The 72,089-nt window shown below is 45.2% G+C and overlaps 1 protein-coding gene across 1 annotated transcript; it reads left to right on the top strand.

Annotated features, from left to right (window-relative positions):
• The first annotated feature begins 23,421 nt into the window (after positions 1–23,421).
• Positions 23,422–28,069, top strand: LOC120847512. The gene is made up of 4 exons (XM_040219311.1): positions 23,422–23,538; positions 27,692–27,840; positions 27,917–27,981; positions 28,032–28,069. Exons 1-4 carry the CDS (start codon positions 23,422–23,424, stop codon positions 28,067–28,069), a joined length of 369 nt encoding a protein of 122 aa, XP_040075245.1.
• The last annotated feature ends 44,020 nt before the right edge of the window (positions 28,070–72,089 follow it).

The following is a 72,089-nucleotide window of genomic DNA, read 5'->3' on the forward strand; positions in this document are numbered from 1 at the left end:
TTGTCACTCAAAACATGTAAAGGCTGGCATAGTACGCAATTTGATCAACAGTGCTCTGAAAAAATCATGTTCCCACTTTATTGAGTCTGCGCTTGTTTGACCGTTTTAAAGCCGCCGGGTACCCTCAAGATTACGTGTTCAATCAGTTGTTGTTTCTCATCTCCCTCAAGAAAAAGTGCCAAAGTGTTCTTCAACCCACAAAACGTGTAGTTCTTCCGTTTTTTCACCAGATTTCACATAATCTTAAATCTATTGGTAATAAGTATGGTATGAGCACGGTTTTCAGCAATGATTACAAATTGAATCGTTTGACTCCGTTTGCTTCCGCCAGAGCACGGTGCACTAAAAAACACAAGGAAAAAGAGGTCAGTTGTGTGCCAGGAGTAGTATACAGGATCCCGTTTGATTGCGGATTATGCTACATAGGACAAACCACGCGCTGTATAAACGATCGTCTCACCGAACACAAACGTTGTGTCAAAAACAAAGATCCTTATTCGGAAGTATCAAAACATGTAGTTGAATGCAATAATTGCCTACCCAACTGGGACTCAACAGTCGTCTTATCAGAAAAGGATGATCGGAAGCGTTTGATAAAAGAATCTATAACAATCATGAATCATGGGAATGCGGTAAATAAGCCATCCCTCACAATAGTTAAAGAACAAAGAAAGTTTTTACAAATTTGATGTCTGCGCGTCCTGTCAATTGATGTGTTGAGGCGTTTGTCCGATTTTAAGTCTTTTCGCTTTGTTGTTTCCTGGTCGTTGGTTCGTTGCGTCCTTCCTGTTATAGTGTTGGGGTTTTTGAGGACTAATGCACTTTGGTCCTTCTACTTTGCTCTTGTTTCTGTATAAACGACCTGTTGTATTGTTGGGGTCTTTTGGGGACTTATGCACTTTAGTCCTTCTATTTAGCTTTTGTTTTTGTATAAACTTTTCAGTTCTATTGTAATGCTTGTTTTTTGTTGTACTGCTTGTGGCACGGGTTTTCCCAATTCTCCCTCTTTTTTCTTTCGTCTTTTTTGTTTGTGAATTTTTCTCCCTCTCTTTCCTTCGTCTCTTTTGATTTGTGTAGGATTTGACGCCTATATAAGCACCCTTCCTTGTCAAATAAAATTAAGCTTTTTTTGAGACTTTGTGTTTGTCCGTCCCTTTTTCTTCCAGTCTCGGGGTTTTTGTCGAAATGTTTAGCCACCACCAGCTCGTTTGCGCCCTTACCTTTTGTTCACTAATTCTACAAGATGCAAACTTCCTCCCCTTTACGTTTTCTTCCCTTCACTCCCTGCCCCTTTCGCAAGTGTACTCCCATTCGTTGTGGGTTTTATGCAAGCTTGGCCACCGGATCGCCCACCTGGAAGCAGAGATTGCTTACATCGGCATGTGCCTGAGGATCAAGTACGTCGACCCGGATCGCTTCGGTTACCTGGCTTCCATGCAGGTCGGCTGGCATCGGAAAAAGAAACTGCTCAGCGACTACCGGGCCTGCACCAGGGAACATCTATGGACTGTGAACCAGCTCAGCGAAAATCTCTGGACAGCACTCATCGGTGAGAAGTTTGGCTGTTCACCTCTCTACACACAAACGGCAATTGTTAAAAATGAGAGACTACAATGTTACGTTCCGTACTTTGCGTGGGAACATTCGTCCTATGTATGTTTCAAAACCGTTTCTCTCAGTAGTTTCAAAAGTGACTGGGTTAACCGTCAATCCCTTTGGCCTTCAGTTAACGAAGCAAACTCAAGAGTGCCTCGCCAACGGTCCTAAATTCTGCGAAAATGTGAAACAGTCTAGAATCGATATCGTTTCAGCCATCCACAGTTTGTCAAATGTTTTACCCAACCCTGCTGAAAAAACTGCATTGGAATCAACCTCGATGAAAATAATGTCTTCCTTAGTAGATCCATCTTACCGGACTGACCGTAGGGATTTTCGAAAAGTTACCTCCGTGAAAAATGAGTTGAAAGAAAAGGACATCATGCTTCTCGAAACTGACAAATCTGGGAAATTTGCTGTTTTACCAATGAATGAGTTCCGAAAAAAATCAGATTTAGCCATAGAGGGGTTGTTCAGGCAGTTCAATGGAAACCTAAGACAGATTAAGCGGGAAATTGTAAGAATAATGAAAGACAATGAATTTCCTGCCTTAGTTTCCAAAATGAAGGTAACCTCAAAAGACACTTTTGGTTTGAAGTTTTTCTTGAAGGAACATAAGGTGGACCTTCCTCTTCGAGTTATGGTGAATGAGGACGGCACTTGGCAAAAACTAGTGTCGTCCTTTCTTCAAAAGGCCTTGAGTGGTTAAGATGTCGGAAGTCCATTGACGTAGGGTCAATGGACTTCCGACATCTTAACCACTCAAGGCCTTTTGAAGAAAGGACGACACTAGTTTTTGCCAAGTGCCGTCCTCATTCACCACAACTCAGATGACTTGGTGACAGAATGTGAGCCTTTTCATAGTAATTGGAGCCTTTTCACTGCACTCTTTTCTCGATGGATATCAAAGACTTATATTATTCGCTAGAACCTAAGATATTACTTGAACGCGTAGGTCAGTTTCTTAAACACAATCTTGTTAGATTCCAGTCACATTCTGGGATAGGGATAGCCGACTTCCTTAGGATTCTAGAACAATATTTAAAAGCAACTGTTGTTCAACACAATAATCGAGATTTCATTCAGAAACGTGGAATATGCATAGGTTCGGCAGGTGCTCCAATTTTGTCAGAGATATATTTAAGTTATCTAGACCTAAAGCTCCATGACATCGTCCGGAACCATTCTCCCAGCGACGTTCTTGTAAGGCGGTACGTCGACGACCTTTTGATATGCAGTACCGATCCTAATTTAGCGGCATCACTTGAAAAGGCTGCCTTTAACAGTTCTCCAGAATTAAAGTTTTCTGTAGATAGACCAGAGGGGGGTATCTTACAATTTTTAGATCTACAGCTGAAACATCCATCCAATTTGTGCTGGGAATACGGCAAGCCAAATGCAAAACCTTTCCTTCCATTTCACAGTTGTCACTCAAAACATGTAAAGGCTGGCATAGTACGCAATTTGATCAACAGTGCTCTGAAAAAATCATGTTCCCACTTTATTGAGTCTGCTCTCAAGCGCCTGTTTGACCGTTTTAAAGCCGCTGGGTACCCTCAAGATTACGTGTTCAATCAGTTGTTGTTTCTCATCTCCCTCAAGAAAAAGTGCCAAAGTGTTCTTCAACCCACAAAGCGTGTAGTTCTTCCGTTTTTTCACCAGATTTCACATAATCTTAAATCTATTGGTAATAAGTATGGTATTAGCACGGTCTTCAGCAATGATTACAATCTGAATCGTTTGACTCCGTTTGCTTCCGCCAGAGCAGGGTGCACTAAAAAACACAAGGAAAAAGAGGTCAGTTGTGTGCCAGGAGTAGTATACAGGATCCCGTTTGATTGCGGATTATGCTACATTGGACAAACCAAGCGCTGTATAAACGGTCGTCTCACCGAACACAAACGTTGTGTCAAAAACAAAGATCCTTATTCGGAAGTATCAAAACATGTAGTTGAATGCAATAATTGTCTACCCAACTGGGACTCAACAACAGTCGTCTTATCAGAAAAGGATGATCGGAAGCGTTTGATAAAAGAATCTATAACAATCATGAATCATGGGAATGCGGTAAATAAGCCATCCCTCACAATATTTAAAGAACAAAGAAAGTTTTTACAAATTTGATGTTTGCGCGTCCTGTCAATTGATGTGTTGAGGCCTTTGTCCGATTTTAAGTCTTTTCGCTTTGTTGTTTCCTGGTCGTTGGTTCGTTGCGTCCTTCCTGTTATAGTGTTGGGGTTTTTGAGGACTAATGCACTTTGGTCCTTCTACTTTGCTTTTGTTTCTGTATAAACGACCTGTTGTAGTGTTGGGGTCTCTTGGGGACTAATACACTTTAGTCCTTCTACTTAGCTTTTGTTTTGTATAAACTTTTCAGTTTTATTGTAATGCTTGTTTTTGGTTGTACTGCTTGTGGCACGGGTTTTCCCAATTCTCCCTTTTTTTTCTTTCGTCTCTTTTGTTTGTGAAGGTTTCTCCCTCTCTTTCCTTCGTCTCTTTTGATTTGTGTAGGATTTGACGCCTATATAAGCACCCTTCCTTGTCAAATAAAATTCAGCTGTGTTTGAGACTTTGTGTTTGTCCGACCCTTTTTGTCCCAGTCTCGGGGTTTTGTCGAAATGTTTGACCACCACCAGCTCGTTTGCGTTCTTACCTTTTGTACAGGCAAGTGAGACTGCCGTGGTTGCCGTTGGCGTAGCACTGAAGCAGCAGACTGCACTGGACGACGTTGGCTTGGGCCTGGCGCAGGTGCTCGAGCTGCGAGGAGACGATGTCTGGAAGGGAACAGACACATTTTTGGAAGAAGGGCTTAGCTTGATTCACCCGCCTGGCAGGAGGGGAATCCAGCGGTGCTCGCGAGAGCGTATTGACACTTGCCAACAGGCTTCCCGACACCGAGAGAACTTGGTACTTGAAACGCATCAGCTTCCAGCGAAATAGCTGGATTCGTGATGGCAGCAAATCAACGCACTCCTCAAGCCTCTGCACCGCCCACGCGACCACCAAAGTTTCTTTTTTCGTTTGTCTATACCGGCGTTCTGTGGGTGTTTGGGACCGCGATGCAAAAGCGACGACCCGACGCGCACCGGATGGCTGCTCCTGAAGAAGTACCGCCCTGAGCCCAAAGGAGCTGGCGTTGGCCGGGAGCATGGTCTTGTACGAGTTGTGATAACAAGCCACGCAGAGTTCTGAGCACAGCAGCTTCCTCAAATAAGGAAGGGCAGAGTGCTGCGCATTGCCCAAGTTTAAGCTGAGTTCTTGAGCAGTAAAACTTGCATCGGCGTGGCCACCTCTGACACGTGGAGTAAAAATCGCCCGATGTGATTCACGAGGCCTAGTACACGACGGACACCTGCCACATCTTCGGGTATGGGCATGACTTGAATCGCGGCCACCTTATCTTGGTCTGGAGAGACATTTTGAACGTTGACCACGACGCCAAGAAAATTGACGCTAGAAGTGGGAAACGAGCACTTCTCCCGATTCAGTGTGACTCCTGCCTTTGCTAGCCGATCAAGGACTTGCCGGAGACGGCCGTCGGGCTCGGAGCGTGTCTTCCCAAAGGCGAGTATGTCGTCAATAATGTTCACAACACCCACTTGGCCTTCGAGGATCCTGGACATCTGCCGCTGAAATTAGTTCGGTCCAGATGTGTTTCAAACGGCAGCGGGAGAAAGCAGTAGCGGCCAAATGGGGTTATGAACATGGTTAACTTTTGGTAGTTGTTGAAGAGCTCGACCCGGTCAAACTTGACCTGGCGTCTAACATGTTGAAAGCTGTGGCTTCTCCGAGGAACCCGAGGCAATTGCTTGTAAATTTAATCACAAAGTTGATTTTCCTCTTATTGAAAACTTCTATTAAACAAACACAACTCAATTTCACTTTCCAACGAAGAAGGTTAATTTGGCGTCTGTTATCGTTGCGCTCCTTTGTCGATCTCTCTCTGAGACCCCGTCCCGTGATCATTTCCCTTCTCCTTCCGCCTACGTTTGAGATTCTCTTTCTTTCTCGTACCGCCTTTCACCCCCCTCCCCTCCCCCCCCCCCCCGATGGCTGATGGCGGCGGCAGACATCTACTCTTGCTGAAATTCGCCAGAGCTGGTGTAAACATCATGTGAGGCCACGGGCAAAGCTCAGTCTGTCTGGAACCTGTTGATGTTACTTGAGCATCCTCGTGCTGGTCTCTTTTTTGTGTAAATTTATTTTCGGCCTGTTCAAGGTGATATTTTATAACCGCGTTGTTTTACCGCAGGAAGCACGTGACGCGCTCGAAGAGCTGCCTTGTTGACGCGAGCCAAATCCACGCAGAGCCGATAGCCACCCGGCACTTTGGGTCGACAACCAGTCCAGCACACCAGTCAGTGGGTGTGCCCACCCAACGAATGGCGTCTTCAGCTCCTAGATTATCGAGCTCAGTCTTGACGACGTCACGGACGGGGAGCGGGGGGCACCAGGGTACGCTAAACGAGAAAGACGTAGCGTTGGGTTGCAGCATGATGGTGTAGGCTTCGGGAGGCGTCCCAAAACCTTGGAAAAGGCTGCGATTGAGGCACAAGTCGCTCGTGTGCTGAGGAGTCCCCGAGATGCGGTCGACAAATCTACAAGCGCGCAAGGCTTGAATTTCCGGGAAGCCCAGCAGCGGTACCGTATCGATGGACAGGACGTAGAGCAGCTGCGTGATGGACTTGCCGCTCGACGCCAGGGTAGCGACGTGTAACGTGATGGCCAAGAAGCGACAGCGTTCGGTCTGAGGCTACTATTTTTTGTCTCGATCCGGGTTCCCCTGGCACGCGCCCCCAGAGCGCGCTTCTTCGCCTTGGCGATACCAGTGCTCATCACACAATCCCCGTTCACGAGGAAGTTGTCGTCCCGGCACTAGGCTTCTCACGCTAGGGGCACTTAATCGCGATACCGCGCCTGTCGACTCAATGTTTCTCGTTGCCGAAGGATGTATCGCCCTTCTGGCTCTGCCTGCTGTGGCACGTCTACAGGCAAGTCCGTTGGAGTGACGTCATCAGGGGGCAAAGGAACAACGACTGGAAGTTGATCGTCGTCCAGGAGTTCGGCACCGTTCACTGGTGGTGTATTGTGCTGGCCTCCGTCAGTGCCCTGGTCCCCGTTTTCCTCTGCTTGGTCGTCAACGTGAAGCTCGTTGTCGAGGATGTGTAATAGCGGTGGGTCGTCAAGAGCGTCGGCCGGTTGCGGATCCTCGACTGTTTGTACCGGTGCAGATTTTCGAGCGCATCGACGTGCAGATCATCACCTTCAATGTCTAGTATGTCTGAGTAGTCGGGGACTGCTGGGCGAGTGGGAGTCAAGCCATTATCTTCGTTTTCTGCGATGATTATATCGGGGAATTCTTCAAGTGCTGGTGCAGGTAAAGACCGGCGTTATCCGTGACGTGCGATAACGTCCTGGCAGGCAACAAGACTGGCTCCTTCCCATCAGCCACCCGCTTCAAACGGTTGTGGTTTACAACCCGCCGCTTCCTTTTTCCTATTTCTTCCTGGATTCTGTACACGCTGTTAGGTAGCTTCTTGAGGACTGCGTATGGTCCCAACTATGGCAAATATAACTTCGAGGACTGTCCTCGCGGCACAGCGGGAGACTGTCGAGAACTGTGTCGCCAGGCTCGTAGTCTTCTTCACTGGTCGTGCTGTCGTAGTGGCGCTTCTGTGCATCCTTTGCTTTTATGTCGTTCACGATTGCGTGGTCGCGAGCCTTTTGTAATGTTGTCAGTAAACGCGATGCGTGTTGTTCATAATCGGACGTCGACGCCATGTTAGTATGGACGTGCACGTCGAGGAGCATGTCACCTGGGATATTCGTATTTCTACCGAAGAGCAGATAATGAGGACTGTAACCAGTCGACTCACGCAGGCTCGAACGATAGGACATCATGACGAGAGGGAGCTAGATGTCCCTGTCAGTCTGTGTCTCATTGACGTACGCACTGAAGCTGTTCATCAAGGTGCGATGTAATCGCTCAACCAATCCGTCCGACTAGAGCAGTAAGAGGAAATCCTTGTTTTTCGGATGCCCAAAATTGAGCACATTCCTTGAAAGACGTTGCTCTCGAAAGCTCTGCCTTGGTAAGAGTGTAGTGCTGACGGCATCCCGTAGCGACTGAAAAAGTTGTGGACGAGGCTATTGGTGGCCTCCTTGCTTTCTTGAGTCTTCAGAGGGAACGCTTCAACCCATCGAGTAAAATAGTCGCTCACCGCCAAGATGCACTTCTGGCCTCTTTCCGTGGTTGGAAACAGACCAGTGATATCAATAGCCACTCGCTGAAAAGGGAAGATAGCCACTTCCTGAATCAGTGCTGCTCGTGGTCTGGCGTGTGGTGCCTTAAAAGCGGAGCATTTAACACATCTCGAGCACCAGTCGGCTACACTCGGTGCCATTCGTATCCAGAAAAACATTTTTGCGGCCTACTTCAGTGTCTTGGCGAGCCCAAGATGCCCGCCCCCCGGTGCATCATGAACGGAGTCTAGGACCAGCGGTATTCTTGTCTCGGGGATCACGGGAACTGGGATTGACTCATGTGTTTTTGCCCACATGGGGCAGCCGTCGACGAGCCTTAGCTTCTGCCCGCTGCGGAAGAGCACTCCCGCGGTGCATCGACGAATCTCTCCTGCTGGCATGGCTGCAGGCAGGGCGTCGAAGATGGGCGAAAGCTGCGAGTCACCTCGTTGACTTCTCGAAGGTCTGTTTTGTTGAATGAAAACTGTGCAAGTGTCATGAGCGCGACATGTTGGCTTTTTTTTTTCGCCGGGGAAGTCCGTCGGGAGAGCGCATCTGTATTACCATGTTGCTTTCCCGGACGATGCGAAACGATTAAGTCATACTCGCTGCTGCTGTGTAGCCATTAAAGTGCGCTGTGATCCGTCTTACAGGTGATCCGCCGTCCAAAGAGGTAGTGCCTAAAGTAACGAACGAAATAAACCAGGCCCGCATTTCTTTCCTGTTCACACTAAAGCGGCGTTAAAGGGATGGTGAACCAAAATTTGGATTTGAAAAAACAATGCTCGAGATGTAGGCGCGACGCTACAACCCCTACAACACTACTAGTAAGGCGATATCTCAAATGGACGGCCGAAGTTTCGGAAAGAGAAGTCGAGATTGAACCAGTCCGACGACTGTTTCCTCCTCTCTTCGCTTCGCTCCCTCAAGGCCACGATGCGGAGAAGACGCGAGGCCGTTTCCTCTCCTCGCAGAAACAGGACGTCAACATCTCTGCCAAATGCGCCTTATTTGAAAAATACGGGCATCCGTTCGAGATATTGCTGTATGAGTGATGTTTTGGTGTTTGTAGCATCCCGTTGCACGCTTTTGCTGCGTGTTTTGGTGAATCCAGATTTGGGTTCAGCATCCCTTTATGGCTTGGTAAGGGTATGACTGCCATAGACGATTACCCTTTCCTTCCGATCCTGTACTTGGGACAGTACCCCACCGATACCGTTTTCACTAGCATCCGTGTGGAGGATCAAAGGTAGGTTGAAATTTGGAAATGCCAGAACTGGAGAGTTCGTTAGGCGTTGTATGAGCTCTTCGAAGGAGTCTTGGCACTCTTGTGTCAAGACGAATTGAACTTGCTTCTCCAACAATTTGTGAAGCGGGGCAGCAATGCCGGCAAAGTTCGCAACACATTTCCGGTAGAACGAGGCAAGTCCTATGAACGAGCGAAGATCCTCGACGCTGAAAGGCTGTGGCCACTTCGAGACCTTTTCTGTTTTTGCATCGTCGGTTCCGATTCCCGTAGCCAAAAGTTTGTGGCCGAAGCACAAAACGCTGTTGCTGAAGATGTGGCACTTTGAAAGTTTCAACTTGAGACCTGCATCTCCCAACGCCAGCAGAACTCGTTGAAGGTGCATGACATGTTCGGCTTCCGTTTTGCTGAGAATGATAAGATCGTCGAGATAGCAAAGAAAGAAGTCAAATTTTCCCACGATCATTTGCATAAAGCGTTGAAACGTCGCAGGAGCGTTGAACAGCCCAAATGGAAGAACATTAAATACAAAAAGTCCTTGACGTGTGGCAAACGCTATTTTCTTTACCCCGTCGACATCTCCACCTGCCAGTATCCTGACGCGAGATCGATGGTGCTGAAATATTCAGCATCGTTCAGGGTTTCGACAGCGTCGTCGATTTTTGGCAGTGGATATACGTCCTTGTGTGTGACCTCGTTCAGCCGACGGTAATCTACGCAGAAGCGCAAGCTTCCTTCCTTCTTTTTCACCAGAACGACTGGCCCAGTCCATGGGCTGTTGGAAGGACGAATTACTCCCGTGTCCAGCATTTCATGCGTTTTCGTGGTCACAACTTCGCAGCGGTTCGGAGGTAAGCGGCGCGGAGCTTCTTTGTTTTGTCCTGCTGCACCGGTTTCGATCGAATACATCAGAACTGACGTTTTCCCCAAGTCCCAATCAGCTTGAGAAATTATATAATTGAAGTCAAAAAGCGTACCTTCGATGATTTTTTTTGTATCACCCTGGAGGTGTTATGATGCGGCAAGCTCATCTTGCAGTGAGGTGAGTGTCCATTTATATATTTTCGTTACAGAGTGGACGCTCTCTCGTGCCGCCTGCGCTTGCCTGTTGTCAAGTGGAGCAGCGGAGTACTCGCCTTCAGGGTTGTCAAAAGTGTGCAGGGTTCCGAGACTTGTACATTTGAATAAGGTGCCCGGCCCTTCGGAATGGTTGTAGTCACATACTGGTAGCTTATCGGACACTGTCAAAACGCTCCAGGTGACTTCAGTATTATTTTGCACGAGGAGATTCGGGCTAGGTTTGAGAAGCCCTGCACTGAACTTTGCCGTATTCGGGGAAATGATCCCGAGAACAATGGTTACGCTCCTTCGTGCAGGACCGACGTGTCAGAAAGCTGAACTCTATGGGTGTGAGCACACGGGCTCTCTACTTGTCATTTGAGTTAACTCTCGCTGATGTGAACCCAAAAGTGGTGTTTTATTAAAAAGTGCAGTCCCAGGACCGACCCATATCGGAAGCCGAGAATAACAATGACAGGATGGCTCAACGAGAGATCTGAAACCTCAATGTTTAAGCTGCATATTCTCCAAACTTTGAAGGCGGCACCGCTAAGGCCAATGACTCCCTCTCGGTAAGTGAACTCAAGGTCAGTGCTGTCGCGCGAGAGCTCTGGCCACTTGTCACCTCGTAAAATGGTTGCTGACGAACCGCAGTAAAAAAGCATGGTTATAAATATTCCTCCCACCTTCCCCATTCACATTAACTTGGGGGTGCGGAAGAATTCCCTGATTACCACGTTTTACAACCGTACGGTTGTAACTTCGCAGTGGCGCAAGCTGGTCAGAGTTTGCACACGAGCTTGCGAGGTGGCTAGTACCGCCACACTGAAAACATCGTGGTCGCCTCCTGGGAGTGCTTCCGCGGGAAAAGCTTTGGCCGTTCCCCTGGAAGTGACTCTGCGACTCGATGAAACTGTTCACTCTGGCGCAAAGTTCGGCCACGCCGCTGGTCAACGCCGCATTGGGATCGCCCATGGGTCGTGTAGTGGCTTCTGAAGTGATACCCATGGCGGCACACAGTATTGGTGTCCCCGAAGTCGCAGACAATTGCCCAATGGAGGCTTTTGTGTCTGCTTCCCGTTGACTCGCTTCTTTTTGAGGCACACATTCTCGAAGTGGCCACTCTTGCGGCAAATGTGGCAGGAAGCAGGACTAGTGTGTGATGGGCGCCCTGAGAAAGGGCACAGCTGCGTTGGTTTATCAGATCGCGCTGGCTTTCCCTTCTGCTCGTTATCAGCATCTTCATATTGGGAAGGGTGCACGAGCGCTTCGTGTAAAAGAAATCGCGTATTCCAACTGGGCTGGGGTGAGAGCTTGCGGTGGAGCAAGCCCAAAAGAAAACGGTCTCGGACGAGCCACTCTTCGACGTCGGTCGACTGGTAGTTGCAGCACTTGACCATCGGTCGGAGCGCACTGAAGAATGCGTCGGCCGTTTTACCCGGTTGCTGCGTATGGCGGTGAAAACGCGCTGTCTCGCACAGCTCGTTCGGTAGGGGGACAAAGTGGTCGGTAAGCGCCTACTTCACGGCGGCGACGTTCTTGACGTCCGCCTCTCCCAGTTTGGTGATCGCGAGGACCTCTTTGGCTTGTCGGCCAATGCAGTAGAATATAGAGGGCACCTGGACTTCCGTCGGAGCGGTGTAGAGTTTGGTGGCGAACGTGTAATCCTCGTACTGCAACAGCTACATGGGCCAATATGCTGGGTTGGCGAAGTCAAACGGTGGTGGTGGACGCCGCAGTACCATGCCTTGTAGAAACGGAGCGTCAGATTCAGCGGACCCTTCCCCGTTGGCCATTGCGAAGGGAAGGTGACTGCCTAGACTCCGAGTGGCAGCGGCGTGGCCGGGCCGAGTGTCGAAGCCGCAGGCACGGGATCAGCGGAGATGGATCCCACCCACTTCTGACACCATGTCGAGCGAGTGACACGGCTGCTTACTCTCCAGGCGGGGAAGTGCCGCCCTAGGCTTATTAAGACTCCTTTGCCCTGATGGATGCATTGGTGCCATCGAATGGTACACCGGCACACTACACTACACCAAAGCGCCTCGAGTTGAAGCTGTCTCTAAATATGGAAGACTTAAGCTTCCATATTTGAAGACTCAAAAACGACTATAAGACACTATTGACTCAAGATTTACTTCGCGTTGATCCGGAACAGAGCACATATTGAAATGTATGGGCTGCGTGTCACGACTTCGTGGTTTATGGTAAAGACCCCAGGCTAGCGGTTGTACTGCACTGGCTAAATTGCTCACGTACCGCTGAAACACAAGACGCCCGTTATGGCAGACTAACTTCAGGCTGTATAACCATACAGACAAACACACAACACATGCGAGGCTGCTTCTTTCCTCTGGACCAACAGCTTTTATCCTTTTAACACATAATGTGTAATATGGATGGACCGCAACCATATCCGGTTAAATGCCAAAAACGGAAGTTGAGAAGCCGACTGCCAGCTGAACGCTCACACAGCGCTTGTCTTCAGACTGACTGGACCACAGTGCCATCCGAACATCTCCCTAGGGAACCTCCGTGTTACTCCCGGCGGCGGAAAAGACCACGCGTTCTAACATGCAGAAGCGCTCTGATCCGTAAAATGACCACGCTTCTCGCTTCCCCAGAAAGCAACAGAGAAGTAGGCAAAAAAAGAAAAAAAAGAAACATAAGCTACATTAGGTGCGCTTAGTTTGAGCGCGTTGGTGGTGTTGAGGAAATAGATTTAGAAAATCAAGTCAAAGTAGAGAGAGACAGAGAGTGTGGGAAATATAATGACGGGCGCCTCCTATACTTCGTTTCAGCTTCGCTCCGAGCGTGGCCGATGTTATGAGCCGAATGGCCAATCAAACATCGCAAAGAGCGCAGCGTCATGGTGTGCTCTCTGCGCCTGATATTAACTAGCCGGCGGAGGAGCACGCACAGAGAGACGGCGAATAGCAGCTCGTCCCATCAACTGCAGAGAGCACGCCACGACGTTGTGCCTCTTTCGCTGTTTATTGGCCCTTCGGCTCAGAACATTGGCCGCGCTCGGACCGAAGCTGAAACGAAGTATAGTGCTCCCGAGAAAGTTTATCGAAAGAATGCGTTACGTTGTCATGGTTCAAGGAAAAACGCGGACGAAGAGGCAGAGACTTGCAATATGATCCACGCTTTGGTCACCTTCTTGCAGCTCGTATTTAAACGCGGCCCATAATCCACGCGACCTTCATTGAGCAGTTCGAAGCACTCTGCAAACTAGGCACACTGCGACGCTGCCACGTTTGAACTGTTTTTTTTTTTCTTTTTCCGCACTGTCGGTATGCTGCCTTTCACAGTCCAAAAGTTTTTGAGAACTACCGCATCACAATGTGTGCTAGCACTGCATTTACCACGCTAGTACGGCAACGGAACGGTTTCTCTTCTCTTATCAGTATCGGGGCGATTTCCCGCTGTTATAACCACGCGGAGGGCCCCAGGAGGTGAGAAAATCCTACGTTTATTTTATCCGCAAGCCATGACATACTCCGGTTTTCGTCCGTCTCTGAAAATTGCGACAGAAACGCTGAGTGGGTGCACAAAAGTAAATCTAGAAACACAAATTTCCAGTTTGGAAGATATATAATTTCCGAAAAGACAGATCCCTTAAAGGGGCACTGACACCCCAAAGGTCATATTCTTTTTTATTGTCTAAAACGATTCAAGTTTCATTTCATTTCATTTATTATTCCCTGAGGGCCCGTTAGGGCATTATACAAGGATGGTCAATAACACACTAATAATCATGGTTTAAAATAAATTAACACTCACAGAGAGGAAGTCAGCAATACAGATGAATCAAAGAACAACAAAATACAAGTAGTTATCAACATTACACAATATTATTAATATTTTAACGGTATGCACTGTGAACACAAAACGGAAGAAAAAAAATTAGCAGATAGACATGTTTGTAAGTTCCAGGTATTTGATCAGTTCTTCGGCAAATCTATCAGAGTTAGTCTCGGTTACAACACTATCGGGTAATTTATTCTAGTCCTTGATTGTCATGGGCAGATAGGAATTATAAAATGATACAGTTGAACTAAAAATCGGGTGAACTTTGCGGGAGTTATCATGACGGAGAGATATGCTGTGGGGTGGAAGGAAGAGAGATGCTCTAATAGAGGCATTGTTATAATATAATTTATGAAACAGGGCTAGTCGAGAAAAAATGCGCCTAAATGAAAGTGTGTGAAGGTTAGCTTTGCTTCTTAGGACTGTTACGCTAGTGAAACGAGAGTAGTCTGAGAAAATGAACCTTAAAGCTCGGTTTTGAATTGCCTCTAATTTCATAACTAGGTAATGCTGCCATGGGGCCATACAGAAGACGCATACTCTAGACGAGATCTAACAAATGTTATGTATGATAATTGTTTAATTTCAGGTGAGGCCAGTTTGAGGTTGCGCCGAAGATATCCTAATGATGAATTAGCCTTAGATAAAATAAAATGAATGTGAGTTGCCCAAGATAGATCACAGGTTAAATGAACGCCGAGGTATTTATAAGATGTACAGGGGTCAATTATTGTGTCGTTGAGTTGATATGAAAAGAGTGATGGGGACTGTGATCTGGTGAAAGACACTAGTTTCGTTTTATTTACATTAACTGTCATTTGCCATGTTTGACACCATTCTTCTATTATTAGTAAGTCAGCCTGTAAGAGTAGGTGATCATTATTATTACTTATCGGTCTGTATAGAGCACAATCGTCAGCAAAGAGGCGAATTTCAGATGTTAGGTTAGCAGGAAGGTCGTTAACGTATATTAAAAACAGCAAGGGGCCAAGAACACTACCTTGGGGTACGCCGGACGTTACACGAGAAAGAGGTGAACGGGACTCGTTTACAACAGTATATTGTGTACGATCGGATAGGAAATTTTTGATCCAAGTGATTACTGAATTATGAATACGCAGTTGGGTTAGTTTTTGTAGCAGACGTTGGTGGGGAACTTTATCGAATGCTTTAGAAAAGTCTATGAAAATGACATCGGTCTGTAATCTGTTGTCAAGGTTACTGTGAAGCTCATGAATGAAATGTATTAGCTGGGTATCACACGAATATGTCTTACGAAAACCATGCTGATTTTTAAGAAGCAGATTGTAATTTTCCAGATATTTCATGGTAGAAGAGAAAATGACGTGCTCTAGTAATTTACATGAGATGCTGGTGAGAGATATTGGGCGATAGTTCGATACAACATTACGATCCCCACTTTTAAAAATGGGGATGACTCTACCAATTTTCCAATCAGACGGAAGCTTGCCGACATCAAGTGACTGTTGAAAAATAAGGGTTAAAAATTGGGATGAGATATGTTTTGTGTTTTTCAGCAATTTAGAATTTATTTGGTCATCACCGGAGCTGGCAGAATGTTTTAGATTTTCTATCGCTTTCACTATACCCAAATATGTTATTTCGATTGAAGGCATAGCAGAATGAGAAAGGTGATTCAGGAGAGGAATATTGTCAGTGTTTTCTATTGTAAATACTGAGCTAAAGTAGGTATTTATTAGTGAGGCGCTTTCGCTATCAGACGCGGGAGTTCCATTCATATTAGTCAGGTGGATGGATTTATGCTCTTTAGGATGAATGATCTCCCAGAACTTATTAGGCTTATTCTTCAAAATGTTAAGACGGTCGAAGTTAAAAAATTTGTTCTTTGCATTTTTCACTTCTCTTTTATATTCCTTAGCAGACGCGTTGTAATTATCCCATGCAATAGTATTGTCCTTTTCTTTAGCTTGCTTGAAATGTCGTTTCTTCCGAGCACTTAATTTGGAGATTTTCTTGTTGTACCAAGGCTTTGCACTGTTTGTTTTAATTCTGATGGTTGGAACGTACGTGTCAGTCAGAGTTGTTACCTTGTTTTTAAAGAGATTCCAATTTTCCTCAACTGTTCTTTGATAAAAGTTGATATGAAAAGTATCATAAAACTGTTGAAGATTTCTATTAATTGCATCATAGTCAGCTTTATTGTAGTCTTTAATAAATTTATAATGGCATGATCTGATGACGACGTCAAACTGCAGGTTTAAGTGTATAACATTGTGGTCACTAATAGCGGGAAGATGAGTGATGTTATTCACATGTGAGGGGTCAGTAGTAAGGCACAGGTCAAGAATGTTGCTAGAGTGATGGCTAACTCTTGTTGGTTTAGTCATTATTTGGGAGAGGTTAAACGTAAGAGATAGGTCGATGAACTCATTATCAAACTGATGACCTGATGAAAGGGATTTCCAATCAATATTCGGAAAGTTGAAGTCGCCAAAGAGGATGACCGACGCATTTGGTTTGAGGGTATTAAAGATGGACGAGAGTGAGTCATGAAGTTCGCTAATGAAACTAGCGTGATGATCGGGTGCTCTGTAACATACACCAATCAAGATATCAGAACAATGAGAGTGAAGTTAAAGCCATACCATCTCGAGGTTACGTGGAACGTTAACTTGTGACGCACTAATATGATTGCGGATAGCGATTAGGACACCGCCACCCCTCTTTGTTAGTCTGTCGCATCTGTGTAAGGTATAATTCATATTGGGGGGGAACATTTCTGAGTCAGCAATCTCGGGTTTCAGCCACGTTTCTGCCAGAATGACGAGGTCGGCAGTGCATGATTCAATTAGTGATAATAGGTCGTCGCGGTTTGTTAAAACACTTCTTATATTTGTAAAAACGACCGAACATGACTTGGTGTTTCTGCGTACTCGGGAAGACTGGGGTGGGCGGCGGCGTGTACACATCTCCTATGGCTTTTTTTCTTTATATATACTGTTTTTTGCGGAGTCAAAGCAAAATGTGTTGTTATCAATGACTAATCTGTTCGAGCGCATCTTATACTGCTTTCCTTGTTGTTTCGCAAACTCAATCAGTTTTCGCCGTGCCTCGCGTACTGCTGGTGAAAAATCCTCGCTGACGGCAAAACCTGTATTTTTTAATTTGTAACACGCGCTCAAGATACTATCTTTATGCTTGGTAGAAGAAAGCTTGACGATGATAGGGCGTGTTTTATTATCGTTAAAGCGACCTAGCCTGTGCGCTCTTTCTACGAAACTAGATTGTAGCGAAAGACCCAGGTTGCGAGAGCACATGTCAAGAACCAGTTTTTCTGATTGGGCCCACGTTTCATTTCGTTTGTCAGCGTGACCGTAGAACACAAGATTGGAACGTCGCATTCTATTCTCCGCGTCCTCACACCGTGATTCCAAAGTATGAATTTGTTCTGTCATGCTTTTTAATCATATTTTTGTGCGTTCTGCATCTTTACGTATTTCGTCCAAACTAGACACGCATGCTTCCACATTCGCTACTCTTTTAGTCAGGGCAGTCACGGCTGATTCAGTACGAGACTGATCTTCTCTCAGTTTTTTTAGTTCGCTTAAAACTTCATTTTGCCCTTCTTTAAGGTTTCGTACAATGGCCAGGACAGACTCTAATTGGGCTTCCTGAGCCTTAGTCATTCCAGGGTTAGTCTCCACATCACCGGATAATAAGAGAAGTAATTGGTTACAACAGCCACCGGCGTAAGTAATGCTATCAATGATGACAGATACCAATGGGTCGGGCACGACACCGCTATTAACAAGAGGTCATCGTTTTTGTAACAATCAAGGTGAATTAAACCAACCTGAACGAGAGCGAGCGGTAAGCCTTCCATTCCTAGAGCGGTGACGTGCCCGAAGAGCCGGTCCGGAGCTTGTTGTTTAAGTAGTCGCGGGCTTGTTGTAGTAGAGCAGTGTTGCCAGCCAAGGTCTGCGCTGAGTTCCGTGATTGGCGGGAAAGGCGTTCCGATGGTTTCAAGTTGAAAAAATGGCAGGGCTGTTCTGTTGTCCATCATCCAGCCAAGCCATTGAGGGTCGTTAGTCAGTCCGGTAGCTGTAGCTGGTGCAGGCAGGCAGGAGAACCAGACAGGCAGCCATACTTGGATGAGCACCTGAACGAGAGCGAGCGGTAAGCCTTCTATTCCTAGAGCGGTGACGTGCCCCAGTCGTAGACACGCAAAAAAAAAAAAAAACCGCATCGCGAAAAAAAATTTCCCCGCGCGCGCGCGCGCCTTTTTATTTTTGGCGTTTATATTTCCCGCGCTAACCTCCTTGCTTCTTTTGATCGGTGACGTCAAAAATCAGGAAATTTAGAAGCTTTGTAGGCGACACTTCCATAACATTTAATAACGGCAATCGTAAAACATGTTTTTTAACGCAATGACGAACACACTACGGCCTTTCTTTTTGAAATACCAAAAATCAGATTTCGGTGTGATGTCGCTTCCTGAATTTGTGTTCTCCCTCGGAAACCTTGGCGGCGCTCGAGCAGAGGCTTATCACCGAGTCGGGGGAAAACCAGTTTTTCCCCCGAGCCGGCTCCCTTCTATCCCGCCTGCTCACCTCCTCCTCTCTTCGGGTCGCGGTAGCAACGGCGCTTTGCTTCACAGCGTAGTGCGGAGGTCCGAAAGAAAGTCGAGTCGCAGGAGACCGCAAAATTTGACTCACTGCGCTGGCGCGGATCGCGCGGGAACTTCAAATTTGGCATTCGGAAATTGTTTTTTTTCATTCACAAATAGTGAATTCCCAAGTTTCGAATTTTGAGGGTAATGTCCCGGCATCATTTTCAATCGTTTCGGATAATAAAATGAATTACGATTTTGATGTGTCAGTGCCCCTTTAAGATGAGACGCTCCAGTGCAACGAGGCTATTTCGAAAAGTCACAGGTTTTCTTTTAAAATACCCAAACATACGAAATGGCCTAAATGTTCCCCATAGCATATGTGGGCAATATTTAAGTGCATAAGTGTCCCTGCGATTTTTTTTACTTTGTTTCTATTCACGCTTTGTAATTTGTTTTACATAATTATTGTAGTCTTTTTAATTGACTTGAAATGGCACTTTCACTGAGCAATATATATTACCAGAAATCTAAAGCATGAACTTCAAAATCGAAAACCTTTATATTAGCAGGAAATGCGTGCTTAAAAACGCTCTAGAAAGGTCAGCTCACAGAAGAAACTTTTAGTGTTGCTAATCGTGAAAGGTCACCGCTAACAATGCTTTTGTATGAGTATAAAATCTCAAGCTAAAAGAAAAAGTACAAAAAAAAAACAATTATCTCAACTTGCCGCTGACTTTAGCTGAAGGTCATGCCAGCCGAGTGCAGCTGTAGCCTCCACCGTGGTAAGGAGAAACTGGCGCCACATGGCACTAGTGGCAGAAAGGCGAACACACGTACGGTCGGAGACGAAAATTTCTCTCGAAAGACCACCAGATGACGCCACCAGTGTCGTTGGCGTGCGCCCTCCTCGCCTCCTCCTCTTCCCCCTCCCCTCCCCCCCCCCCCCTTTTTTTTTATGGTTCTTTGCTAGGCTGGTGTCGCGCCGGCCGCTGCCAGCGGCCAGCATGGCACCGATCTAGCAGACGAGCCGCGCGCGATATGCTTCACAACTGCGCTTCGCGTGATATTACCAGTGCAATAAAACAGGAGGAGCACGTTCAGTTATATGCATTTTTTTATTGAACACCATTGAAATGAGTTGCGGTATTTCAAACACGTATCTACAATCTCCGTTGGCAGTCCACCGCCCTCCAAAAGGAACCTAGAACTGCAGTAGGCAGTAAACGCAGTAAAAGTTGTCAAATATGTAAAACGAAATTAATTACTTTAATGTACAAACTAAGAGAAAAACACTTATCATCGAATTACCTAAATGGCTCTGTAAACAACTCCCACAAACAAAAATTCTGACTACCCAAACAAACAAATCAACACCGAAATAAAGCAAAAGGCTTGCAGGCGAGCTGCATAAGAGTAAACGATAAATAAACCATAAACAAACTCGCTAATAGGCAATGCAATTAAGGAAGATAGAAACGAACTACTGATTTTGAGTTACTATATCTCTGACTGTAGGTGCTTTTTGGTACTCTATTCTAAGATATAAACACGAAGCTGTCAAATTAACTGAAGATTGCTCTGACAGCAACTCACCTGGAGAAGCAAGTCCTTGCAGCAACGGATTCGTAACAAGAACGGTGGGGCACGCGTTTTTCCACAAACAAATCTTCCTACAGCTTGCAAAGGCGGTAGCGCCGAAGTGCTCGCTGCACAAACGACGCTGGCGCAGCTTGCTCGTCGGCAAGCCGGGCAGGCTTCCAAAGTCCTGGCGATTTGCATACGCAATCCATTTCGATGCTCTAATGGAAAGATCAAGTTTCGAACGCTGACAAAAAAAATTTGATATAGAGGCTCACCTGTCGTCTATTAGAAACCGGAAGAATGAGCACTCTGACTACAATTGAAGAATTGTTACACCATTTCGCCGCGCTGTAGACTCCGTAATATGCCGTCCGCGCTGTAGACTCCGTAATACGCCGTCATGAGGCACGCAACACGCTCGGCAGAATCTCTGTCAAATTAGAGACGTATGTCTCTAATTATTATAAGCGCGCAGCAGCGTTGCACCGTACTGCTAGTACTGCCGTAAAATCCAGCTGTTTCTTCTCGGTCCTACTGATTGGTCGGAAAAGCCCAGAGTGCTTCACTTTCGGTAGCGAAGATCATATACACGTCGCCAGCGCTCAAGATCACAGCGGCGAATATGAGCCCAACAGTCTGGTCAGAGTCGGTTGGGTAGAACTACGAATCTCCTCTTTGGGTGGACGTGCGAGAGAGAAGCCAGGGACGCAGCGCCCCTATCAGCCCAACCGGGAACTCCGTTAGCTGCATTCGGCTGGTCATTCTGTTTCATACTTGTTTCCAAATAATCGCGCTTCCAAGAAGTAAACACAGAAGCTTTCTAGAGGCTCTTTCTGCGAACAGCTCTTCGGTTTTCTGATTTCAAAATACTTTATATACAAAACTGAGCCCACAATTTTTAGAAACAGTAAGTCTATAAAAATATAGTTTTTTTTTGTTCCTATATATTAAGGGCCCCACGTGACACTCGTAAAAGGTGTTCAAACTTTAAATCCTAAACATGCAGAAGAGGATATAATTTAAGTTATTTATTTCATTGTTGAGCGACCTCTTTCACACATGCATAATGGAGCTTCATCGGATTGACGTCTCCAAACTATATTTGTTGAAGGGTTAGCTTAATTAAGCTACCAGCAATCCTGGATTGCTGATAGCTGGTCGGGTGTTCCTAGGCCGCACTGATGATGTCTTTCGCATAGGAGACGAAACGTCTTATAAATTGTTGGTATTTTTATGAAAGTCGGAGGCATTTGTTTTTAAACATCAACCTGGAGTACCGAATGCTTCAAACCCAGAGAATCGCACTTATGAGAACTGTTTACAGCAATAGCTGTTAATGGGCTCTTCCCACCACTAGAAATGACAGCAGTTGCTGATGTTGTCTTTGCTGTAGTTTACGTAGTAGGGTGTCTGTCGTCGATGTTGCCAACTCCGCGATGAAGGTCGCCCGCCTTCCGAAATTATCGAACCTGATCCGCTGCGCGCGAAGGGGAGGCGTTACCACAGACGTACGCCACAGCGTCAACCAGCTTTCTAAGTAGCTCATAAGGAAATGCCGTCTTAGCCCTCCCAAAGCCCATCTGCTCATCTGCTGACCGCCATCTGGCCAATTGATCTGGCCCACCTCTGGGCGCAGTCATTTTAACGTCACGTGATCACTAATATGGCAAACAGGCAAAATGGCGGCAACCGGGGGGTGGGTGGGGGGGGGGGGGGGGGTCGGGTGCCGTTTCAGCTTCTGGCAGTGGGTTCCGGTTTACCGCTCTACGGTGAGACTCAAGTTTGTTGTAAGACATGGACAAGCGCTGACTCGCAGCTTGCCAAGAGGCTCAAAAGCAAAACGCTTGAGTCGAGCCACGTGCCAGAATACAGCACGTCTGACCGCGTGTGCCTTGTACAGCGGGCTTTATGTGCAGCATCCTACCGAAAACATTTCGTGAAAAAGAGAAATACAAAAGCGTATTGAATCGGTCTTGACTTTAAACGTTTATTGATTTTTCAAAAACGGGTAAATTTGGTTTTATCGTACCAATAATTGGTGACGCAAACAACAAAAAGTGTTTGTTAAGCGCAAATGAATTATGAGCTCATCATTTTCACATTATTAATTTCGTGTGTTAGCCGTATTGTCGCTGTAAGCGGCAAGCGCCTATTCTAGAGATAATTTAGAGCATGGTGCCCTGACTAATTTCTCATTCATGCAAGCGCGTGCAACTTGCGCGTGAATATATATCGTTGCCAAGCTTCCACTTGCACAGCTTGTTCGCACGAGCAAAAGCATGTCGGCGTCCAGACACTTTGCAGGCAATTGTCTATAAGCCGGCAGCGGGCCCGCTTCACATGCAGTGGACCCGTTCTCGATTCCAACGGACGACGGGCGATCGTTTTCAAGACTTTGGCGACAGCGACGACGGACGCCCCGCATCGCCAGCTCTATCAACACCATTAATTATAACTACAGCAACAACTACTACAGAATTAGCAACGGATGACATTTCCAGTGGTAGGAAGAGCCCATAACGGCTATCGCTGTAAAATACACAAACCTCCTTGAAACTAAATGGCGAATTCTCTATTTTCTTCCGAACGCTTCTGTTATGACACATAGTCACAGAGATAGCACCGACACGTTAAGGCGATGTCCTTGCACATAGGCGTAGCGTTCACGAATTGTTGGGCCCGTGAAGACTAAGGCGATGTCCAACGATTTAGCCGTGACGTATCGCAAGTATTGCTATGACTGTAATAATAATTAACACAGGGCTGAACTTTCTTTTGTAGTGCTCTCTTGATAAGCGTGATTTTCGTCCTCAACCAATGGATTATCATATAGGACACGCTATAACTTATTCCTAAATTGCCGTGCCGGGTTTTCTAAAAAGAGGAAATTTTTGAACAACTACAATAAATTTCCGCCTGGAGGTTGTCGACTTCGCCGCGGTATACTTATAAGGAAAAAGGTTGTATCGTACGCATTTCCTCTTCATGGTGGGTTTTGAACCTTAATATTTAGAGAGCTGAATTGTTAAATTTCTTTCAATGTCTATGTACAACCAGGATATTTTATACGCACTTCTAAAGAAAATTACGTTAGTGCACGCAGAAGGACGTGTGAAAATAATATTTTTATACTTGAAATTTTTGTATCGCGCTTTAGCAGCTGGATGACAAGTTTTTCTTCACCAACAAAATAAAAAAAATTGGGCATTGCCCCAGGGACTTAGCTCATCGCATTGCTATAAATACTTCACGTTATTTCCAGATACATACCTTGCCTGCGTGCATATACATGTGTAAACCTCGAGAGACAATGACTGCTCTCTTCTTCTTGGGAATACTGTGCTTTTTTCACAGCCATGCCACTTTATCTCAAAAGACAGGAGGGGATAATCCTGATGCCAACCAGGTAAGAAAATACCATACATAAAACCCGTTTCCAGCGACGTGATGAACAAAGTTTATTAATAGCTGGGGCCCTCGTACATAAGGGTCCATATATACAATTGTATGACGTCCGTAAGTTCACATTGAAGATGAAGTCCCCTAACGTCACAGCTTGGCGCAAAATTCATCGCAGCCTTATCACCCCGACGATGCGTTTTTAAGATTTCCCTCGTGGCCACTTGTCTCGGAGAGTGACACGAAGCACTGGTTCGTTAACACGTACTCATTTATTGTCAGTACACGATTGACCCTCCTTCGCTCTCCGACCTCCTCATCACTAACAACAACAATAACAACTTCTGTGGCTACGTGCCACGACCCGAAATCCCAGTCCATAGACTGCGACGGCCCTTTAGCAGCGGCGGAGCTCCGCTCGCGTGGACGACTACACTTGGCCCTTTCGCAGTGCACAATGCTCACGACGACTTAGCACGCGGGCAGCCTGGTCACTCTTGTGGGTAACGTGATCAAGTGAACACAAGCATGTTGATTTATAATGTCGCGGAATCCTCTCGCATTTGCATCTTGGGAAGTTGTGTTGATATGGACTTCCCCATGTGTTACGAATGAGACACCTTCTAAACCCACATAACAAAGTAGTTGACCGATAAATAAAAAAAGAAATCGCACCCACATAATGTCGCGGAAGGCTGTAACATTAATAACATTAGAAGCGTCATGAAGAATAACGATGACTTATCTTCTATCAGTGATTCTTCTAATGCTGACGTTGTTGTTGTTACTGAGACCTGGTTATCCGGCAAGATACGCAACAGGGAGATTTTAAATTGTCAGAAATATATTTACATATACCGTCATGACGGCTGAAAGTCACTGTTCGCTTTCCAAATGCTCCAGTCATTATTTTGGGCGATTTTAATTATTCTTCCATAGTTTGGTGAAGTGTTTCTACTCATCTTATTCTCGTCTGAGTGCAAGGAATTCGCACACTTGTGTATTGATTCTTATTTGTCGCAAATGGTTAAGCAACCTACGCGTATTGCTGCTTCAACCTGTTCTGTTTTAGACCTCATCTTAGAAACATCGCCTGACCTCACCTCTTCGTTAACTCATTTGCCAAGTCTTAGTGATCATTCCTCATTGCATTTCTCCTTAGATCTACCTACATGCTTTAGGTCGAAAGTAATTAAGCGAATTTCTGATTATGTACGAGCTGATTTTGATTTCATTAATATGAACCTTTGCCTTTTTCTTGATTTTTACGTGGATTGTTTTGATGAGCGCTCAGTTGAGAATAACTGGTGTTTATTTAAATAACAAGTTGCGTACCTCATGAAAGCGCACGTGCCACTTCGCACTATCTCGCCCTGTCCTGAATCGGCTTGGTATGACGTGTTTTTAAAAAGGCTAGCAAACAAGAAAAAACTATTTCGTGCTGCAAATCTATCAGACAACGAACAGCGATGGTCGGCGTACCGTCCTGCAGCTGGTGTGTATATAAAAAAAAAACTTCCAGATGCGAAATCGCATTATTTTAATCATACGTTGCCCTCCTTGTTGTTAACCCGCATCAATTTTGGAAGGTTATTAATCCCTCTTTCTCTTACACTATAACGCGTAGGCATGAAGACGGGGATGAATTATCCAATGATCAGTGTTGTTTCGTTTTAAATGAAGTGTTTACTAAATCTCTCTCTATTCCAGTTATTTCTTGCTTCCCTGTATTTACTGCCTGTGGTTTTATGCCTATGTATCCTGTTGTTGTAGACAGTGAATGAATCACTAAGATTATTGATAACCTAAAAATGTCTTCTGCGGTAGGTACAGATAACATTAACACAAAATGTTTGAGAAGCACTAAAATGTATTCTAGCATTATCCTGTCCAAGATTTTTTCTCACTCACCTCAACATGGTGTCTTGCCATTGGATTAAAAGGTGGGGAAGGTGGTTCGTATATACAAAGGTGGCGATAAACATAATCGATCTAACTACCATCCCATTTCCATAACAAGTATAGCATGCAAAATCCTTGAACACCCAATTTACTCTCAACTTGCAAACTTTCTGGATTCTGACTCTTTCCTTAACACATCACAACATGCTTTTCGGAAGTTTCACTCATGCGAAACCCAACTTCTTACCTTTACTCATAATCACCATGTCACACTTGACCAGGGTTTCATAACTGACGGCATATTCCTTGATTTTTCCAAAGCTTTTGACAAATTCCTCAAGCCATTCTTATCCATAAACTTAGTAGCCTTGAGATCTGCCCATACATTCTCGCTTGGATAGACGCCTTTCAGACTAACCGTTTTCAGTTTGTCCACGCCAAGGAAACTAATTCTCCGTACTCGCCTGTCAACCCCGGTGTCCCACAAGGTTCTGTACTCGGCCACCACTATTTCTTATTTATATTAATGATCTCCCTACCGATGTCTCCTCTTCTATTAGCCATTTTTGCTGACGACCGTGTTATTTACCAAAGCATCCTTAACGACTCCGACATCTCTGCTCTTCCGGCCGATATTAACAATGTAACCCAATGGTGCAACGACTGGCTTATGGAAGTATCTCTAAATGTAAATCCATGTGTGTCTCTCGTGAAATTAACATTTGCCCTTCCTACTCCATCAATAACTCTACCCTGCTTCCTGCATCTTCCTATGAATACCTCGGTGTTCACATTTCAAATGATCTGTCCTGGAATATTCATGTCGGCTATGTCACGAAAAAAGCTAATTAATTATTAGGATGCATCAAAAGAAACTTTTTCCTTGCCCCTATTTCATTAAAGCTCCTAATTTATAAAACTGTAATTCGCCTGGAACCCTGAACCTGGAACCGGCAGATGCAAGGGTATCACCCTTGCATCTGCCGTAGAATCCATTCAAGACCGCTCCGCCCGTTTTATACGTTCTGTCATCGCACAGCTAGCACCACTTTAATGACAGCATCTCTATCCTCGCCCACTCTTTCTCTTCGTCGAAACATGCTATTCTTGTTCCATGAGATATATCACTCTAAGGCTACTATCCGCCAAGCACTATTTTCTAACCGTTTTATATATCATCACGCACCGATCATTAATTAAAATTTGGTATCCGTCATTACAGCACATCTACCTTTAATGCCTCTTTTTTCGCCTCAAACCTCAATTGACTGGAACCGCCTTCCCGCAGCCATTGTCACAATCACTGCCTCAGATAAATTTAAGATTGCCATTACTAACCTGTTAAATGATGTCTAGTAGTAGTTTTTGGTATTTTTTGCCTTTTCATTGTTATTTGTTTTATTCCATGAACTGTGTCATTACTAACGTGTTAAATGATATTTAGTAGTTATTTTGTGTATTTTTTGTCTTTTCATTGTGTCTTGCTTTGTTTCATTCACTGTGCCCCATTCCTCTCTGTAATGCCTTCGCGCCTTGAGAGACATAACAAATGAAAAAAATTAGTGAAATGAAGCTGCCCCGGCTGCTTCTGAAGCACTCAGCGAGCCAGACAGAGACATCCCAGCTTTACGTCCTCCGATCCTTATCCGTCATCCATCTGCTACAACAGCCAGCACGCTGGAATGATAAGCAGAACAAATAGAGAGGAAAGTGAAGTAATGTGTCATGGTGTCGTCTTGAGCTTCTTTTTGCGCACACCGCTCGTAACCCATGCTATGAGCTGTGCTGCCTGAATTTAGATTATTTTTTTTCCTTGGCAGTCATTCTGTCACAGAAAAGGTAATTCCATATAGGTACCAATTAACATTACGCTTATATTATTACGGTTATTTTGTTTTAATTATATTACTCTGGTGAAAACTCCAGATGTTTTCCTGCGCTTTGCTTCGAGAGCTGTCGGCCTACTTTATTTGGCAGAGTTTCACCCGTTTTTTTTTAATTTACCTCAAAACGCCGATATTTCTTATCCAAAATAAACCTTAACTAACCATTCTGAATTTTTTTTTTCAAATTATGCTACAAACGTAAAAAAAATGAAGCTTAAACAAAAAAATATTGCTGCGGAACATGTTCTTTGTGAAGTTTTCTTTTTTTGCTACTTATTTTAAAAATAAACATATTTATTTTTATATTTCTGTTTGTTTAGGCTTTAAATTATGGTGCTTTCGCACTGTTCAAATATTTAAATACATTTACAGGTTATGGAGAAACTACCTGAAACATTCATGCTTCAGTCACTTGGAAAGTATACTGATTTAATATGCGGTTATCAGCATTTCTACAACGCTACCCTAAGAGGTCAGACTTACAGAAAATATGAATTAATATTTAAGTACCCAAAGAGCTTGTGAGTACTAATCATATTTATAGCATAGAAAAATATATCTAAACACGATCGGAGTTTCAACGTATTTACTTTGCAGATTTAGCCAACCGCTCTACGTAAAAAGTGTGACTAAGAACATAATTCTCATGGGTACTCGACCAGGTGAGCTAACGTTTTTCCTATCAAGCATTAATTTTTTTTTATTCCGGAAGCAATGACGAAAGGAATAACGTACATTGTATTAACGTGATAGCGTTAAGAAGCTCGTGTCGCAGACACGCCAGGCTTCGTGGCGTGGCAGAAACTCTGGCGCTGGTGGCGGGACGCGAACATATTGATTGATCGATAGGTTCATAACGTCACAGCAACATGATCTCGCGCCAGTATTCCCAACAACCCACAATACTCAAGTGAAACGTGACGTCACGCGTGGAATGAAAGCTAATAATAAGAATGACATGTAATGCAAGTCTCAAATGTCTTGACTTTATAAAATAGTTCATTTGCCTTAACGAAAGATATCAAGAATTTTAGGCGGGGTTCGAACCCACGATCCTTCGGAAGTGAGCCACAAACGCTGCTGTCTAGGCCACGCAAGGCGCGCTTGCACGGCGATTGAAAGGCGATGCGAACGGGACCTGATAACGTTGTCGCGTTCCACTCTAAAGGGTCCCTGAACAGAAAAGAAAAAAAGAACTTAAACAATCTGGTTAGTCTGAGCGCGTCAAAAAATGAGGTTTACGCCAAAGAAAAAAACTTATAGCAATATTGACTGCGCGAGACGCAATTTATTCGGTGGTCACCCACTGTCCACTTGTTTTCTCTCTGGGCATTTCGGGCGCGTGGAGGAGAGCTGGCTAAGCTTCGACTTCACGTTGAGGTGTAGAGTGTGTATGACCATCTAGTTGAGGTGGAAAGAGTGTCTTACCTTCCCGCGACGTCATGAGCTTTGCGCGTAGAATTTAAAATAAATCTCGTGCTATCAATATTGCTCTATTTATTTTTTTCGCGGAAAATTAGTTTTTTTTTATACGAGTGTTCCGACCAGACTGTTAAAAAGGCTTTTATTTTTCAGGGGCACTTTAAAGCCAAAGTTTAAGCGTCCTCAAAGTGTTTTTTTTACGACAGGGTGGGTTTCGACCTATAAATTCAGTTTGCACCGCTTGTTCCCTGATCCTGTAGGCTAATGGGTAGTATTTTATAGTTATGTCGACGCAACATTGGGGTGAACCCCTGATATTTTAGAACAATTTTGAGATCTGCAATTCGAACTATTGTTATTTGAGTAGCGTTGGTTCTTTTCTGTTTTGTTATAACTTGACAAAGTGTTGCCTCGTTTCTTAGCACTCGCCTGATCTGTTTTAGGAAGTGGGTCGTAGTAATACCCTGCATGTTATATGAATATTATTCAGTCGGATACGTGCCGGCTTCCTCTTACCTCAGTGAATTTATAGCTGCGCCAACAGATACCATTTTAATACCCCTATTGGAAAGACCAGTTCAAGCTGGTACCAGTTACAAACTTGGTAATTGCTCCAATTTGACCAGTTTCATAATGGTTTAACTGGTGAAGGTGGTTCGAACTATTCACACTGGTTGACTGGTCATGGCGGTTGAACTGGTCATACTGGTTGGCGAGTCATGATGGTTGAACTGGTCATGGCGGTTGAACTGGTCACACTGGCTCGACAAAAATATTGTCATTTGTTCACGCCACCACTGCGCTTCGGAAATCTTTATTATACACAAATATAGACACAATGCGCCTACTACAAGCATCAGCTGAACATCCATTGAGCACATACACATCCACGGCACATACAAACATCAATACAACAGCACACTAACCTGATCAGTACCACCGAGCTCTGCGTTTCCGTCTTTTATACTGGTCGTTTTGAACGTACACAATTTCTCGGTGACCGCCTAAGCAATAAACAATATTCTCAGCATTTTTATTTTTTCCCAGCAATGTCATACCTCTGAGAGTATTTTAAACAGCTCAGGAGATTAATCTCTTAGTAAAAAGTAAACGCTCGATCATGCCGTAATTATTTGAAAGCCAATAAATCAAAGTGAGAAAGCCAATAAATAAAGTGAGAAAGAGCGGTCAAACTGGTAACGAGTAGGGTCAGTCTGGTTACCAGTTCGACCAGTTCGGCCAGTCTGGTGACGAGTTCGGTGTCTGGTAACCAGTTCGACGTCTGGTGACCAGTTCGGCCAATCCGCTGACCAGTTCGGCCAATCCGCTGACCAGTTCGGCCAATCTGGTGACCAGTTCGGCCAATCTGGTGACCAGTTAGACCAGTCTGGCTACCAGTTCCGCTAGTTTGATTTCCTGTTAGACCAGTATGACCAGTCCAAATACCAGTTTGACCAGTCCAAATACCAGTTTGACCTGTACGAATACCAGTCTGACCAGCTACACTTTCAAACCGGTTTTTCCAATAGGGACGGTATGCATTATGAGGTTTCGCACTAACCGTGAAAGTATACGTGCGTTTCAAGATAGAAACTTGCGGATAGCCGGCATGCTTTAAATGCAGCAATGATTACCACAGCAAAAACATGACATATTGCGTGCTACTCAAGTTGTTCGCAATAACTTTTCTTTTTCTAAAATGCTTTTACCTCGGTCGTGTACATTTCTGTTACAGTATTTCATTCACTTTTGAACAGAAACATATTTTAAACCAGACCGCGAACTCAAGATATTGTTTTCCAACATGCAATCGTGTATGATAACAAGGAACCCGGACAAAACGTTCCCTAAAGGTGGGTGTCAAAAACCAACTTCAGCACAAGTGGTGTATGTTGGCGGTTAAAATATTTATATCAAATAAGTGCTTTGAGTTTACTGTGAATTGCCTCAGGCAACTGAATATCGTTCACAAAAATATAATCTTCACGCAAGTTACTAAATAACTTTTAAAAATAAAACATTTATTTTTATCTCTACGATTAAGCAATAACTTAAAAAAACAGGTACAACTATTTGGCTGTCTAATTTCATCTACCCCTAAAACCATAGAAAGAAGCATTCACAACGAAAGAGGGGCGCAGTCAAGACATGCATTCTTCGTGCAAAATCCTCTAACTTGACAGAAAAATTAACTTCTCGCATAACCTGGGAGAGGGAAGGGGAAAAAATGTGTTGTTCTGCAAGTTGGTGGTGCATACATGTTTGGTGGGAACAGCACTAAAAGACGTAGGACCAGGGCAAAGAAACACACAAACAGGGCACTGACATAGAAATGAAAATTTATTTCTTACCAAAAAACAACAACAACAAATGACCGCATCTCCACATAGTGAATGATAATGATTGGGGCGAATCTCTGGTGCTGCTGATAATACTGATTTTATTGTTCATAGGTAGCGCTGATAATGATGTTTTTTTTTATTGCTCATAGGTAGTGCTGAGTTCCGGGTTTCGTTTCGACTTCATTATTACTGCTTTATGGTCGGTGAAATGCAGAGCCATGCATGCAAAGTTTAACGCGATTATATACGCATTGGACCGCAGTGCCCTCGCCTCTATAGACGTTGAGCGGCTGCATGCAACGTTTCATCCATGACATCCCCAGCTCTTTGGTTACTACCAGATCTCAGAGCCCCCTACTCGTCCCGCAGTCGTGGGCGAGTGGTTGAGGCGATTGACTAGAAATCCATTGGGGTCTGTCCGCTCAGGTTCGAATCCTGTCAACTGCGGAAACATTTTTTTTCTTACTTTTTGTGAGCCCGAACGCCGGACGGACGGACGGGCAAACAAGACTAGACCCCAAGGAGCTTCGCCCCTAAAAACGAAAAGGGGAAAGGCAAGAGAACAAAAAGAAAGCGAACCGATAACAACCGGAATCAGCCATGTCAACACACAGAGACAATAACCTGCCACACATTTTAATGAAACCTACCTCGTTCCCTACAAGTGCAAGAAATGGAGCGCCAACACACGAGTCCGTTCCATGAGTCGCCATAAAATATGCTTCATGTATCTCTCCCGAGGTTTGGTTTTTCTGTCGAGACAAAATCTTATTGTCATGGAACGTCGGCGAGCAGCCGCGAATACTACAATTAAATTTCCTTGTTGCTTCTTTTTATAAGTAACGACAACAAATAATAAGGACGAAGCACATACCGTAAGTAGCGGCACATACACATAAGTAACGAGAACCAATAATAAGGACGAAGCACATACCGTAAGAACAAAATTGCGTCGTTTTGTTCACTCTACTGCTTTGCGCCACGTTTCCTTCCTATTATCTGCACCATAACGCAGTCGTCGCTTCAAAGAATGTCGCTTTTTTGTAGAAACCTCTTATCTAGGACCTTTAACTACAATGAACTGCACACCCTGCCGGAAAACAGGGAGATCTGGTACAGAACCCCGTTTGCACATGCAACGGCAAAGTAAAAAGCAAGGCCTTCTGCTCTACTCACACAGGCACAACGGCAGAATAGCTTAGACAGCGCCGAGAACAGGATAGGCACGTAAACCTACTGGCAACGTGCTTGATTCAGTGGGACAAGGCATGGGGGGTACAAGGAGGTCGGTCTTTGTTTTTACTAGGTCTAGTATACCCCTTATACATTTTCACAAGGAGATCAGGAACGCCCCTAAAGACGACCGAGGCGAAGCCCGCAGACGCAGGCATTTTAACCTCAGTCGAAAAACTTAAACCGCACCTATGGTGACACGTCTTCACCAGAGACGCCTTAAGGAATAACCCGACGATGACCCTTGTCGCCAATTCTCTTTTGCATTTATTCTTGTGAAATGCACAATTTTTTTATATGATGAAAAGTTCCAATGCCGGCCCTCGCCTTCCGGTGTCTCTTCTAAATCATTGTCACCATAGGTGCTGCATAAGTTCTGTGACACAGGTTAAAAGCTCGCTTTCCCGGGCTTCCCGTAAGAAATTCTTGAGGGCGTTGCTGAGCTTTTTGACGTAAAAGTGTACATGAGGTCAACCACCAGCCCTGTTGTACTGTTGTACTGCTGTATGTCCATGCCTTATCCCATGCAATCAAGCACGTTGCCAATAAGTTTGATGTGCCTCTTGCTTTATCGGCGCCACCTAAGCTGTTCCGCTTTTGTGCCTCTGTGAGTTGGGCGGGATGCCCTGCAGTTCAATGTGCCGTCGCATGTACAAGCGGGTTTGTGTACCAGATTCCCATGTCCTGCGGCAGGGTTGTATTGGTCAGACGGGAAGATGGGTAAATATGATAGCAAGGGAACACTACCTTCCTCTTCGTTCTTCTCTCTCGGGGATCCTTGCGGTAAACCATAGTAGGGGTGGCTGCTCACCGCCATTCTATGAAATTAAGATTTCCTCTCGACACAAAAACAAGACGGCGAGAGAGATAAACGAAGCACGTGTTATGGCGAATCATGGAGCGGACTCATTTGTGAGCGCTCTTCCTGTTTCCTTTGTAGGTGACGAGGCAGATTTTATTAAAAAGTGTGAAATGTAAGTGTTACTGTGCAGGCATGGCTGGTACCGGATGTTACCTGTTTCCTTTTTTTTTTCTCTTCCCTTCCCACTTTCCGCGTTTATTTCTGTTTTTGCACAGCAATAAACTTTGCGTTCAAATCAGCGCCGTGCCTTTGCGTTCCTTCATAATGGTCCTACGTCTTTTAGCGCTGCACCCACCGAACAAGTAAGGAAAAGTAACGAACATAAAAAGATGGGGCAACACTCAACGTCTTCGAACAGAGCTAGGAGTTTATTTAAAACTGAAACATTCTATACATAAATGACACCCCAACGGACGCCGGAAATAGTTTTACAGGCTTACCTCTTAAAGTAAAACATTAAAAACTTTCTCCCCAAAACATGCACAATTGTGCAGGACCGTAACCATGGAAGTGACTGATCTTACACTCATTTTTGCCTTCTTGCCCACCCATTTTTCTCGCCGCAAAACAGCATACATACGAAAAAAAAAACATTTTACACTCTAAAACGTCGTGGCTTGCTTGTCTTAAACAATTGGGGGAATACGAACCCAGTTTCCTTCAGAAGTATGGCTAATGCTCTTTTACGACACCTATAAAAATATTCGATTAACTGCTTAAATACCTAGCGCAGTTCGAATACATGGGTTGCACTGACGTCACATCGCATACTTTTGACCACCATGTAAGAGCAGGAGAGGGAAGCTGTTTTTGTAAAATGTTTGATTGACGGGTTCATCTTCCATAATATTCTGGAAGGAGAATGGCGACGTTTGTGCAAGTCCGGGAGGCACAAGAGAGGATCCTGATAAGAGGGGAGCTCGCTCTTTCCCTCTTCTCCGGGGGTCATTGGAGCGCTATTTGATGACGTCATCTACAACCCATGTATCAGGAAGCAACTGTTGCACTTCACTAAATGCTTTACAATTTCGGAATTAGGCTACATCGACAAAACCGCACACATGTGTTCGGAAATCCTATTTTTAATGCCGCTGCCGGTCTTCCCAATGATCAAACAACCATATTCCAAAGGAACGTCATACACAACGCCTTCCACGCGCTCGATAGCAGGAACTATATGATTCTTGCACAGCCCGCTCGATCACAGGAGAAAGCTGTCAGCATACTAGGACGAAAATTATCTTTAGTTTTCGCGGTTGCTTGCATCAGGTAATTTCACTGTAAATCTTTCGAACAATAGAAAAGACATTTTGTTTAACTTAAAAAAAAAATGTGTTGGTACTATACTGCATAACGTTCCGCAGGACTTCTGTGGGTGGCACGAGAAATGAGATAGGACTCGGGGACTAACAAAGACCGCGTCTTGTCCAGTTTGTTGATAGGTGTTGCTTGTGGCAGCTAGAGATGCATCCACGCACTCGTGCCGTATGATGATGGCGAGTGTGCAAGAAGTGAATGGACGTGGCTCGTAGTCCCCCAGACGCAATTTCGCATCCTCACACGCCGTTATCTCGCAGTCGCATATGCACGATAGAGTGCGAGCTAAGTCGACGGAAAAAAAGTTGGGCGCGCTATTGGGTCATTTTAAACACACGATACGAGGCATTTTTCGGTGAAGAACGCCACAGGGATGGAAGGATCCGACGGAACCTCTGCGGCAGGCGCGACAAACTGTTCTCAGAGTCACTCTCATACCCCGGTGCGAGGAGCCCGTCGTCCCGCATGATAACTCGAAATCCCTTAGTTTTATTATTTCCTCCTTCAAGATAACTTCGAATTTATTTTAACATCCGTGGCGTCACTTCCGCGACAAAGTTTTGATAACATCCGGACCCATTTTCGTAACATCGACTTCCCACCAACTTTGCACCTCCTTCCAATTTCGGAGAAGGACGTAGTTCTAAGTCAAGAAGGACTAAAGGGTGGGGGTGTCTACCTTTCTTCGATAAAATGTCTCACAATTCAAAGACACTGGTGGCGCGTTATAATTTAAGATTAACATTGGTCGGAATTTCGTCTCAGTATGATGAAGCCTTTCTTCGGTGATCAGAAATGTGCACAAAATCACGCACATGCATCTTTTGAGTGCAGGAAACGTTTTGAGTATACAATACCCTATGGCGTGTGGATTTTCGTACATTGGTCAGACCGCCCGCTGAATAAAAAAATATAATTTGAGAACACAAGAGGGAGATTTCGTCGAAGTTGTCTAATTCAGAGATTGCAAATCGTTTAGCAGAATGCAACAATAAACCGTAAGCAAAATGGAGAGCGCCATCAAGTAGCGCGCCGAGGACTACATCCACAATCCTGATAGCAGCGAGAAAACGAAACCAGTGACCCGATCGGCAAAGACCGCATGCAAAGAAGCGACCGCGCTTCTTGCCAGAGATTCGATGCCAACGGGTTGCTGTGTTCTGCTGCATAATAAACCTTCGATTCCTTGCGTGTCGCGAACGCAAACGTGAACAGGGTCCACAATGTTTTTCTTATTTTTATTTGTTACTTGAGACGCAGCTTTTGACAAAAACAATCGCTGATAATGCGAAGAAATATGCGTGCGTTATCGCGCGGCATGGAGCCATTTACAGCTATTGAACTCGGCCCTAATCTTTTCACGTAGTTGTACGAAATTTGTTTCTGAACTTGATTTTTTTTTGTGCATTGAAGCGTTGGCCTGCGTTTTTCTTGATCGCAGCCAGCTCAATGTATGCGGACGAGACCAGGGGCCAAGGCTGTTGAGCGAAGCAAGAGATCACATTTCAATATACGCCACCAACCATAATTGAAGATACGCATGGTTAATAGAAAATAGCAAGATCTGAATGCGTCAAAGAGCCCTCATTTTTATGTCATATATTAAAAAAAAACATAATCAGTTTGGAAAGCCAGAAAACAATCTCAGTGCTTACCAGCGATTTCTATAAACTTGATCTGGCGTCGGTAAACGATGTTTGTAAAACACCTCTAAAACTAAATAGAAGAGTTCTTCGATATAATATTCTTAAATATTTAAAGCGCAGTCTTGTAGAATCGAAAACACAACGGACACGGAAAACGTGTCTGTTTGCAGAACTCGTCACAAGCCAACTCGTCACAGCCAACTCGCCGTAGGTAAATTTGTCAAATAGGTCAAGTCGTCATAGGCATCTCGTACACGGGGAAGTCGTAACAGAGGGCAACTGGGCACTTGTCCACTTCGTCAGAATTTACCTTTTTCGCCGATCTTGTGTTTGCCATTCGGCTTCGATAACTGATGTCAAATATTAATTAAGCTGGCAGCTTGAGAGTGCGCATGCATGGCGCGTGCTTTGCTCGCTTTCCCAAACAAAGAATTAACACGCACGTGCTGGTCTGTAAATATTGCACGCTGGGCCGTACCTGAGAATGGTGTATTGTCGGCGACAAGTAAAGAACGCGCACGTTAGCTTAGGCTGTGCTTCGCCTGGGCTTTCGCGCTCGTGCTATCCAGGGATGCAAACTCATTGGCCCATGACCGACTATAACAACCGCTTTGAAACATGAAAATATTGGGTCTAGAAGAACTCATCACAGGCTGGTTCAAAAGATACAAAAGGAAAATAAAAGTTCTCCATGAGCCGACGTAAACCTAGACTTATTATTTATCTTACTTGAAATTGAGATTGTAAGCGCCTGTAGCTTAATGAAGCGGTTTTTGAGGTGAAAAATAAAATTGTCAGCAGCAAACACGATAATACTTACTTTCTTTGCTGACAAGTTCTTTTTTTCTTTTTTCATTGAAATAAATGTTACAAGCCCCCACAACACAACTTGTTTGGTTTTACAAATACTCGTTTGTGGTGGACATCGGCTCATAGAAATCTTTAGTGTTTCTGTCTTTTATTTCGAGTTGTCATATTTTCGAAATTTCTCATTTGGTTTCAACTGCTAGGGTAACATTTTCCCGGAGTTTCAGCTTTCGGGAATATGTATTGTTTGTTTGTGCTAGTCCAAAACCTGGTTTCATCAATTTCGATGCAACTTGGTAGAATATAGCACAGTCAGATGCCTACCGGCGAAAAGGCGTACACGTCGCAGCGAGCGATTCATGATATCACGTGTATACTCTCTTCGGACAACTATAAATGACGTATAAGAGAAGAATGACATTGTTTCACCGCCTTATATAGAGGGTGTCACCTTACATACAGGGTTTTTTTTTACCGCAAAACTAAACTAGGCATCCCCGAACGCTCATTCAACCTACAAAGGTAGCGCTAAAGGTCGAAACCATCAGAAAGTAAAAAAGAGGTAAAGAGAATTGTTCCCTCAAGTGTGGCTCGTAGTAGAAGAGGAGGAAAAAGAAAATCAGTTGTTAGTCCAGCGGTGTGAATGGTCTTTTCTTTATGTCTATGTTGTTGTTTTTTTCTAGTTCAGCTGACCTTAAGTGAACTATGAACCAACTAGCTCAGCTCAAGCCTGTCACAACCAGATGACAAAGTTTCTGCCCGATCCGATACCGTTTTCAAAAGTTTCAAAAAATTTGCACAAAAGTTCAACGGAAAAATGCCGGCCGACGGAGTTTTTGAATACATATGGGGCTCTATGACATCAGAAAATCAATTATAACTTTTGAATAAGTTATCCGATCGGGCTGGAACTTTCGCATCTGGTTGTGTCCTCTAGCGCTACATTTAGGCAGAGAATGAGCGTTCGGTTATGCCTAGTTTATTTTTGCAGTAAAAAAAAAAAACACCTTTATTTTGTTTTGTGACACCCTGTACTTGATGATCTAAAGACCCTCGTTCGCATGTGACGTCCGAGTTTAGGGAGATTGCAAGTATGCTGTATTTTATTCTCGGCAATATTTCAAGTAAAGCGTGATATATGTAACTCCAAAAAATGTATCTAAAATAATTGGTAGAGGAAAATAATTATTCAATCGAATCACTAAAAAACCTCTGCTAAGCTATATCTGAAGAGCGAGCACCCGCCTCACTTTAATACACAACTGTTATTTGCACTCTTTTCAACCTTCAAAATATGATCGATATTTCATGCCATAGCACACTTTGTTACGATTAAAATCGTTGTAGTACTGAAAACAAAGGCGCTCAAAGTATGTATTCATTGGTGTACATCTCTGGAAGAGGACTTCTACAGGGTGTAAAATCTATTAATGAGTACGGACTATGCATCACACTGTATGTCGTATAGCTGGTCCACCCTCGATAGGAGCGATTTTCACACCTCCCCTTCTATAGTCGGCAACAATTTAAGAGAAAGTGGAAGCTCATCAAACCTTTTTCCACTTTAGCAGACCGAGTATTGGAAAGCGGACCACCTCTTTTTTAGTGTTCACTCTGTTAAAGGGGAAAGACCTGAGAAAAGATTCCACTTTACGCATTGCCTGTTACCGTTACTGTTATCTAGCGAAAACATGTCCCCGCTAAATCTAGCGGGAAATACTTCCCCGCTAAATCCAGCGGAAAAATTTCCCTGCTAAATTTAGCGGAAAATTTTTCCTGCTAAATTTAGCGGAAAATTTTTTTGTAAATGGGAGGCGAGCAGGAAAGGAGGGGCATAGCATCCCTTTCGTACCTTTCCCTCCTCCTCCTCAAAAGCTGCACTCTAATTCGGTGTTACAGGGAGTTGTAAACGGCTTTCATTTTTTTCCTTCTTTCAGAAGTATACCAGGGACCCCCGGCCCGTTACGCCTAAGACAAATGTATTTCAGTATCTGTTTTTTTTTTTCGCCTTAAAATGTCTTTATCTCAGTATTTATGTTCCGGGATACTTTTTAGAATATCTCTTCTCAGCCTCTCCATAAAACAAGTTTAATGGGTTTTTTTTTCTCAAAAGCATGAAGGTAATAACGATTTGTTTAATTTTCTTTTTATTAGGGAGAGGGGCGCACAAATCCGCAAAAGATTTGGAATTTGGACCAACGGTGTTTTCATAAATACACACGCGTTCTCTAGTTTTTCTGTGTTTTGGAAACCAGGGTAGTGAAACAAAATGTCAGTTTACATTTTGTTTAGTTAGGAAATATTAAATCAAGCAAAAAGTAACACTGGCTTGTTTACGGGAGTTATACATGCTCTATTTAAACCAGATTTCAATTTTCAGCCTGTAACCTGATGGTGACAAAAAAACGGTTTGATAAACCTCCGAGAAGATGCCTAAAAAAATTCACTGAGCACTGCCAAAAACAAACATTCAACTACACAATCACGGGCTGCCCTTATCCAAATACGCAGAATTAAAAGTATATAAATATTTTCAAGGTCCCCCGGGCATTGATATTGAAGTAATAAAATATTTTTGTTCACAAACCTCCCTGTTTCGCTGGCTATTCATATCTTTAAACAAAACCAATTTTCGGAGTGATGAAACTGTACCCAGGCAGCACACCAATGTTGGACCTACATTGGGCCAACAATGGCAAACGCTGGCTCCGGAGGTTGGTCCAACATTGGTATTTTGGCCGAGCGCAACTTCTTCCAATGTTGGCCCAGCCATTGGCACCAACGTTGGGCCATCGTTCAACCAATGTTCCAGCCATCATTAGCACCAACGTTGGGCCATCGTTCAACCAACCTTCCAGCCGTCATTGGCGCCAACGTTGGGCCATCGTTCAACCAATGATCCAGCCATCATTGGCACCTTTTTAGGCCATCGTTAAACCAATATTTCAGCCATCGTTGGCATCCACACTACGTCATTGGCTATGCCAATTTTGGCTTTCACACTAATTCAATGGCTATGCCATCATTGGTATACAAGTTCAATCATTGAATAGGCCGTTATCGGCAGTCAAGCTGATTCATTGGCATGTCCCAGTGTTAATGCCATATCTTTAATGGTGGCTATGCAATGATGGCAATGTGTTTAAATCCTGGTTATTCCAACATTGGGTTTTAAGAACCCCTGGCCTGTTTCTTATTAGCAGCCCACTGCAAGAAAAACATTCTGAGCACAAATGGCAAGGTCCCCCAATGCTTTGTCTGTGCACTATTTTCTCTGGCGAGCAAATGACCAATTCAAGATCAATTAATACTTTTTTCGGAACTTTTGTTGAAAGGGGCTAGGGAGGAAGCTCAGCGGGGGGCCTATGCCTGGTCCTGGGAAGGGTCCTGGGGCGAGTCCTGGGGCTGGGGAGCCATTACGGCTTCCGAACGCCTCTTCCTGCAGCCTCCCCTGTCGCAAGACCCTGGCAGCCACTTCAGCACCATTTTTAAGCTGCCGATTCTTCAATTGTTAGCTTCGCACTGATGGCATCTACGAAAAGATCCAAAGGTCAAAGATCAACGCTTGGGAGTGTAAAGCACACTCCCAAGCAGCACTTCAACAAATGTTAAGGTTTGAGTGTCCCCTAAAAAGTCCCTCGCTCACGACTTTTCAGTCCTAGCGGCGTAGCAGCCGTGGTAGCCGATGTTCAGGGGTCTACGACGTCAGGGCCGAGGTCCGGACGTAGTGACGAGGCAGTTGACCGATGGCCGAAGGCTTGAATCAGGCCCCGTACGCCGGTGGCAGCCTATGACCAGGTGTCCGCCAAGGTCTGGGCCGAAGGACGTAGCGACGAGGCAGTTGGGCGTTGGCCGAAGGCTTGAGTCAGGCCCAGAACGTCCATGGCACGGAGCGGCAGCGGGTGTTCAACTGCGCCACTCATGCAGTCTTGTCTACCTCCGGAAGGTTGGCGCCCGGACTGCGTGAGAAGTGGGTTGTGGGTCGGGCCTCTTGACGTCTGGTCACGCCGACGGAGGTCCGGCCTGGTCGCGTCTGCACCGCCCTTTGTCAACCGCCCGAATCCCCTCTCGCGCTCCTCGCATGCCCCCACCTCGTCTTCTTCTTTCTCGTCCTCTTCGGGTGGTCGCGGGATCGCTCATCACACCAGACTAAGCCAATCAATTACCAACGTTGGTAGGCCATTGGCTAAGACAGGCAATTTGTGGTCAGCTTAAACCAATCGATTGCCAACTTTGGTAACCCGTTGGCTCTATTACAGCTTATATTTCTGAGGGCGTTGTCACTACCGTAGCCAGTACTGCTGTTGCCGTATTTTGTACGCACTTTGAAGTCATTTTTGGGCAAGCAGGCATAATGCTCAGCTTCTTCTGTTATATGTTGCGTGATAACCTTTCTTTGCAGATTGAAATGCGCATCAGCTTTATGTCACCTCCTACCTCAAACATAGGGTGTTCGAGATGTTAATTCAACTCAATTTTTTATTCGTGAAAACATGTAATTGCTTAATCAGTCGCTGGATATTTGTTTAAGGGTTTATTTTTTGCTAAAATTATTAGTGTTTTTTATTTATTTTTTAATTTTGTCCGGTTCAGTCTGAATTCCAGGCCGCGTTTTGCGGCTCAGCAAAGCGGGTTGCCTTGAGATTTTCAAGATCGCATACAGCTGACAATACACCCGTGTCCTAGGTTGGGGAGGCGGCTGGAAATTTCGGGGTTGAACCCTGCCTCCCCCCCCCCCCCCCCCCTCTTTGGAAAGGTTTCCCGGCTGCGTCGCTAAATGGGCATAAGAGAAGAGGCACTATGCTTTTTGCCGTATAAACATATACACAAATCGAAGGAAGCGTGCATTTTGTATTTCGTGTGGAATTTACTAAGCATAACTATCAGTTTTGGGAAGACGCGCGTTATAGTCGGTGACAGGTGGTAGAAGCTCCTCCCATCTCTTTCCATATTTGTAGATCGAAAGATCAGGAGGAGTTGACCTCCTTCCCAGCGTTTATTTTTAACCTGTCACCGAACACGGCTTTTTTCTGCGTGGACGTTCAAACTTGCTACAGCTCGCAATGCATACCGCGTTCTAATTCAGTTGCTAACTTGCTCTGCGTGTGAAAACAGAAGAATCGTTCCCCCCGGAGGCATCGCTAGAGATTGTTCTCAGCGTGCGCGATCAGCACATTAAAAGAACAAAGCCAATTATATATAACATTGGTAAGCCACTGGCTAAGACAGGCCAATGTTGCCCAGCCTAAGTCAATCGATTACCAATGTAGGGAATTGAGTGGCTTAAGCTGGCCAACATTGGCCTGTCTTAGCCAATCCATTACCAATGATGGCAACTCATTGGCCAACATAGACCAATGTTGGCCAGCCTAAGCCAATTGATTACCAATGTTCGTAGCCATTTGGCTAAGACAGGCCAATGTTGGCCAACCTAAGCCAACCAATTGCCAACGTTGCTAAGCCGTTGACTGAGGTTGGCCAATGTTGGCCAGTTTAAACCAGTCGATTGCCAACGTTGGTAAGCCATTGGCTGAGGGAGGCCAATGTTGGCCAGCCTAAGCCAATCGATTACCAATGTTGGTGAGCCGTTGGTTAAGTCAGGCCAACGTTGGCCAGTATATTCCAATGCAATACCAATATTGGTTTTACAATGGCCACATTGGCCCAATGTTGGACCATTGTTTGCCAATTAAATACCAATGTTGGCCCGTCGTCGTGTGCTGTCTGGGTATTGTATTACGTTAGAACTTTCTTCATATATGTGGCCGTCATATTCCAGGTGTGCGCACACATCTGTGATACTCATATTTTCATAAGCGTTTCCGAATTTATACACACACTTCGCTTAGAATATGTCAAAAGCGCCCAAAACGTTATCATATGAAAAAAAAATGCGACGATCACATGATGTGATGCCTTTAGCCAGCGTGAGCTGTGCTGCTTAGTCGAAGGTGTGATGATGACGATCGATTGACATTGCAGCGATCGTCCGACATACGTTGGTCTGATAGCGAAAAGACATTGCGTTGGTTTCGCGTCAATACGCCGTTGAAGAATAAATGATTTCAAGGTTGTGATGTATTTTACCAATAAATTTAGTGGGGAAACTGAATTCGTGCATAAGTCAAGTGACGAAAATTTTCCGATAAATTTAGCGATGAAACTTAATTTGCGCATAGGTCTCGCAACATCACTTTCTGCACCAAATTTGTTGGGCAAACTTTTTGTTTCCGCTGGCTCCATCGAAAACCCGGTAATCAGGCTACTAACACCTAAAGCTGTAAAAAAATGCTTGGGTAAAAACACTTGTTTTGTTAAAGTTTCACTTCTTTTTGTTGATGTCCCTAATTAAAAAAAATGTCTACCTCTTTATACCGAACAACAGGCCCGTACCGGCTACCAGTATTCACGCACCGAACACTCCCAGATTCTACCCGTTTCCGGTGCCTGGTTACCGGCAGGGTTGAACAGAAAAACTCAGAAATTATATTTGAAAATACAAATACAGGGATACTTGAAAATAGTAGCTAAAATACTGATACTAATATATATCTGCAAACATGTATCGCGTTACGTATCAGACATACATTTTAAAAGGAGGCAAAAAGTCTTTAGAAATACACATACTGGAATACATTTTAAAGAGGACAGAAATACAAGTACTCGAATACTGACGCTGCAATAGACTTTTCAAGATTGGTTGAGGCCAACTGAAGCTTGAAGTGTGAAGAGGAAGGTTTTAATCCCGAAATTACTTTCCCGCGGGCTTGGCACTTCGACCAAGGTAATGGTTCCTGACGAAGAGGAGTCTTCAGTGGGTTCAAAAAAACGTTACATAAAGGATTGACCGCGGTCCCTTTTTTGTCACTTTGCCTGTCTGACGAGTGATGCGAAGAGACTTTGACTTCCAAATTAATTTCACGTCACCCTAAATCCCATCATAACCTTGCCACGCCCCTGTCGAATAAAAACGGCCATGACAACAGTGATCACATGACGTCACGGTGGAATGAACTGGTATTCTTGAATTTGATGGTGTGGCCTTGAACATGAAACTTTACCCACGCTGCTGTGTGAAAGCAGAATACGTACGTACTTTCGTTGTCTTATCTTCTGTTACGGTTGAAAAATTCATAGGGTGGCATCGCTGTTGTAACGGTTCTTCCCGCCGGCCCGCCGACGCTATAACGCATGGGTGGCAGTCTTCAAGTTTCACCTATACTCCGCGACAACTTTTCTTGGCAATGCGGTGGAAAATACAGGCCCGCGTCCCCTCTCCCATTTTGAGTGTACTCAGGCTGTCCTCCTCCCCCATTTCCGGGGAGAGGAGGAGAGCCTGCGTACACTCAAAATGGGAGAGGGGACGCGGGACGTACGTTCCACTGCATTGCCAAGAAAAGCTGTCGCCGAGTATAGCGTCATTCAAACAGATACTCTACTGGACTGCTACCTGCGATGGCTGGCACTCACGCACAGCTGCGAGCTCTCCGAGATACAGCGCGCACCCGAGACAAGTCGCAGGTGTACGAAGTCTCGGTCTGCACAGCGAGGCCACGTCTGGCCTCCTTTCTGGGCATGACATCAACAGAGAAGCGGGTCACGTTCACGTAAACTGATAACGTACCCTAGAGCCGTGCAATGTTATGGGCACAGACGCATTCAGATATGTGTTGAACTTCACTCCCTGAGGCATCCTACTAATCCAAGTCAGCCACCGCCAGGCTCGTGCTGCAGCGGACTGTGACTCAGCCTGGCCGGCTTGGTGTACTGTGTGCACTACGGCAAGAGAGACGGTTAGCAGCGGGCAGTGGATGCCAGCAAACAATGACTCATGAAAACCCTATCTAGAGACCTGCGGCAGAAGGTTCTCCGACTGGTCAGCATAGTAACAATGCCCCAGCATGTCCTTGACGTCGGTGCCCTCAGAAATAAACTGAAAAACATGGCGTCCGGCCCTCTTCTTTTTTTTTTTGGGGGGGGTGGGGGGGGGAGGGGGAGGTATTTTTTAGACATGTAACGATTTACATTGCATCGTGATTGTATCGACAAAGAAACATCCCAAATGTATTTCGACACAGGAATACAGACACTGGTGAAACAAATGTAATGTGATACAGAAATACAGATACAAAACGTGTTTATGAAATACTCTCGTGATACATTTTTATCGCAGTACTACCCATCCCTGGTTACGGGTCACCCATTACGGAATACGGGTCACACTGTATGGCATACCGACCGCCGACATGGGTTTACTTGTTACAGGGAAATCGGTAAATGGCTACAGTCAACGCCAGTACAATGTTATCGCAGACATATAAAATCGTTAAACGACCTGTATTCTTGCAATGGTACCTGCATTTCAATATTGACCACTCATACCCCACATTGGTGGACTATAAGTATATACGCACATTAGTAGACTGTATTGTTAGGCCGTTTTTATACGTGTATACCGCCAGAGAAATTTGGAAATTTACCCGCTGATCCCGCTCCGGTCATCATACATTCTATGTATATTTGCACGCATGGGTTCTTGGGAATACCGATTTCCTTAAGGTGAACAAAACTTATGTATTTCCATACGGTAAACAAAATTTATGTATATACAGGGTTACCTTACTGAAAAACAAAACATTTCCAATTCAAACGGGTGGCAACCCGGTCGACACGTGTGAATCAAGCGTGATCATGGGATACGGGCGCCCGATCGACGAGGTTCGTGCCCAGCACACAATATGCCCTTTGAATATTCAGGCGAATCATTCGTTAGACCTGAATGGGTACCGTCTAAAAGGTTGGGTATCTCAAACTTATTTAAAATATCTCGAACTTGATGAAGTTGTTTAAAACATTAAGAAAACTTGTAAAGAAAATGTACTTGCACCGGTGTTTGCAAATAGGCGGGAGAACAGACACAAGCGATTGTTTTCCAATCTTCTAGAAGTTTATTACATAAGGCCTATTCCGCATACAAGTACAAACTTGCCAGCGAGTTAAAAATGTTAAGAGGTGATACTAAGCGTTTATACCGGTGAGAACATTTCAAAGCCAACAAAGAGCGGGGAAATCCTATGCCATAATGTCGATGCTCCCGGTGGCTGGAAAAATAATTGTTACGAAATTCTACCTGCAGACGCCTCTCATAGGTGGTGGCAATCAGTTCACTGAACGACGTTACATTGACAGATCATTTCATCGACAAGCTGTTTCTTTGACATTATGTTTTATAGACAGCTACGATTAGGTGTTTTTTTGGTAACAAGTCACCCCACACTGTCGCCGCAAATGGCATCTGTAGAGTAGGCAAGGTCGGTTAACATTTATGTAGGGATGGGCAATATACACGCAAATGTGTGTCGAAGTACAAATACAAAATACTTCGTCAAAAATTATTTAATTACAAATCTAATTACATTTCCAAAAAAAGCATTTAAGTACAAGATACAAATACAGCCAAATGTATTTGGTCTCCTCAAAATACTTTTTCAAATACATTCCTCAAAATTTGCGTCAGCAACTTCAGGGCACCAGCAACGGGTTTCTGGGTATCTCATTTGAATTTTGCATCGCACACTCGGGAGTTAGTGTGCGAGGCTCTAGTAACGTACTAGAAATATTATCACAAAAAATGTGATCAGCTTGGACGTAATAGGTGAAAAAAGTACAGAGCTTCAAACAGCTTTTTTGTCGATTACATTTCGGTAAAGACCAACAAAGAACCGATACGACCAAGACGTGCAGCACTAGCTAAAAATTTTGTATTGTTACAACTCGCATCAATAACGAAAATCTGGATGACCCGCGCATTTAGAATGTTCCAGGCAAAAATATGGATGGAAATCAGGCAGGAAAGCATCACAAGTTCTCAAAGGCACTTATTTAGCCAGTCTGCCTGTGAACGTCGATTTCGTCACTGTTCATTGCCCTGGACTAGCACCGTAATCACAAAGTCACTAAACACTTGTGCTTGATTGAGAGACACTGCATTCGGTGCAGAACGTAGTTTTCTTCCTGCTCTGGACAGTGCCTTTAAAATGAAGCCGGAGGAGAAAAAGAAAAAAAGCCCCATGGCCGAATAAAGGATGAAGACTATATCTTACAACCACATGCATAAATACAAGAATTATCATAACAATAAATTTGAGGGACGTATTTTCGCCCACAAAATTGTATTTAATTAGAATTGTATTTGAAATACACACGTGAAATACAATACCCATTTTGGAATTAAATACATATGCAAAATACACAAAGTATTTTAAATGCGTATTTTAAATACTTGTATTTGAAATACTGCCCATCCCTGCATGTATTTAATGGGCCGTTGCAGAGTGTTGTCAAGAAGCTGCGTGGACGGGTTGGCTGGCCAGTGACACACCAGAGACGAAGTGCCACTACAACCTGCAGTTAGCATAATTAGCGTAGCTGAGATGTTAGTGTCGACAAAACGTGTCCATGAAACGTGAATCTACGAAAGTTGTTCATGAAACGTGGTTCCGCGATATGCCGGGAGAACAATAAAGTCAGTATTCTACCGGCAGTTGTCGCAACAATATTTCAGACAGCTAATGGGATGCAACTAACTACCGGCAGAATTTTGGGGAAATTAGTCTCCCGACTGCCGGCAAAATAGACACGGCCTAAGTTTAAAGATAATCTGGAAGAGTACACTTAAAATAAAGGCCCTTCGTTGCCGACAAGTAGTCTTCAGTGTAGTTACTAAAATATAGTGAACTTGAAACATGTAATCCCAGATATATGTCGACGCTGGCATTGTACAAGCACACAAACGAGAAGAAAAGGCTTCCTGAAAATTTAACACTATGAGTCACAAGCTGTCATTTGCCGAACAGAGCCACACCGGAAGACTTCCTGTGACTTCTTCGAAGAAATCGCTTGTTGCCGATATACGCGTAGGACTTTTGAAACACTGATATCTTTGGTATACACTTCGAATACGTTCTCGAGAGGTGTTCTTATAATACCGCAGGGTAAGGCTTCTGAACGTGCACTAAAAGCCGTAGCAGTTGGCCTCGTCGAAACAGGGTTGACGAACGACATTTAAACAGGTACATACAGGAGCAAAGGAACAAGAGTCTCTGCTGCCGGCGCGCTGTCCGGCCAGCCTAAATCAGTTCCGACGAGAACCACTTAGCGCCGTGCAGCGGTATAGCAGGCGCAATAGGCGCGCGACCGCGCACAGCTGGTGCCTTTCTCCCCTTCGGTTCACGTGACAAACGTGAGCAGAAAGGACAGAGGGGCGTGGGCAAGGCGCGGAACACCGAGACACACAATGCACCCTCTCGTCAGACATTCGAGGCCCAAACACAAGACGCTCGGCTATGGAGCCATCGTGACTTAGCTCCGCAGAGTAGCTCTGAGCGCACACCATCGCGGCACGCAGTCCCTTTCCTGCTTGTTCTCTTCACGGAGGACAGCGGGGATGCACCTGATTGTGACGTGCTAGAGACAAGTTATCCGAAAACGTTGTCGCACACGATATAGAATTGACCACCGGGCTGCCAGGTGGACGTACAGGGGGCTCCCGCGTCGCGAATGCTGCATTGTTGCTCTGCGTATACTGAGTTCGTGAGCAGTGCCATTCAAAACTGAACTTGCGAAACTGCATGCGTAACAAACAGACGTGCACCTGCCGCCGCTCAGTACTTCGACATAAAAGGGGCTCACCCCGTAACGGGAGAGTCGTTTGATTGACCCGGTGTAAATTGAGGGTCATTGGTCACCCGCCTGTTCAACATCGCCACCCTTATGAACAAACGGGCGATCTGCTTGCTAAAAACGAGTGGCCCGTGTGCCCGAATGTGTGACCATTTCACTAAACGAGGGACTAGTCTGTCCAGCCGAGTGACCCGTTTACCCAAACGAGTGGCCCGTCCGCGCAACTGAATGACATTTACGGCTCAAACGGGTCACCCGTTTGATAGAGGGGTGACCGGTTTGGCTAAGCTGTTACCTTGTGAACCCGTTTACTTTCATACAGGTGCCAAGTTGTTTTTAAGGCGAAAGCCTTACATATCCCGTTACGCGAAAGGTGCCGGCGTTGTTCCCAAAAGATGACCATTAAAATGTGCCATCAAGTACGCGCCGCTCGAGGTTAAAGCGGACACGCCTTGGGAATAAAATACAAAGTAAATCTCAACCTCGCAGATGCTTCGTCAAGGAAGGCGTGAAGCCACGCCTGCGCGGTGGCTTTCTGGAAAATTATAAAATCTTGATATATTTTGAGAGGTCAAATAACCGTCCTGTGCAAAACCAACGAAAATTGGGCATTTCAATTGTAAAACAAAACTGTATATATTTATATGAAATATTATGAGACAGGTAATCAGTATGCATAGCCAGTTAGAACCGGCTATGGACACTGATATTTAGAATAGAGTCGAAAATATTTATTTTTACGCCAAAACAAGCACACATAAAGGGTCCGCGGTTGAACCACAAAACTACAAATCACAAGAGCCGCGTATTGGGCAGGAGATCTAACTATATGGGCGCTCTGACCCGTTCGTTTCTCCACACCTCGGTGTTTACTCAACACAAGGCCTGTGCACATGTCCACAGGCCTTATGGGCAAGTCCATGTCATCTTCTACAATAGAGCGCGGGGCACAGCGTAATGTAAAAAAAAAAATACTAGCAATCGACGAAGTGACGTTAAGTTCCGGATCTATCCCGAAAGCAGTCGTCGGAGAATGCGAGCCTGACCCACTTCGGCTTTTGTGCTGAGCTGGGCAGAGTTCGTGCTGCATTGTTGACACAGGCCGGAGTGGTAACAAAAGAGCCCCTCCTCCTCCTCACCGGAGAACGCAAACTCCATCCGGACGCTGACGCCGCGTTGGGTTATGTCGGCCGAGCGCTGAGTCATTGTATTTGTTGTCCCCATCCGTGTAGTTCTAAAGTTAATCACTTGGGGCGTCACGGTCAGTCCTCCTTCCCAATAACTTGCGTTACTCCAGTGCCATCAAGTTTATAGAAAATCAAATACACATCTAAAAAAAGAATACTGCATTGCACCATTGTCGCGTGTAAGAGTCGTACCTTAGCACACAAGGCGGATTCCGACACCCCAACACATTTCGAGCTCAGCTGACGAAAAATGGCGTGGGTTAAAATCCAAAACCGGCAAAACCGGCTAAGACACTCCCCCCCCCCCCTCTCCTTCCTCCTACGCCCAGCCTAGCCGCCAAGCCCACGCGACGCCACCACAAGACGCCAAACGGAGCCCCTGAGCGCACGAAGAAGCACATGTGTCCGAACGAGCCCCAACGCCTAAAGTTCAACAGCACGAGCTCCCCGCACCTCTAGTTGGTCCATTCTAACCCAAACACACTTCCTGCACACACCAAGACCACTCAAAAACACCTTGTACGAGTTCGTCGAACTCCTTGACGAAAAAAAAATATTCGTTTCGCGTACACAAGTAACCAGCACTACGGCCTTGTCTTCCAGGCGGTGTTGCTCGACTTACCTCTCCTCGCGGAAAGAAGGGAGAGAAATATTTGTTCTTAACTGGTGAGAGTAATTCGATCGCTGCACTTTCTGTGCCAAGCAAAAAAAAAGAAAAAAAACAACTGAACATTATGTTGGTTAACAGAACAGCGTAGACAGTAGCAGAACTGATGGGCATTTACAAAGCACCGACGTAGATAAATGCACAAAGCGCTGACAGATGGTTTTCATTTACGAATTCAAAAGCAACTTTACAAGCCCTCCAAGCAATATTGAAATATGGCTTGCATTTTGTAGCTTTACATGGAATCACATTACTGGGAAACACGATCCTTAATGAAGGTCACATTTTTCTACTTCAGTGGATTCCAGGACACTGTGATGTCATCGGTAAGGAGGGCGTTCGCAAAGCCGCAAGATATGCTCACCAGAACATTACAAGCATTGCCAGTCCATAATTTGGAGCAAATGCTGAATCGGTGCTTCGTCAAGCAGCCACACTCTAAAAAAACCTGTGCGTCTAATTTCCCACAGAGCGCTCGGAGAACCAATCACCGCAGTTTACGGAGGCAGCTCAGCGAAGGACGATGCCGAAACATATGTTCAGACGAAAAAACGCGGTCTGACTTCTGACATTAAGCAATGGTGACGTTTTGCATTGCTTAATGCCACAACTCAGACCGCGTTTTTTGGTCTAAACATAAATTTCAGCATCATCATTCGCTGAGTTGCCTCCGTAAGTTTCGGTGTTCCGAGTGTTCTGTGAGAAAGTAGACCCACGGGATTTTTTTAGAACGGAGGATATTAACATAAAATATTTGGGGTTGTTCTTATTTCTTTCATGCCTCCTCGACTCCATCCATCCCAATTTGATATTTGAATTTCTATCTTGTCTTCGTCGTCGAATAGACACTACTGTCCACAGATTACGTCTTCAAGTAGCTTTCACAAGGAACTCAAGTGAGTCAAGGCAGTCACCAGTCCGAACTGTTCGACATGCAACACTGCGCAAACCGTAGGACACCTCATTGCATGCTTTGTTTACTCCACCAGTTTATCAGTGCCTGAGACGACACTATCAAGCATGGATGATCAACCATTTACCGTTGAGAAACTGATCGGTGGCTGGGACACATTTCAATGCTCGGTTAAGGCACCCAACACCCTGATTGTCTTTTTACGAGACACAGGATTTCCCTGGACGCTCTGAGAAGTGAAATATTTTCAATCACTATTTATCATCTTGTTAATCGTTTTCTTTACATCTCCTCCTCGGAGTGTAGAGTAGTCTGCTGGAACCATGAGCAGAGGCTAACTTCCCTGCCGAGCTACGGTAGAACCTTAATACCACGTTTAATTAATTAATTCATTCTCTCTTTAAAACATCCTGTCACTCTCTCCTTCCCCTGGAAAATAGCAGCGATACGTCGACCGGATGTTAGCACCCCTGGTGAGATGCGAGCTCTATTTGCCGGTGTCGCTGTTGGATCAGTAGCGTGTGGAGCGCTTTCCGAGTGGCTCCAAGCAATAAGTTGGAAAGTGTCGGAGGGCATCGACTGGTCCGGAATAAACCTATTGCTATACAGTCAAGCCCGTTTATAACGAACAGCAGGAAACGCTGCGATCATTTCGATATAGCAGGTTGTTTGATATAGCGAAAACCATTTACAACAAACTTCCACGATGCGTTCGTTGCAAGTCAAGAGCTCTTTTTTTCTCACCTCTTCACTTGCGCCTTGTAACAACGCGCTAAAACTTTTTTTTCTGCATGCGTTCAGAGTTTGTTTTTTTAGCTTAGCTCCCCTTCTGAATCGCTTCTCTTCGGGGGCAAACGCTTTGGCATGAAAAGCGTTTTCTTTTCTGTGCGTGCCTGCAGAGTGTATTTTTTAGCTTTCTCTCCCCCCCTCCTTTCTTAATCGCTTCTCTTCGCTCTATTTTGTTTGCAACTTGAAAGCTTTTGGAATTTTCTTTCTTTCCTACTTCCTTATGGGTGGAAGGGACAGGCTAGAAGACGATTGTTTGCGCGTTTTTTGGAAGCCTTTGCGGGGAGAAAAAGTTTGATATAGCCAGTACGTTGCTCGTTATGAAATGTACTTTTTACATGCATTTTAACTTAAATTTTCAGTGAGTTTGATATCGACAATAATTTGCTGTACGTGGGTTCGTTCAAAACGCGTTTCACTCTATCACCCAAGCATCAAGGAGATTGCGGGGATTGGTGTTCCACGCGCCGCACGTGCTGGCCTCAGCCAGTACTAACTTTTCTAAAGCAAATTCCTAAAACAAATGGCATCTTGCTCGCGCGTTTGTCAACGCTTTATTTTGGTTATTTACTTCGAACGTTCTATATGGGAAAGGCATGCTCTTGTGGCGCGTACACCACAAATTCCTCCAGTTTCCTTGATGCTTAAGTAGTATAGAAAATGGTCTATTCTCTGCGATGGCGTCCCGGACTGGGGATCAATTTTAATTTGTTTTTTCTTTCATAAATTATCCTCTTTCTCTCTCTCGCTCTGTCTTTTTCTCTCTCTGCGTAGCATTTTTCAGAGGAAATTGATCGGTATTCATCCTCAACCTTCCAGTTTGGATATTTGTGTTAGTGATATTGTGGCAGGCTCGAAAGCGATTGCGCCAGTAGCACTTGACGATATGAAGTTGACAATATTAGAGGGATTCGGTGATTTTGGCGAGCATCGTTACGGGCTGTTCGAAGGTTGACGATGCGATATATCGGTGCAGGGTGTCGACGTTCCCGGGAAGCAGCCGGTGTTGCGATCAAGAGGTTTAAAAACACGCTCTTTCTTGGGGATAGGCTCATTATTTCATGTGAAGGGTACGTCGATTGGTTGCCTTACACAATAAGGCCGTAAATATAAGCCGCACTGGTCAAGCACGACGACCTTCGTGCTCTACGCGGGGCTGGCGAGGCATCGGAGGGCGGTTGTGACGGAGAGCGAGCCAATCACAAAGCCACTTCTTCGACTCGATTGCGCAACAGTGGCGTCAGTGTTTCAGTTCCGAGCCGTTTCACAAGTTTCGCTCCCTTTTCTCTCTGCTTCCACACATACATACAGCTCCCCAATTAAACGGCCTACCGGTTAGGTCAGTGGAGAACGAAGCTAAACTTGGAATATTCTTGGTTCTTGCTCGCTCTCATCGGAGGCAAAGAAGTTCATCGCAAGTTTGCATTTGCACGAATCGCGGGCTCTTTGTAGTAATCTGAAAATCCCGAATGAACCACAGAAGACTCAGTCTGGATTTCTTTTTTACAAGAGGTGAGTTTCGATATCTTCAACGTTTATAACTAACTCCCTGTACGTTTCCCAATTCAACCTGCGAATACTCGTAAAATAATCGCTGATTTTCGGACCCAATACCATCTGGGCTTCCTAGGATAGTTTTGCACTTGTTCCGATACCTCTGATAATGGTGCCCAATGACGATACGATGCATGCTCAAATGACTCGTTGGAGTATCGGGTATAGTTATCGGAGTCATCGGGACGATTTAAATAAGCTCAAATACTCTGAGGAACCAGACGTTAACGTCAAAATGGACGTGTGTTTGACATTCTAAGGGGCTTCTTTGTCATCGGCCGTCGAATTGCATCGTGAAGGCATTTCTAAGTTTATGGTCTTGATTTTCCTAAAGGCTCGAAGAATCAACTTTCTACAAATGCTTAGGAACACTTATTAAAAACGTCTCGGCATCTGACAGATCTTACATAGCTATGCTATTGTTTCAGGCTACAAATGACGCCGCAAATTGCTACACGTTGCCAATGCACCTTGTTTATTTATCCTTAATTCATCATTCTATCGTCTACTCGTTGTGGGTTTTTAAAAATATTTGTTGGGCAAATAATGTCTATGTTTTGTTCGGTGCTCTACAAGCTAATTCGAGTGATGACACAGGAAGAAACCGAAAAAAGTACAAATATCAATGACAAAAAAGCAGCGGGAGGAAACAATCAATAAATGTACAAACATTTTGTGATTTACCATACCATACAAAAAACTAAACACGTTTTCATTTTCTGAAATTCTCTTCTACAAATATCTGGCAAAACTTATTATATCTATACAAAAACAAGCCACTTTTAAAATTTCCAGCTGGAACAGTTAGACGTTACAGGGTTCAGTTTGCAACTACATGGTGCATTAAACAAATAAAGGTAGGGCCGATAAACCAGCGCAATTTATAAGTGACTCGAAGGTGAGTGCAGAATAAGGATAAACTAAATATTCCTTTATTTGGGTTTTAAAAACGTGCATTATTCTATACGAAATGTCAGTTTGCAAACAAATGCATTTTGTTCTGACGATTTCGATGCTGCCATTGAGGAGTTTCGGCAGATTCCCCACTCAGGTTACGTGGACTGCGTCAAAGCGTTTTTACAAAGGAGGACAGAGTTGGTACACCTCATTCACTGGGGAAAAACGTGAAGATCTTTGCAGATTGCACGATTAGAATCCTCAAAAACGTCGTGTTCTGCCGCCGGAAGGCCTCCAATACGGCGGCCCTGGTGGACCTCGTAGCCAACGTATGGGATAGCTACTGCCAGAGGAGGCTCCTGACATGCGAACAAACGCGTCTCTGCTCACCACATCCTCTATCACGAGCGCCTTCACAAGATGCCCGAGGGAGCAGCCCAGACAGTTGAAGCCCTTGGCAGCAACGTGTACCAGGTGCCCAGCGGTCGGCAAGACAAGGTGGCCCAGGCTCAGACAACGTATCCAAGACACTAGAAAAAAGAACCAAATATGCAGTAGAGCCTAAGGCCAAAACTGTGGACCTGATCGGTATGGTGCACGACGTTGCAAGGAAGGTTTCTGAAGAAGAGAGAAACGCATGCATAGCTGCCAGCACCAGAGCAGTTTCCAACAAATTAAAAACAGCCAGGCAACCAGGCGTGAACACCAACCACACGGTACGTTGGATTAGAAGAAACAACTGCAGCCTCCTGCTAGCTGAGAAGACAGGGGAGTTCGTCATCTTAGAACAGGAAATGTACAAAAACAAAGCCAAAGAATCCATGCTGAAAAACTTCGCGGAACGAAAAGACATCAACGAAAGGTGTATGAAAAACGCCAGAGCACAGATGGCCAGACAGTGTGAAGCACTAGGCATCACCAAGATAGCGAAGGAAGTAAAAGGCAGCAGTCAACTATGTCTAAACCCATTCTTTGCAGTCAAAACGCACAAAGAAGGCAGTCCATTCCGGATAATAGTAGAAGACAAAGGCACATGGCAGCATGTGATTGCAAGAGAACTACAGAAATCCTTGTCACTTCTACAAATCGATGATCCGTACCTGGTACGCAACTCAGATGAGGTGGTGGAATTCCCGAATGGAACACAACCCATCATTGCTTTCTCTGTAGGTGTAAAAGACATGTTCTACAACGTGCCACAGCAAGGAGCCTCAGAGGCAGTGGAAGAGTGCATTGACGTCTACGGAAGCGTAAAATTCCGAAACCAGAGTGGGATCAGCACATCAAATTTGCTCGATCTCCTCCGCACATACTTAAGTTCCCTGCACGTCATGTATGAAGGAAGTGTTTACACGCAAAAAGAGGGCATTTGCATAGGTTCGTGCATAGCACCAGCCTTATGCGACATATACCTTGCAAGAGGAAACAGAGATCTAGTGCCGTTTTTCCAGGAGATGGGAGTTACAAAGTGCTTTAGATACGTGGACGATTTCCTGGTATGTTTCCCGATGAACAAAATGACAGACCACGTGTGCAAAAAGGTCAAGCAGAGGTTCAAGCCAGTTCACAGAGGCCTAGAATTCACATTTTAACCACCGGAGAGAAGCAGGCTGAAATTCTTAGACATCGAAATGGCATTTGGAGAAAAGCATACATGCTGGATGTACAAGACCAGAGGGGCAAAAGGCATACTACCGTACGACTCGGGGCACACCAAGTTGGTGAAGAGGAGCGACGCCTCTGGGTGCGTATGGCAGGCCATAAAGAAATCTTGCCACCACAGAATGTCAGAAGGCCTACAAAGGCAAATCACCCGACTACAAGCAAGCGGCTACCCAGAGTCTCTGCTCGTATCGGTGGCAGAACAATGCATAGCAACACTCAGAGACAATCACAAAACCAAGGAAGAGGATCAGGTCAAAAAACATCTGGTAGTGATGCCATACATTCATAAATTATCGCACCAACTGAAAAAGATCGCCGAAACGCACGAGGTCAAAGTAGCCCTATCCGCCCCATTTAAGATTAAAGGACTGTGCAAAAAGGTTAACGAAGAGGAAGGCGACACATCGGGTCAATCGTCGTGTCGGGTAAAGCACAAAAACAAGTTCGTCGAATGCGTAGAAGGGGTCGTCTACAAGATACCATCGACGTGCGGAAACTCATACATCGGGAAGACGGGGAGGTGCTTAAATGACAGACTCAGAGAACATAAATATTCATGCGGGCAATTTCAAGCACCTGGCAACTTAGCAGCGCATTGCGCGAGATGCAGCTGCGAACCGCTATTCGGAAATACAACAGTCATGGACAGATCGAAAAATAGAAACAAGCGAGAAATCATAGAAGCCTTCCACATGGCATCAGGGAAGCACGGCACGTGTGTCAGTGATCCTTCCATTGCACTGAACAAAAAGGAAATTGAACTGCTGAGACAACACATAGCATAACGAGGCGGACACCAGCACCAGCTTCAAGTTCCCCTCTCACACCACAAAAACCGAACGTTTATCAGAAAACGGGAAAAACACTATAAAAATCGAAGGTCCACAGATCTTCATGAAGACATTTATCATTATTTCATGCCGTTCGCTCCTTTTGAAACTGACGCATTGAGAAACTCATGCATTGAAAAGGAGGAAAAAGAAAAGAATAAACAGTTGTTAGTCTGCGCCCATTTGTGTTCGTTGTGTTTTCTCCTCATCTCAATGTAAACTCATCCTTTTCATTTCAATTTTTAGTCACGCGTTTGCTCTGTAGAACTTCGCAGCGCAGCACGTCTATCAAGAGAGGAAAGCAGAGAGATGAGAAACAAAGAGGGCTAAAATCAAAAGGATGAATGTCAGCAGTCCTGAATGGCCACTTAGTAAAAGATCCACCATGAATTTTTTTTTCATAGGATGCTGCTGACAAACTGCGGCAGATTGAAGTGGAACAGTGCAATACCCCTCTCTGGCGGTCGACAACCTCTTCTACTTAACTATCCTGAAGCAGGTGCTGTGGATAATAAAGAAAGTACACAAGAAGCCGCACGTGTTTTTTTGTTTTTTTTTCATATCCGGCCACGAAGGCGGCCTACAGCAGTGCCAGGAGGTGCAAGCGACGCATCAAGGTGCAGCCCACAGAGATCGCCTGGCGTCGACCTTGCATCACCAGACGCGCCGGTCTAGTGTCCGCTGGCCATCCTTTCGAAGTCCCGGTGCCAAGAAAAGCAAACTTCCGCTTAGTTTCCATGGAATTCAAACTAAGTAGAAGATGCTCAATAACACTGCTGGCGACTCCAGCCATTCCTGCCTCAACTTCTCACGAATCTAAATATATTTTCTTTGCTCTTTACCTACCGTAATATACTAAGAACCCTCACATGTAACAATTAGCGCGCAGCTCCATTTTTGCCAACATTTGCAAAACACGTTAAGAAGATATTTTTGTACAAAATTGAGCAAGTATAGCATGTTGGCAATAGTATCCAACATGAGGAAGGTAACACAGAGAAGGGGACTGAAAACAATGACTTCCAACCAGCCACAGCATTTGTTGACCCAAAGTTTATTCATATAGGTGAAAAGGGGAGAGAGGGAGGATGGGCAAACCTTATAGATAACAAAGCCATGGTGCTCTCAACCATTGCCTCTCCCAGTTTGAGATCCTGAATGTCAGCAAAATTAGGTTGCACTATTCTTCGCTCTCCAATTTGCTCAACTTGTCAAATATATTTTTACTTCTCATTTTTGTAATGGTAGTAGATTCGCAGCTAGAACCCGCAAGGAACTTCGTAGAAGCCTCAGAGTGGGAAATACAGATTTCCTAAGAGACTTCCCCCATTTGCGTTCCTCACACTGGTTACAGTGATCTCCTATTGCTTTTTGTGAATTATGTAAAAATAAAAGATCTTTAGAGGTTCAAATAAAATATTTGTAAATTATACTCACAGCGTCCTATTTTTTCTGTTTTTTTATTTTTTGATTTAATCGAGAAGTTGAAACACCGGTCGAGACAATCTGCCCCCACTCTTACCTTCCCCGGAGCACAAGAAAGTTTACAACCCAACTTATATGTGCAGACGTTACAAATGTCGCCATGACATCAAGATTAAACCGTAGATGTAGAAGACCCACCCATACCTTTAAGTGCAAAAGAAGTCAAGCGCAGCGCGTGTGGTGGTCGGACGGCCGCCTTTGATGATGTCGATGTGCGTGGAGTGTTAGTGTGGAGTCTTTGGTGCCTAATTAGTGTTCAAAACCAAATTGCCTAATATTGAATAAAGCGTTTGCAAAAATATTTAATAATTTAATTTAAATATTTTTGTTTGTATGTAGTAGAAGTAGCAGTATGCGTTTCTTTTTTTTTTTTGGGGGGGGGGCGGGGACCGACTGTTGTTGGGGGGCTAGTTTTTATGAAATTAATAACGTTTCAAATAACATAATGTGACGAAACAAACATAACCATCATCATCACCACCACAAGAAACGTTGGTGCCCTGTTGTCTTCGGCAAAGCTGGGTTAAACACTCCTCCAGTCTGTGGTCAGTTTTTGAAGTCGTTGTGCGTCGTTCATGTCTTTAATGTTTTACATGCTCGATATGAAAAAAGAGGTCCTGTGGTTTTGTCCTTCTGTAGTTCTGGTAAAATCTGCTCGCTATTTCAGAATGCGGAAATCGCACTGTTGTCATTGTAAATGCTTATTTTTCTTATGCAGAAGGCTATTTATATATTCACGGTTCATTTTCCTTCAAAGTATTACGTTCTGCTCAGTAATTATACGTGTAAAGTAGCTGCAAACCAAAAGGCGGTATGTCCTTGGCCATACTTGGGAGTAGCGCGACGCCAGATTGACCCATCGCTTATTTTTCGTGCCTTCATATATTTTAGTTCATCGTCGTCGGGCCCAGCTCTTGGACGATTCAGCTCTTCAGCCGCACGTGCCCCTGCCCAAGATACGCCATCACCTTCTGGCTGGTGATTGGTCCTACCTCTGTTCGTCGCCAGGAACCAGCAATTAGAAGAGCGGGCCATCTGAAGTCAGCGGCACTTGGCAGCCGCGCGGCACCAGATCGTCCCATCGCTTATTCTTCGTGCCTTCATATATTACAGGTTGCGCTCATTTCTTTTTCTTAATCAGTCAAAATTACGCCAAACACCGTTGCCGCTGCCTGCAAATCGTTTCTTCGTCATTTTTACAAACTAGCTTATTTCTTGTTTGCCTGTGTGTGTTTTCCGTTATTGCGTTCTACCGACTTTTGGTCGGCCCGACATGGGCAACGAAACTAAAGAACTAGCCAAGGCGCTGGAGGATCTTCGCTCCCAGCTGCGAGCAGTCTTGCGCAGTCTGAAAGAAAGCGTCAAGTTCAGCAGCGATACGTGCGATGGAGTGAAGTTCATAAGGGACGACATGAAAGAACTGCGTAAACAAATACTAGACCTCACGAAACGGTACCAGGAACTCGATGCTGAAAACTGCAGGCTAGGCGCTAAGGTAGAAGAATCGGAGCTGTACCAAAGATCGAACAATCTTGAGATCAAGGGGGTACCAAGCAAGGGCGATGTGAGAGATGTTGTGAAGAGCATCGGCACCCTTCTTGATGAACCAGTGGAGGATGCCGACATTGACATACGCCACCACGTCGCCAATTTTATGCCAGATGAAAAGATCATAATTATTCGCTTCGTCCAGCGTTCAAAAAAAAAAAAAAAAGAAAACTTGCGAAAAGACGAAGAAAAAACGAATTACTACTGAAACCCTTGAGTTTGGGGGGGGGGGGGGGCGAGTCACCGATTTTATAAACGAACACTTGACACGCTTGAGCAAGAAACTGCAGAGAACGGCTATTGCGCGATAAAAGAAGGGTTGGGAGAAAGTTTGTGTGGCGCTCTGGTGGCAAAATATTTCCGCGTAAGATGAGACGTCAGATGTACTCAAAATTACTAGCCTGAGTGATGATGAAAAAATTAGGATTTAGCGTAGAATATTTTGATGACTGCTGAATTTTTGTATAACTTCACGATTCTCGATGGTGGTGCAGAATTGCTTTTGCCACCCTCACGACGTGAACGCGCTGTTTGAAAAAATCGATAAGAAATGAATAAAATTATTTAACTTTAATATTACGTCAGCGCGATATCAAACCGATGACATCTTTTTTTTTAACACCTTTCAACCAATGCTCAATATCATCAAGCTCACTGAAACCTGATACAGCGATGACAGCGATGTTTTACTTTTACCGGGATACGAACACTTTTATCTCAACCGCAAACAAAACCGTGGTGGTGGTGTATCCATCTTGATATCAAACACAGGTTTTGAGATTGTATCCGAATACTTACCAATTAAAGGTCATTACGAAGTACTATGCATTGTAAAACCTTGAAGTGTATTGTGTTGTTTAACGCCCACTAAATGAAAATGTGTGCCAGTTCTTTGAGCTTATAAAAACGTTGTTTAGCTCTATGACTGAAGTAAACTGAACTTTCATCCTTGGAGGTGACCTAAATATTAATTTTCTTGATCTATCACGTAACCAGGCGGAGTTATCTTTATTACTGTCGGCACATAATTTTCAAAATGTCATAGCTCTTCCCACACGTATAACAGCGTCATGTTTTTCCCTGCTCGACCTTTTTATTACAATCATGATAGCTCGAATATTACTGCTGGAGTAATGTGTTCAAATCTAAGTGATCAGTTGCCCATATTCATGCTAATTCATAAACAAAACACTACAGCTGGAACGAAGGTCACTGAAGCTCAACCCGCCAGATACATTAAAAGTGTTAACGATAAGACGTTGCAGGCGTTTAGAAGAACTTTGAGAGTGCAAAATGGAGCACTATAATAGGCATAAATGATATAAATAAAGCGTACGACAACTTTATTGAGGTTTTTAAAAGTATCTATACGTCTTCATTTCCATTAAGATTGGTTAGAACCGAAATGCGCGCCCGAAAACCCTGGGTTACTGAAGATCACTTAAATAAATGCTTGCCAAAGCTCGCTTTTATAAAGCATTTCTAAAATTGCGAAACTTGGTCAAACTAGCAGATTTTAAGTCACTGAGAGACCACCCGAACGCAGATTTGAGGCGTGCCAAGCGAAACTATTATAACCAATTTTTTTTATTCTGAATGTATGAAGTATCCTGACTTACTTTGGAAGAGATATAATACTATCTCGTCCAAAAATACTAACAATGATAGAATAAAATATTAGTTATGGATGGGATGGAAAAGTGTGGTTCTCCAATACCAGAAGCTTTTAATCGTCATTTTGTGAACGTTGGGTCTAGTAAAAACTGCAGTGATGCGGCACGAAATATTGTCACGGATAACAAGTGACGAGGGGGTGAATGGCCGAGTAAACTGAACGTTTAATGGGGCGAACTTGTGCCCGAAAATAAAAGGAAAAAAGAATGATAATAACAGAGCGTCGCGGGCGTCGAAGGCGGCGAAGCAGCACAATCGAACTGACCCCGGCCTGCCACGCGGAGCCGCTTTTGTACACGCGTTGGCTTCTGGAGCATTCGACGTAGAAGGTTCGACGCGTAGAACATTCTAAACTCGAATCAGCTAGACGGTTCTCGAATTCACCAGAACATCACAATACAGTGTCAACAAAATGCGTAGTCGCGGCCAGGAGTCGAACCCTGGCCCTTCGCGCGGGAGGCAAGCGCGATAACCGTTAGGCTACGGCCGCGCTGCCTACTTGGCGCGCGGCATTACTCCCCCCTTAAAGAAGTGCATCGCCCCGATGCAACACAAAACAAAAACAAAGCACATAAAAAGAACGGCAAACTAAAGAGTTATTTGAAACACATAAGGTCCACAGTCCTATCGAGCGTAGTACGGCTTCAGGCGCACGACGTGGACGACTTCAGGTCGTGGTGGGCGGCGTGATGATGTTCTTGTTCCGTCGGGCATCACCTCGTAGTTCAGCTCGCCGAGGCGACGAAGTACCTTGTATGGTTCAAAGTACCGTTTCAGCAGTTTCTCACTGAGGCCGCGGCGACGGATGGGCGTCCACACCCACACCCTGTCTCCGGGCTGGAAGTGAACGTCCCTGCGACGATGGTTGTAGCGGCCCGCGTCGAGGCGTTGCTGGTCTTGAATCATGAGTCGGGCGAGCTGGCGGACTTCTTCGGCGCGTTGAGCAACCACCTGGCCGTCGTCGCTCTGATTGTCAGATGGCTCATGGGGCAGCATTGCGTCCAGCATGGTCGTTACCTTCCGACCATGTACCAGCTGGAAAGGGGTGAATCCAGTGGTCTCCTGAACCGCCGTATTGTAGGCGAACGGGACGTAGGGCAGCACCTCGTCCCACGCCTTGTGCTCAACGTCGACGTACATAGAGGTCATGTCGGCGATTGTCTTGTTCAGTCTCTCCGTCAGCCCGTTGGTCTGCGGGTGGTACGCAGTTGTACGACGGTGGCTAGTGTGACTGAGTCGGAGGATTTCTTGGGTCAGCTGTGCCATGAACGATGATCCGCGATCAGTAATAAAAAAATTCCGGAGCGCCGTGCCGCAGGACGATGGACTCGATGAAAAACTTGGCGGCTTCAACAGCCGTGCCTGCTGGAAGGGCTTTCGTCTCGGCGTACCGTGTGAGATAATCGGTGGCGACGATAATCCAGCGGTTTCCCGACGTTGACGGCGGGAAAGGGCCAAATAAATCCATTCCGATCAGCTGGAACTGCATGGACGGGGGAGAAATCGGATGCAGAAGTCCTCACGTCTTCGTCGGCGGTTTCTTGCGTCGCTGACACTCGTGGCATGATCGAATGTATAGGTGAACGGTCTTCGGTAGCCTCGGCGAGTAGTACTTTTCTCGAATCCTGGCGAGCGTCCTGCTGTAGCCAAGGTGTCCAGCCGTTGGGTCGTCATGGCATCCTTGGAATATTTCATCTCGAAGGCTGGCAGGAACAACCAACAGCCATGCTGTGTTGTTGTTGACGAAGTTCTCCTTGTACAGCACCCCTTGCCGCATGGAGAATGCATGCAGGATTCTTAAGAAAGCACGGGGAACCGAATTCGCTTGTCCCTCTAAGTGCTCGATGAGCGCTCGCAGTTCAGGGTCGTCTCGCTGGAGTGCTGCCATGTCGCTGACGTCCAAAGCGCCGAGGAAACACTCATCGTCGTCGTCTTCGATACAGGCAGGTCCGGCCTCGACAGGAGCTCTTGACAGGGAGTCGGCGTCATTGTGCTTCCGGCCGGACTTGTACACAACGGTCATGTCGAACTCCTGCAGTCGTAGGCTCCACTGGGCGAGGAGTCCGGAGGGGTCTTTCAGATTTGCGGGCCAGCAGAGCGAGTGGTGGTTCGTGACCACGCGAAAAGGACTTCCATACAGATATGGGCGAAACTTTGTTCTTGCCCAGACGACAGCAAGGCACTCCTTTTCAGTTGTTGAGTAGTTCCTCTCCGCCTTAGACAGCATCCGACTCGCGTATGCGATGACTCGCTCTGCCCCGTCCTGCCTTTGAACTAGCACCGCGCCAAGTCCGGTGTTACTGGCGTCCGTGTGGATCTCTGTATCAGCGAACTGGTCGAAATGGCCAAGAATCGGGGGCGTCTGGAGTCTTCGTTTCAGCTCATCGATTGACTGCTGGTGTTCGTCTGTCCATTGGAACTTTACGGCGTCCTTCGTGAGGTGCGTCAGCGGTGCGGGCAGCTTGGCGAAGTCCCGAACAAATCGTCTGTAGTAGGCACAAAGACCGAGGAATCTTCTCACGGCCTTCTTGTCAGACGGCGGCGTAAATGCAGCTACAACGCGGGTCTTCTCGGGGTCCGGGAGAACACCTTTGTTGCTCACGACGTGGCCAAGGAACTTAAGTTCACCATAGGCGAATCGACACTTTGTCGGCTTGAGTGACAGGCCGGTGGTGTTGATGGTTTGAAGCACGGCTCGAAGTCGTTTCAGGTGCTCGTCGAAATCTCGTCAAAATACCACGACCTCGTCGACGTAGACGAGGCAGCTCTGCCATTTCAGAGCTGCCAGCACGGTGTCCATGACACGCTGGAAGGTGTCTGGCGCTGTACAAAGCCCGAACGGCATCATTTTGAATTCGTACAGTTCGTCGGGAAGCAGTTTTCTCCCGGTCGCGTTCGTCGACTTCAATCTGCCAGTAGCCACTCTTCAGATCCATCGACGAAAAATATTGGGTGTGGCGCAGTCGGTCTAACGTATCATCGATGCGGGGGAGCGGATAGACGTCCTTCTTCGTCACAGCGTTCAGTCGACGATAGCCCACGCAGAACCGCAGGGTTCCGTCCTTCTTTTTTACAAGAACGACTGGGGACGCCCATGGACTTCTTGAGGGTTGAATGATGTCGTCGTCGAGCATTTTTTGGACTTGATCCTGAATCACCTTGCTTTTCTTTAAGGAGACTCGATACGGCAACTGATGGACAGGGAGCGCGTCGTCGTCGGTAATAACGCGATGTTTCGCCATTGGTGTTTGGCGAACTTTCGACGACGTGGCAAAACAGTCACTGTATTCGGCGAGGAGATCAACCAGTTGCCGGCGCTTAGGAGCTGGGAGCTCGGGGTTGATGTCGATAGGCGGCGTCGGCGTGCTGTTCTGTTGTGACGACGAGATTTCTTCGGAGACTGCGGTGACCACGGCTGGCGCCTGAAACTCCTCAGTGTGGCCCACAGTGGTACCCTTCGTTAGGTGCTGCGGCTCCTCTCGGAAGTTTGTCACAAGAACAGTGTACGTCCTTCTTGGAGATCCGTTACGCCTCGTGCGACGCCAATTCCTTTCTCAAGGAACAGTTGGACGCTGCCTTTCAGAAGAGCTTCACCGTGCCTGGCTGAGTCGGTTGTGACGGTGACGAAAACACTCGACCGCGGCGGTAAGTTCACATGGTCGGCGATAACTTGGATCGCGGTTGACGTCGTGTTGGTCTCCACCGGCGGTAAAACAGGCTTTCGCAGCGTCAGCTGGTTTGCCCCAAGGTCGATGACGGCGCCATACTCGCAAAGAAAGTCCATTCCGAGGATAACGTCCCTCGAACAGTGTTGCAGAACGACGAACTTCACAGGGCACGTCTCACCGTGGATCTTGACGCGAGCAGTGCATCTCCCGACTGGTGTGATGAGGTGCCCTCCGGCGGTTCGTATTTGTGGTCCAGCCCACGGCGTGGTGACTTTTTGAAGGCGGCGGGAGAGTCTCCCACTCAAGACCGAGTAGTCTGCTCCGGTGTCCACGAGTGCTGATGCGTCATGGCCGTCAATGACGACGTTTAGGTAATTGGACACCGCTGTAGGGGCGTCGTTTCGGTCTCTGGTAGCGTTCGAGGGGGGGCCCTCCGAAGTTCGTGGAGGATCTTGACGTCGGTCGTCTTCGGCAACTCCACCTCCAGGGGTTGCCGCGCCTAGTTTCCCCGGCGTGAAGCGAGGGGCGACAGGCTTTCACGTCGGGGTCGGTGCATCGGCGAAGCTGGACGTCGTGGCGAAGGCGACCGGAACTCTCGGCGGGACACAGGCTCGGGGGACTGAGGTCGTCGCATGTACTCGTCGATTTCCCGAGGCCGTTCACCATAACGGGGTCGCGGGTCGCTCGGGTGGAACCCGCGCAGCCCGAGTCGGCGGTATGGGCATCGGCGGTAGGTGTGGTCTGCTTCCCCGCAGTGGAAGCACAGAGGGCGTCGGTCGGGCGTTCGCCACACATCGGTCTTCCGGAGTGCGCGGGGCTCCTGACTGGCGTACTGGAGCTGGTCGTCGCGGCGTCGGTCGTGCTGCGGCGCAGGAGAGTGACGTCGGGGCGGCGCAACATAGGCTCGAGGACGAGGCGGTGTCCTTCGGGCCACTGCGGCGTAAGTCAACGTGGGCTCCTCGGTGGCTGCCACGGCGACGGGAGCCTCTGGTGGGATAGCTCTCTGAACTTCTTCCCGCACAACCTCGGCGATGGAGAGCGTCGCTGGTCGGTTTGCAGCTGGCAGCATCAGGCGGATTTCCTCCCGGACGACCTCTCGGATGATTTCGCGGATGTCCGTACCAGGAGCGTTTTCGCCACTAAGCAGAGCGGTTGCAGTGACGCTTGGATGCCGCTGGTAGTGGGAAGCGCGCTTGGAGGGCGCGCTCGATGTTTGTTGCCTCCGTGACAAAGGCGTCGACGGTTGCCGGTGGGTTGCGGACGAGGCCTCCGAAAATGTCGTCTCTCACGCCCGGCATCAAAATGCGCAGTTTCTTTCCCTCGGTGGCCTGAGGGTCGGCGCGGGCACTCAGGCGCAGAACGTCCTCTACGAAGCCGGTGACGCTCTCGTTGGGGCCCTGGGTTCTGGTTCGCAGTAGGTCCTCGGCTCTCTCTCGGCGGTGGTGGTTGCTGAACGTAGCCTTGAGATCGGTCTTGAAAATGTCCCACGACGCCAAAGAGGACTCATGATTCTCGTACCAGTGCTTGGCGTTACCCTCGAGCAAAAAATAGACGTTGTGTAGGCGCTGCTCGTCGGTCCAGCAATTCTGGCGGGCAACGCGTTCATACTGGTCAATCCAGTTTTCGACGTCTTCGTATTGCTCGCCGTGGAATGGAGCAGCCGTGCGCGGTGCGACGGGCAGATAAACGGCGGCTGGAGCGGCCGGGGTCTCCGACTAGTTGGCCATCGTCGTCCTCCTGGTTTGCCCGGTCCTGGGTGGCAAGGGTCCTGATTTCGGGGATAGGCCAAGGTTCCGGCGACTTAATCGGATCTCGGTCTGGTCTTCGTTGGGTTCTTGGGGGATTGTGTTCGGACTTGCACTGCGGGAACTCGGAGGGGAGCGCTGTACGGGCATGCGGTTACCCCGTACCTCCACCAGAATATCACGGATGACAAGTGACGAGGCGGTGAATGACCGAGTAAACTTAACGTTTAATGGGGCGAACTTGTGCCCGAAAATAAAAGGAAAAAAGAAGGATAATAACAGAGCGTCGCGGGCGTCGAAGGCGGCGAAGCAGCACGATCGAACGCTGAGGCGAAAACTGACTCCGGCTTGCATCGCGGAGCCGCTTTTGTACACGCGTTGGCTTCTGGAGCATTCGACGTAGAAGGTTCGACGCGTAGAACATTCTAAACTCGAATCAGCTAGACGGGTCTCGAATTCACCAGAACATCACATTACAGTGTCAACAAAATGCGTAGCCGCGGCCAGGAAACGAACCCTGACCCTTCGCGTGGGGGCAAGCGCGATAACCGTTAGGCTACGGCCGCGCTGCGTACTTGGCGCGCGTCAATATACCCAGAATTTTTGATACTATATTTGTTTATCCTACCGATGAATATAAAGTTTTTCCGACGATAAATGATTTAGGCAACAATTGCAGGTGCGATGCTAATACTATAAATATTTAACTCGCGAAGCTCGTTGTCGACCACGTTGTGCCTTGTTTAACATATATTTAAAACCTTGGCCTTTCGTCGGGTCTGCTTCCGACAGGCATGAAAATAGCAAAAGCAACAGTACTGTATAAGGCAGAAAATAGAAATTGTATGGGGAACTATATCGTCCATTGTTCATTCTTCCTATTTTTTCAAATGCCTTAGAAAAGCTTAAGCACTCAAAAATTACAATCTTTTCAGGTCATCATATTGTATTAATAGAAAATTAGGTCTATCGAGTCTGCACCTTTGTCCAAAAAACAAAAATATTTAGACAATTTAGAAATAAATGTTAACAACGATTGGCGTTTTCCTCGGCTTTAGTAAAGCGTTCGATTGCGTGACCCATGGTATACTTTTAGATAAACTATTTTCGTGTGGCTTTCGAGGTGTCTCATTTGCATTGTTATGGTCATATTTTTAGAACCGTTGCCAAAATGTTTCCATAGACGAGCATAGGTCCTAATTACTTAATAGTGATTGCGGTGTTCCCAAAGGAAGCATTCTAGTTCCAGTTTTATTTCTCTTTTAATTAAACGACATAGTTGCTATTGACTCTGGCGTAGATTGTATTATTTATGCAGATGATACAAGTATGGCCATATCTGATTCAAAGAGTGATTATCTTATTTGCACAACAAAAATTGTCCATTCAAAATTAGAAACCTGGCGTATAAAAAATTTCCTTCATATAAATGCTAGGAATAGCAAGGCCCTAGTATTCCAACTAAATTCCAGAACTCATTTATTTATTCATTGATTCTTTCTTTGGATTTTCACCGGCAATGCCGGGTAGGGAGGCAGGGGCAGAAGGCATTTTTGCCTGACGGGTGTCTCATTTTAGATGCACAGTTCAGAGTAGCACGCAGAATACATTTGCCATGCTAAAGAAATACGCCAGCAACACATTCCATGGCTACAACGCCCAGCAACATAAAAATAGCATTGCAGTTAAAGTAAAATTGTTGATAAAATTGGAAGCAGAAACAACAGTAACACTTATCAGCCCTCATTTACAGTTTAAGCGGCAAGAGGAGACATAAAAATATTGACAGTTGAGGGTGAATATATTACACGCAAAACAAAATTGTCACATGAATGAAACAAGGGCATGGTCTAAAGTAAAGTAAAGGACTCATTCCAAATCCCCAGTGGATAATGGCGATAAAAATCGAAGGACAAGCAACCTCAGCACTCGTCACAGCCCTTTGTTGCTGTGAAAATAACAGTCTGAACGGCAAAAAAAAAAAAAAACAACGAAAAATGGAAAAATAAAAAAATAAAAAAAAATATATTTCACGCAAAACCAAAGTAGTAATCAGGAAAAACAAGAACAAGTAGAAGACGCATCCCAGATCCGCACAGGAATGGTGACATGGTGAACTAATGTTAAATACATATACGCCGTAGAGTCATAAAGTAATATATATGTCGGCAGGTTTAACTTTGGTGATTATGACTAAGTGATATTGTGTGTTATAAGAATACCATTTGCAGCTTGTTTATATTTTAGATGAGTAACAGAAAAAACGAGATAATTGTCAACCGGATTCAGCAAATTTGGTGCCTGATAACTCATTTTTTGTTTTCACTACTTTGTGCGCATGCTCGGCTTTCTTCTATTGTCATGTCGAAATGTAAATCGGTTACTTGAACGGTCTTAATTTGTTTTATAGTCTTTCCTTATATATCGCTTGCAATAGTTTAAAGTGATATATTTGGTTTGCCTTAAAAATTGCGTGTTTGGTGAAACTGTATGAGCTAATAAATTCGATTTATCTCCTTTGTAGCTTTCGAACAAGCGTTGCGCTCTTTTCTGTATAACGATTATTTTGCCATAATTGGAAACACCTGTTGTGCCCCATACCAAAATGCCGTAGCATATTTTAGAACAAAGCAAAGCATAATACAACATTTTCTATAACCAAGTGGGAACAAGCATTGCTATTTTTTGCATGCAACCAACCAACCTGCTTAGTTCTGACTTTAGTTTCGTCACATGGGTTGTCCATTTTAACTCTTCATTGGACCCAATAGCCAAAACATTTTTATCCTGCACTTGCTCGATTAATGATCTTCACATTTAAAAGAAATCGAGCCTTGGCAAGGTTTGTTTACAGGTCTAAATATTATATATTTGGCTTTATCCGTATTATGTTGTAATTTGTTATTTTGAACCCAGGACGACAGCTTTGTTAGATATTCGTTTGCAGATTTTTCTAGAGCCAATTTTGTCCTAGCAGTGAAAAATACATTTGTGTCATCGGCGAAAACGACCAACCTTGGTGAATCTGGAATGGTCATGGTATCATCAACATATGCGAGGAATAATACTGGTCCAAAAATGGAATCATGAGGGACGTTACACTTGATTTCTAGCTTTCTCAACAGCACATTTTTAGGTTGAACACATTGAAAGGGTTTTCTAGGTAGGATTATTTACGTTTCAAAGCGAAACCATGTATACCATAGTTTTCAGATTTATAAAACAGTATGTTATGTTGAATAGTACCCAATGCATTTCTAAAATCCAAGAATAATTCCGGGGTAAGTAGTTTGTTTTCGATATTATCTATGATGGTATCCTTGATGTTTGTGAGTGCCATTTCGGTGGATTTTCGTTTTGAAAGCCATAATGAGCAGCGGTAATAACATTATGTCTACTGAAAATGTTTACTAGCCTATTCTTTAAGACACCTTCAAATATTTTTGAGAAGACTGGCAACACCGATATGGGACCATAGTTTTTCAGGTGATTTTCGCCTCCCCCTTTGTATACGTCTTGCCACCTTGAAGTCATCAGGAAAAATCCCCGTAACAGACCTGTTGTTTATAATGGTGGAGAGAATCTCGCTTACTGTACATGATGCCTTCTTTATCGGTACGATCTTTATATTGTCAAGTCCTGCAGCTACATTGTTTTGCAGCCCTATTTTTTGTTTTTGTACTTCACTTGGAGTTGTCGGCGGCAGCATAATTTACCCAGGAATACAAGGAGCAGTTACTCTATCATTTCATAAATTTGTCATTTGAGGCTTATCTGGTACTCTTACATTGATAAAATGTTGGTTCATCATGTCAGCTAACTCAACGCCGCTTATCTTATTGTTGTTTATGCTGAGTTCCTGCAGATTATTTTGTGTACCTTTCCTGTTCGTTAGGTTGTTCACGGTGTCCCATATTTTTCTCGGGTCATCGAAGATGCCTTCCAATTTTCAAAAATAATACTCAGATTTTGCATTTTTGATGTTACGATTTAGTTTGTTTTGTACTCTTTTAAATTCGCCTAGTAAGTTTTTATTTCGTTTTTTGATAAAGCGATGGTACAAATTGTTCTTTTTTATCCTCTTATGAAAAAGGTTGTCAATCCACTGCTTGCGAGCTTTGTTTTTTCGTTTTTTTAATATTGAAGGGGAATGCGTCGTCATATAGTTGTCTAATTTTCCTCATGAACTCACAATAAGCTAGGTTAGGATTTTCTTCAAAATATACCGCACTCCAGTCTTCATTATCAACTAAGTTCTTGAACCTTTGAAGTGCTTCGTCACTTACTCTCCGATAGTGAAATGATTCTCGCTCTGTTTCTTTAGTAATTGTTGGGAATAGAGGTTAGGCAAAAAATGGGAAATGGTCACTAATATCTTCGGTGAATATTCCGGCCATGGCATCACTTGTGCTTAAATTTGTTACAGAGAATTTGATTGATGTGGCACTTTTTAAGGTGACCCTAGTTGGCAGCATTATAAAATTGCTGCAGCCGTAGCACAACGTGGTTTCATTAAAATCTGTCGTATGTAGTGTATCTGAGAGTGTATTGATATTGATATTGTCCATTAAGAATAATGGGAGTTATTCTGAAGTGAGAAAGCCGAGCAGACGATCGTATAATTCAATAAAACTGCGTTTGTTTCTTTGGGCGGTCGGTACACAGCAGCAACTTATGCCCCTTCAGGATGTACCGTGAGGCATTCAACATTTTTGTTTATTATCGTAAAAGCGTCCACTACTGACTAAAAGCACCTGTTTTGAACATATGTAACGATCCCCCCCCCCCTATTTTATTGTTCCTCGTTAAGTTGGCATAGCTGTAGTTATCGAAATGCGGC

Source organism: Ixodes scapularis, unplaced genomic scaffold, assembly GCF_016920785.2.
Source record: "Ixodes scapularis isolate PalLabHiFi unplaced genomic scaffold, ASM1692078v2 PGA_scaffold12__126_contigs__length_90152505, whole genome shotgun sequence".
NCBI lineage: Eukaryota > Metazoa > Arthropoda > Arachnida > Ixodida > Ixodidae > Ixodes > Ixodes scapularis.

Excerpts from the sequence above, each read along its gene's own strand:
- LOC120847512 (XM_040219311.1), top strand. The coding sequence starts at position 23,422 with ATGTGTAAACCTCGAGAGACAATGACTGCTCTCTTCTTCTTGGGAATA. Across the intron at positions 23,539-27,691 it reads ATAATCCTGATGCCAACCAG|GTTATGGAGAAACTACCTGA; the intron begins GTAAGAAAATAC and ends ATACATTTACAG. Across the intron at positions 27,841-27,916 it reads TTTAAGTACCCAAAGAGCTT|ATTTAGCCAACCGCTCTACG; the intron begins GTGAGTACTAAT and ends TTTACTTTGCAG.